This window comes from Triticum urartu, chromosome 4A (assembly GCF_056163025.1).
Source record: "Triticum urartu cultivar PI428250 chromosome 4A, HENAU_Tu73, whole genome shotgun sequence".
In the NCBI taxonomy this organism is placed as follows: domain Eukaryota; kingdom Viridiplantae; phylum Streptophyta; class Magnoliopsida; order Poales; family Poaceae; genus Triticum; species Triticum urartu.
Genome location: NC_141876.1, coordinates 398,401,837 through 398,473,925, shown reverse-complemented (window position 1 = coordinate 398,473,925; position 72,089 = coordinate 398,401,837).

The following is a 72,089-nucleotide window of genomic DNA, read 5'->3' as shown; positions in this document are numbered from 1 at the left end:
GAAGATTAACTCCCAGCTGAGTCAAGTGGTTGTGGTACCAGACATTCTAAGTATATGTTCACTGATAGAACTATTCTCCTCCATTTTGCAGTTGTAGAACTTATTGGAGACTTCATATCTCTCAATCCGGGCATTTGCTTGAAATATTAACTTCAACTCCTGGAACATCTCATATGCTCCATGACGTTCAAAACGTCGTTGAAGTCCCGGTTCTAAGCCGTAAAGCATGGCACACTGAACTATCGAGTAGTCATCAGCTTTGCTCTGCCAGGTGTTCACAACATCTGGCGTTGCTCCTATAGCAGGTTTATCACCTAGAGATGCTTCCAGGACGTAATTCTTCTGTGTAGCAATGAGGATACTCCTCAAGTTACGGACCCAGTCCGTGTAGTTGCTACCATCATCTTTCAACTTAGCTTTCTCTAGGAATGCATTAAAATTCAACGGAACAACAGCACGGGCCATCTATCTACAACAACATAGACATGCAAAATACTATCAGGTACTAAGTTCATGATAAATTAAAGTTCAATTAATCAAATTACTTAAGAACTCCCACTTAGATAGATATCCCTGTAATCATCTAAGTGATCACGTGATCCATATCAACTAAACCATGTCCGATCATCATGTGAGATGGAGTAGTTTTCAATGGTGAACATCACTATGTTGATGATATCTACTATATGATTCACGCTCGACCTTTTGGTCTCAGTGTTCCGAGGCCATATCTGCATATGCTAGGCTCGTCAAGTTTAACCCGAGTATTCCACATGTGCAACACTGGCTTGCACCCGTTGTATGTGAACGCAGAGCTTATCACACCCGATCATCACGTGGTGTCTCGGCACGACGAACTGTAGCAACGGTGCATACTCAGGGAGAACACTTATACCTTGAAATTTAGTGAGAGATCATCTTATAATGCTACCGCCGAACTAAGCAAAATAAGATGCATAGATGATAAACATCACATGCAATCAATATAAGTGATATGTTATGGCCATCATCATCTTGTGCCTTTGATCTCCATCTCCAAATCACCGTCATGATCACCATCGTCACCGGCTTGACACCTTGATCTCCATCGAATCATCATTGTCGTCTCGCCAACTATTGCTTCTACGACTATCGCTACCGCTTAGTGATAAAGTAAAGCAATTATATGGCGATTGCATTTCATACAATAAAGCGACAACCATATGGCTCCTGCCAATTTCCGATAACTGTGTTACAAAACATGATCATCTCATACAATAAAATTTAGCATCATGTCTTGACCATATCACATCACAACATGCCCTGCAAAAACAAGTTAGACGTCCTCTACTTTATTGTTGCAAGTTTTACGTGGCTGCTACGGGCTGAGCAAGAACCGTTCTTACCTACGCATCAAAAACCACAACGCAGTATAGTGATTGCTTTTTGATCTTCAGAAAGAACCCTTTTCAGTGAATCCGATTCAACTAAAGTTGGAGAAACCGACACCCACCAGCCACCTATGTGCAAAGCACGTCGGTAGAACCAGTCTCGCGTAAGCGTACGCATAATGTCGGTCTGGGCCGCTTCATCCAACAATATCGCCCAATCAAGAATCAACTAGTGACGGCAAGCAATATGTATATACCCATGCCCACAACTCCTTTGTGTTCCACTTGTGCAAATAACATCTACGCATAGACCTGGCTCGAATGCCACTGTTGGGGAATGCGGTAATTTCAAAAAAAAATCCTACGCACACGCAAGATCTATCATGGTGATGCATAGCAACAAGAGGGGAAGAGTGTTGTCCATGCACCCTCATAGATCGTAAGCGCAAGCGTTATGACAACGCGGTTGATGTAGTCGTACGTCTTCACGATCTGACCGATCCTAGTAGCGAAAGTACGACACCTCCGTGATCTGCACACGTTCGGCGCAGTGACATCCCACAAACTCCCGATCCAGATGAGTGTCGAGGGAGAGCTTGGTCAGCACGACGGTGTGATGACGGTGATGATGAAGCTACCGGTGTAGGGCTTCGCCTAAGCACTACGACGATATGACCAAGGTGGAATATGGTGGAGGGGGGCACCGCACACGGCTAAGGGATCAATGATCAACTTGTGTGTCTATGGGGTGCCCCTGCCCCCGTATATAAATGAGAAAGGGTGGAGGCCAGTCGGCCCTAGAGGTGCGCCAGGAGAGGAGGAGTCCTCCTCCTAGTAGGAGTAGGACTCCCCTTTCCTAGTCCTACTAGGAGGAGGAAGGGGGAAGGAAGGAGAGGGAGAGAAGAGAAGGAAAGGGGGGCGCCGCCCCCCCTTCCCTAGTCCAATTCGGACTAGAGGGGAGGGGGCGTGCGGCCCTGCCTTGGCCGGCCCTCTCTCTCTCCAATTAAGGCCCATGTGGCCCATTAGTTCCCCCGGGGGTTTCCGGTAACCCTCCGGCACTCCGGTTATCTCACTCGGAACACTTCCGGTGTCCGAATATAGCCGTCCAATATATCAATATTTATGTCTCGACCATTTCGAGACTCCTCGTCATGTCCGTGATCACATCCGGGACTCCGAAATATCTTCGGTACATCAAAACACATAAACTCATAATACCGATCGTCACCAAAAGTTAAGCGTGCGGACCCTATGGGTTCGAGAACTATGTAGACATGACCGAGACACGTCTCCGGTCAATAACCAATAGCGGAACCTAGATGTTCATATTGGCTCCCACATATTCTGCAAAGATCTTTATCGGTCAAACCGCATAACGATATACGTTGTTCCCTTTGTCATCGGTATGTTACTTGCCTGAGATTCGATCGTCGGTATCTCAATACCTAGTTCAATCTCATTACCGGCAAGTCTCTTTACTCGTTTTGTAATGCATAATCCCGCAACTAACTCATTAGTCACATTGCTTGCAAGGCTCATAGTGATGTGCATTACAGAGAGGGCCCAAAGATACCTCTCTGATACACGGAGTGACAAATCCTAATCTCGATCTATGCCAACTCAATAAACACCATCGGAGACACCTGTAGAGCATCTTTATAGTCACCCAGTTACGTTGTGATGTTTGATAGCACACTAAGTGTTCCTTCGGTATTCGGGAGTTGCATGATCTCATAGTCATAGGAACATGTATAAGTTATGGAGAAAGCAATAGCAACAAACTAAATGATCATCGTGCTAAGATAACGGATGGGTCAAGTCAATCACATCATTCTGCAATGATGTGATCCCGTTAATCAAATGACAACTCATGTATATGGTCAGGAAACATAACCATCATTGATTCAACGAGCTAGTCAAGTAGAGGCATACTAGTGACACTCTGTTTGTCTATGTATTCACACATGTACTAAGTTTCCGATTAATACAATTCTAGCATGAATAATAAACATTTATCATGATATAAGGAAATATAAATAACAACTTTATTATTGCCTCTAGGGCATATTTCCTTCACCGCGCCGGTCACGTCCCCTATGGCGTCCACATCCCCGTGCACCCCCGTAGCCCCCATAGCACATGTGTCTATATGCGAGGGGGCCTTCGAGGTGGATGGGTGAGCCATAGCGCCGGGCTTTTTCTTGGGCGCCATGGATGATGAAGCCGTCGATGAAGAAGACGATGATGAAGACGGAGGCGCTTCTTACAGCCTCGGGTTCACGCAAGCGCCTCCCCCTACTTGGCGCGCCAAAGATGTTGTGGTTCAACACGACCACCTATGGGGCCATCGGCCCCTTGTGGTTTAGCAAGGGGGAAGGCCGCATTGCACAAAGAGCGGAGACCGTATAGCAGTGCGGCTGCGTTGACATGGGCAGTTTTACCCAGGTTCAGGCTGCCGCGAGCCGTAAAACCCTACTCCCGCTTTGGTGGATTGACGAGAAGACCGTGGTGGAGACGCGGCGCTCGAACCCGGCAAGGTCACCTCGGGACGGGAGCAGCTACGCGCGTATGAGTGTACAAGGGTCCCAATCCTTTCTAAGGTTCCCATGGCCCTCCTTTAATAGGTCAAGGGGTTACAACAATGGCAAAATAGTCATTACTCAGTGATTAGATAGCCATAGTGCTATCATACCTAACTCTGTAGATAGGATAAAGTGCATTAAATGCACTGCTTAGTGTCACGTCACAGATGCGGCCCGGCAAGCCTTGACATGCTCTTTTGCCACCTCCTCGCCTGCCTGCGTGACACGCCTATGGACGGGTGTCACTTAGGGGTGATTTTCCTTGGAAATGGCTGCCACGTGCCAAATGACAGCCACTTAATCACTTGAGGGCTCGACACCGCACCGATAAGTGACTTGCATCGCTATGAGGTGGAGCCTTGGCGGGGTAATCCGCCCTTGGCATCCCCAGCAAGCCTGCCGGGGGAGTTTTGAGACTTGTCTTCGGTGCGACCTCGACCCTACCAGGCCCGCCTGCCCGGCAAGGGAGGTTTTTCCCTTAGTGATATCTTACTTCTTCGGCTTGTCTTGGTCTTCTTGATCCCACCTTTGAATCCCCAAAGAGCCATCTCTTCTGCTTGGCCTTATCTTGGATGCTGTAACTTTGCTTTTGAGCCTGTGTACAGTCCGGGCAACACACACCATGGTTTCTTGCACCGACAGGCGGGAAGACAATCATCTTGCCTTGAAGCCTCAGCAGTAGTGGGCACTGGCTTCTTCTTTTTCTTGATCTTCAGATCAATTGCAGGACACCCAAGTGTTGTTCTCTTCAAGCCCTCATTATGAGCTTGGTCAATCTTCTTAGCATAATGTTTTAGACGCTCTCGGGCGCCCCTAGCAGCTTCACGACACTGATGGAATTCTTGTTACATATCAGCCATCATCTTCTTGAAGCCTTGGATTTCCTTGGCACTAAGCTTGTCAACATGTTTCTTGAAGACAACCTTTTCATGACTTATCTTGTTCTTTTGCTCAATAACTCGTTGAGAAATGCCAAGTTCCTTAGCATCAAATTCTTGGAAAATGACATTGATGCTAATGGGCGGTTGAAGATCATCATGGGATAGTGAGGGGTAATGAAACCACTCATCTATGAAATTGTTGAGGATTTCGTGGTCGAACAAAGGCATGTCCTTGAAGATATCAGCCTCTTCCTGCTTGTTCTTGATCAACAACTCAAGGGCATCGTCATCAAGATCATCATTGGACAAGTCTATGATGTCATCACTAGCTGTTAATATGTTTGATGGTTTAGGGCCTCACCCTGTAGATTTCTTTGTCTTTAGAGAGTTTGAGACACGTCTTCAGAATACACAATTGATTCGGGAGGTGCAATTTTTAATGGCTTCACTATTGAAGCTTTTGAGGATTTCTCCCCTTTTGCTTTGGAAGCATTTGTATTCCGTTGGGGCTTGGGGGAGTCAGGAGCAATGTTTTCACATGAGCTTCTCCTTTAGCGACAGCATGAAGAGCATGGATATGCTTAATGTATGCTTGACGACTATCCCATGGCACAGTCAGATTAGGATCTGCTTGACGGGTGCCATCAGGCCTTGGTTCAGCTGGACCATGGTTGAAGTCAACACCATAGTCCTTCTTGTTTTGTTCTGCTAAAGCCTTTGCAAATAGATAATTGGCTTCAAAGAGATCATCTTCATGGCACCATCGTATGCTGGAGGGATCTTGATCTTGAGGCATAGCATACCTCACCATGCATGGGTAGAAGCCTGACCCGATGGCGTCAACCTTTGTCTTTGGGTTAAGCTTCCTATAAATGATGACTGCTCATGGTGGCCACACAACATTCTTTGTGGCATACTCAGGGGGTGAAGAAATGATAGAAGAACCATTCTTCGGCCCAATATCTGTGAATCCATTGCACGCGCGACTTGCGCTCCCCATGTGTTTCCTCTGGATCTGACTTGTACTTTTCGTAAAGATCTTGTAACACCCCGGATGTAACTTTCCCTTTTTGTAATCCAACTCTTGCCGTTTCCGGCGTTAAGTTATATTTATTTCTCGGGTTCGGGTCTTTGTCTCCGTGTGTTGTTTTCGTTTTCATGCATCTCATATCATGTCATCATGTGCATTGCATTTGCATACGTGTTCATCTCATGCATTCGAGCATTTTCCCCATTGTCCGTTTTGCATTCCGGCGCTTCGTTCTCCTCCGGTGGTCATTTCTAGCTTTCGTTCATGTGTGGGGATTAAACATTTCTGGATTGGACCGAGACTTGCCAAGCGGCCTTGGTTTACTACCGGTAGACCGCCTGTCAAGTTTCGTACCATTTGGACTTCGTTTGATACTCCAACGGTTAACCGAGGGACTGAAAAGGCCTCATGTGTGTTGCAGCCCAACACCCCTCCAATTTGGCCCAAAACCCACCAAACTCTGCTCCATCACCTAGAGCGTTCGATCACGATCGTGTGGCCGAAAACCGCACCTCATTTGGACCCTCCTAGCTCCACTTATGCCTATAAATAGACCCCCCGTTTTTCGGATCTCATCCCCCCCACGAAACCCTAAAAATCCCTCGCGCCGGCCGGACATTGTCCGACCCGGCCGGACGCGTCCACCGCCGCCGCCTCAGCCCACTCGCGCGCCGACACGTGGCAGGCGCCACCGCCGCCGCTGCCGGCCCGCCCGAGCCCGCGGGAGGCCCCCGCGGCCCGGGTCTTCGCGCGCCGCCGCCCGGCTCCTTCTCCTCGCCGCGCCGCCGTCCCTTCCGGCTCCGGTGGCCGGAGCTGCCACCGCGCCGCCGCGGGCCGCCTCTCCGCCGCCGCACGCCGCCTCCCTGCCGCCCGGCCGTCCGCCCCTCGCCGCCCCAGCCCGGCGCCGCCCCGCCGCCTCCACGCCGCCTCGGATCCGGCCGCCCCGTCGTCCTCTACTCCGGCCACCGCGGCCACGAACTCCGGCGACCTCGACTCCGGCGTGAACAGTAACTCCGGCCGGATCTGGATCTAGATCTGAGCAATTCCGGTTGACCTTTTCTCCTCCAAACCCTAATTTTTTATGCCTACTTTGACCGGCCGTATCTCCGCATCCGTAGCTCCGATTTGGGCATATAGTATATCAAAATGTTCGTCTCGACGAGTACATCATTTAATTCCATTGCATCATTTTCATTTCAGTGCATCTTGATGCCCGAAATGCTGTTAGAAGGAGGCTTCGTGAGTTAATTGTCAAATCTGCTAGTTCATCTTAGACTTTTGTCATTTTTGCCATGATTATTGTGTGCATGATATGCCTGTGAGTCCTTCATATGTTTTGTTAAGGATTTTGTCTTCTTTCCATAGGTGCAACCCATGCATTTTTGTGATGTGTGTGATGACTTGTGCAAGCTTGCAAAGTGAGGCACCCGGTAAATCTGTTTTCAGGGACTTAGCAGTTTTCACTAAGTGTGATTATTTAGTTCATGATGCCATATGTTCAGCTTGTTTTCTAGTGATCCGTGCCTCTTTTGAGGATGATCAGTAAAGGAGTTTTGTTAATCATGTTATGAGCTATACATCCATTTCTTTGCTTGCAATTATGGAGCACCCTAGCGTGAGTCGATCGAGCTCTACTTTTGCTTCATGGTGAATCTAGGCAGATCGTCAACTCGTTTGCGATTTTGCCGGCGTTGTTGTAGTTGATCCGTGCATGCTATGCCATTGTTCTTGCCATGTATAGCTTGTATTTTGTGCCTTATTAATGTATGTATGATTGTCTTGCCATGAATTGCACCGTGGTGAGTGCATCGAGCTCGTAAACGTGCCTTCGTGAGTTATATTTCAGCATGTCTCAGTTTTCACTAAGTCTGAAAACTGATTGTGTTTTAGCTATGTTCGTGTGCCCGTTAGTATATTTTGTGAACCCTTTTGGCCCCAGGTCACTTTGGGTATTTTGTTAAGCTTGTTGAGTAGCTCCATGCCATGTTCTTAATTGTCTTAATCAGGTCATGTATCATGTTGTTTTGCTGCTCCGAAGAGGGCTTCGTGATCTGAAATTTCAGACTAGTGTTAATTTCACTAAGTCTGTAATCTGTTTTGCATTTGCGTTTTTGCCATGCTTGTTTGAACCTCTTAATGGATGAATTGGCCGTGGCTCAGTGCTAGTCTTTTGTTAAGCATCTTGTGTGAATCCCTTCCATGTATTTTGTTGTCATGTTTGGTGGCTGTAGCATGTTCATTTCGTTGCATTTAGATGTCTACTTGCTGTAAATCGCAGACCAGCGTCGTTCTTAAAACGCTTGCCATTTCCAAACCGTAACTCCGATTCCAATGATCTTTATACCGTTTTCAAGCGATTTCTTCCCCTCTATCCAGTGGCACACTTGGTTTTCCAAGTTGGGTCCAGGTTCATGCATTTCCTGTCATATCTTGCATTTTGCATCCCGCATCGCATCCCGCATAGCATACCATCATTGCATCTTATTGTTTGAGCTTGCACGTGGTTGATTGTATCCTTGTTGCTTGTTTGTCTTGTTTGGGTAGAGCCGGGAGACGAGTTCTCTAACGAGGAGCCCGTTGAGTTTGCTTTTGAGGATCCAGTCAACTCTGACAGCTTTGCAGGCAAGATGATCATACCCTCGAAATCACTACTATCTTTGCTATGCTAGTTTGCTCGCTCTTTTGCTACGCCAATGCTACGATGCCTACCATTTGCGTGTCAGCCTCCCAATTTCCATGTCAAACCTCTAACCCACCTTGTCCTAGCAAACCGTTGTTTGGCTATATTTTCGCTTTGCTCAGCCCCTCTTATAGCGTTGCTAGTTGCAGGTGAAGATTGGAGGCCGTTCCTCGTTGGAACATTTATTTAATTGTTGGGATATCATTATATTGCCATGTTATCTTAATGCATCTATATACTTGGTAAAGGGTGGAAGGCTCGGCCTCTCGCCTAGTGTTTTGTTCCACTCTTGCCGCCCTAGTTTCCGTCATATCGGTGTTATGTTCCCGGATTTTTGCGTTCCTTACGCGGTTGCGTTATAATGGGAACCCCTTGATAGTTTGCCTTGATTAAAGCTTTTCCAGCAATGCCCAACATTGGTTTTACCATTCGCCACCTAGCCTTTTCTTTCCCTTGGGTTCTGCAGACTCAAGGGTCATCTTATTTTACCCCCCCGGGCCAGTGCTCCTCTGAGTGTTGGTCCAACTGAGCGATGTCCGGGGCTACCAGGGGCAACTCTGGGCTGGCCTACCCGTCGTCTTGCTCATCTGAGTGTGCCCTGAGAAAGAGATATGTGCAGCTCCTATCGGGATTTGTCGGCACATTCGGGCGGTGTTGCTGGTCTTGTTTTAACCTGTCGAAGTGTCTTGAATTACCGAGATACCGAGTCTGATCGGAACATCTTGGGAGGAGGTCTATTCCTTCATTGACCGCGAGAGCTTGTCATGGCTAAGTTGGGACTCCCCTGCAGGGATTGAACTTTCGAAAGCCGTGCCCGCGGTTATGGACAGATGGGAATTTGTTAATGTCCGGTTGTAGATAACTTGAACCTTAATTAATTAAAATGAATCAACCGAGTGTGTTACCGTGATGGCCTCTTCTCGGCGGAGTCCGGGAAGTGGACACGGTGTTGGAGTAATGCTTGCGCAGGTTGTTTCTCTAGTTTCTCGCTCGCGCTTTGCCTCCTCTTCTCGCTCTCCTTTGCGAATAAGTTAGCCACCATAAACGCTAGTCGCTTGCTGCAGCTCCACATATATTTTCCTTGCCATTCCTATAAGCTTAAATAGTCTTGATCACGAGGGTGCGAGATTGCTGAGTCCCTGTGGCTCACAGATACTATAACTCCAGATGCAGGTCCAGGTGATTCCGCTCCAGGTGACGAGTACGAGCTCAAGTGGGAGTTCGACGAGGACTCTCAGCGTTACTACGTTTCCTTTCCCGATGATCAGTAGTGGTGCCCAGTTGGGGGTGATTGGGACCGTCTCGCATGTTGGGTTCTCTTCTATTTTGGCACCGTAGTCGGGCCATGAGTGTTTTGGATGATGTAATGTTATTTATGTTCTTAATTAACGTGGCGAGTGTAAGCCGACTATGTTCTCCCCTTTATTATTCATTTTACATGGGATGTTATGAAGATTGCCTAACTTGCGACATATGCCTTCAATGCGATTATGTCTCTAAGTCATGCCTCGACACGTGGGAGCTATAGTCGCATCGAGGGTGTTACAAGTTGGTAATCAGAGCCTTCCCCGACCTTAGGAGCCCCATTGCTTGATCGTTTTTAGCAGTCGAGTTGTGTCTAGAAAAATGTTTTGAGTCATTTAGGAATTATATATTGGAGAGCTTAGGAATTCTTTTTACTTCCCAGTCTCCTCATCGCTCTGGTAAGGCATCCTAACATAGAGTTTTGACTCTTCTCTTCTCAAATTTCACAAATTTTTTTGGGATCACGCGAGTATCTTGGAATCGTTCCGATGGCTTATGATGAGAACATTGTCTTGGTGCCTCCTGTCAGGGGTTTAGTGGAAGTGTCCCGGGGAGTTGAGCTCTGAGGTGTTGTCATCATAATTTTATCGTTGCAATTCTGGAATACTTGAGATATGTTCGCCGACATCAAAAATCTCTTTTATGCAGTTCGTTGGTGAGATAACCTCGACGCCACCCAGTACTGGGGGGGGAGTTCGGGAGTATCGCCATAACTTGTATAACGGAGGATTTTCGAAGGTTGAGGTAGATGGTTTCCGAAGTTTTCTTGGTTATGTGTTGAAGGATGGATACAGCTGGATGTAGGATTTGCTAGTTTGGGTGAGATATTATGCTTCCCCTGTATCCCCAACACCTGATTGCATAACCGGAAAGGTTCGGGAGTTTCATAGGTGGGAATTCTAGTAGCTCTAGTTCTTCTTCCACGGATATTGGTTTGAGATTGGGATTTCTTACCGATTATTCGTTCTTGATCCGTACCTTGTTGATTTATTTCTCTACCTTAATTCTACGTGGCTTCTCAATTTATGGATATGTGACCATTTCAATAGGAATGCATTCGTTCATTTTGTTCGGATGTGAAGACTATATGTTGCAATTTTCATTCCGTTGGATTCAGCTTCAATATTTATCTATCAACGTGCTAATGGTGGTCAACCTCTTCAGGATGGCTCCTCCAACGCGCACGACTCCGAATCCTGATCCGCCACCGCCTCCACCTCCTCCAGAGGCATGGCAAGCTGTGATGGCCGCAACCAATGCAAACACACAACTGATCATGCAAATTCTTCAAGAGCGCAATCAAGGCAGTCAAGGGAATCAAGGCAGCAATCAGAGTCACTTTGCTACACTCAACCAGTTCCTTGCTAACGGGCCAAAGACTTTCAGCAATTGTGTTGAGGCAACCGATGCTGACGATTGGCTTGTGGATCTGTGCAAGCATTTCGAGTGCAGTAACGTCAGGCCTGAGGACTTTGTCAAGTTCGCTTCCTTCCAACTCAAAGATCAAGCTGCAGAATGGTTCCAGCAGTACAAGGACTCCAGAGGTGGACGTGTTATCACTTGGGATGATTTCCGTCGAGATTTCCGAGCTCCTCATATTCCGCAGAGTGTGGTTGAAAGCAAGCGTGAGGAATTCCGCAATCTGAAGCAAGGCTCTTTGTCTGTCTATGACTACAACAAGTTGTTCCAGAAGCTCGCCCGCTTTGCCAAGCAGGACGTGCCTGATGAGAAGAGCATGATATACCAGTTCAGGGGTGGTCTCAGAGAAGATATTCAGCTCGCTCTTGTTCTCTTTGAGCCCTTGAGGTACGATGAGTTCTACAACATGGCACTGAAGCAAGAGGCTGCTCAGTTGAGGTGTGATGCTTCCAGGAAGCGAGTCAGAGATGTTACTCCTTCTTCCTCTACTCAAGTGGCCAAGCAGCAGAAGTTTTGGCTTCCTCCTCCTCTGTTCCGTCAGCCGTATCAGCAGAAGAGCAAAGGTGGCAGTGGTTCTTCCCACCCACCCAACCCTGGCTTTCAGAACAAGACTTCGTCTCAAGCTCCAAGATCGAGTGCTCCGTATCACCGTCCGCTTTCAGAGGTCACGTGCAACAAGTGCCAACAGAAGGGTCACTATGCCAAGTGTTTCAACCAGAGGCGTCTTCCTCCTCCTCCTCCCGTGAGATCAGCAAGTACAAATGTGGTCAAGCATAACCCCAAGTCCGCCAAGGTCAACTTGCTGAATGCAGCTCAGGCAGAGGAATCACCAGATGTGATCATGGGTAACCTTCCTGTTAATGACATTCCCGCAAGAGTTCTTTTTGACACTGGTGCATCTTTATCATTTTTGTCGAAGCCTTTTGCATCCATGCATGATGTGCATACTATTGATTTGCCTAAGCCGATAGCGGTTTCTTCTCCGGGTTTGTTCATGAACACCAAAATGATGGCTCCGGGTGTTACTACCACATTGGGCGACTACAAGTTCCTTTCTTCTCCTATGGTGCTTGGTAACTCGGATATTGATCTTATTCTCGGAATGGATTGGCTTTCTAAGCACAAGGCTCAGCTTGATTGTGCAGCCAGGCAGATTCAATTGACTCATTCGTCTGAGGATGTAATTGTCTTTGCCGCTCGGGATGATTCTATCCGTTTGTTTTCTCTCAATGAGAAGGGTGAATTGGATGCCATCTCTCAAATTCCTGTCGTTTGCGAATATCAAGACATCTTTCCAGAAGAGCTCCCAGGAATGCCTCCGCACCGGCCAGTTGAATTCGTTATTGAACTTGAGCCTGGCACGGAACCTGTGTGCAAACGTCCTTACAAGCTCGGACCTGAAGAGTTGAAGGAGCTGAAGAAGCAACTCGATGAGCAAGAAAGAATGGGTCTTATCCGGCCTATTTCTTCTCCGTGGGGTTGTGGTGTTCTTTTTGTGAAGAAGAAGGATGGAACGGACCGACTTTGTGTTGATGACCGTCCAGTGAACAAGAAGACCATCAAGAACAAATACCCACTTCCCAACATCAATGAGCTGTTCGAACAACTCAAAGGTGCCCAAGTATTCTCCAAGCTTGATCTCCGTATGGGTTATCACCAGATTCGCATTCGTGAAGAAGATATTCCCAAGACAGCATTCAGAACAAGCTTTGGTTCATATGAATACACTGTCATGTCTTTTGGCCTCGCCAACGCTCCTCCGACGTTCTCTCGCATGATGAACTTCATCTTCAATGCCTACACCAATGACTTCATTTTGGTCTATCTCGACGACATTCTGGTTTTCTCGAAGAACAAGGAAGATCATGCCAAGCATTTGCGTTTGGTTCTTGATAAGCTCAGAGAACATCAGTTCTACGCCAAGTTCTCCAAGTGTGAATTTTGGCTCGATGAGGTTCTTTATCTTGGTCATATCATCTCTGCCAAGGGCATTGCCGTGAATCCTGAGAAGGTGTCTGCAATTGTGAATTGGGAACCTCCTCAGAACGTGAAGCAACTCCGCAGTTTTCTCGGTCTCGCAAGCTATTGCCGAAGATTCGTTGAAAACTTTTCTAAGATCGCGAAGCCTCTCTCTAACCTTCTCCAGAAGCACGTCAAGTACGTTTGGTCTCCGGAGTGTGATATTGCTTTCAACACTTTGAAAGAGAAGTTGATCACTGCTCCAGTTCTGACTCCGCCTGATGAATCCAAGCCGTACGAGGTCTTTTGTGATGCCTCTCTCGAAGGTCTTGGCGCAGTATTGATGCAAGAGAAGAAAGTTGTTGCTTATACATCTCGCCAGTTGAAGCCTAATGAGAAGAACTACCCCACTCATGATCTCAAGTTGGCGGCAGTTGTGCATGCTCTGTTGACTTGGAGACATCTTCTATTGGGAAGAAAAGTGGACATTTTCACTGATCACAAGAGTCTCAAGTACATCTTCACTCAGCCTAATCTCAACCTCAGGCAAACTCGATGGGTCGAAATGATTCAAGAGTATAATCCGAGTATTGAGTATACTCCAGGCAAGGCCAATGTGATTGCTGACGCTTTGAGCAGAAAGGCTTACTGCAACAGTCTGATTCTTAAGCCTTATCAACCCGAGCTTTGTGAAGCTTTCCGCAAGCTTAATCTGCAAGTTGTTCCTCAAGGTTTCCTCGCCAACCTTCAAGTCTCTCCTACCTTAGAAGACCAGATTCGTTCTTGATGCTATGGTGAAAAAGGTGAAGATTGGGATTGCCAAGAGTCAGTCCAAGTACAAGTGCTACCGCCTTAATGACAAGGACACTCTCTTCTTCGAGGATCGTATTGTTGTGCCCAAAGGTGACCTCCTTAAAGTGATCATGAACGAGGCTCACAATTCTCTCCTCTCCATCCACCCTGGGAGTACGAAGATGTATCAGGACCTTAAGCAAGCTTATTGGTGGACTCGAATGAAGCGCGAGATCGCTCAGTTCGTGAATGAATGTGATGTCTGCAGAAGAGTGAAGGCAGAACACCAAAGGCCAGCTGGTCTCCTCCAACCTCTTGCCATTCCAGAATGGAAGTTTGACCACATTGAGATGGACTTCGTGACTGGGTTTCCAAAGTCCAAGCGTGGCAATGATGCTATATTTGTTGTCATCGACAAACTCACCATAGTGGCTCACTTTCTGCCTATCAAAGAGTCGATCACTGCAGCTCAATTGGCGGAACTCTATACCTCTCGTATTGTCTCTCTGCACGGTATTCCTCAAGTGATCTCTTCAGACCGTGGCAGCATCTTTACCTCGAAGTTTTGGGATTCTTTTCAGAAGGCCATGGGCACTAACATCCGCTTCAGCACAGCTTTCCATCCTCAAACAAGCGGTCAAGTCGAGCGTGTCAACCAGATTCTTGAAGATATGCTCAGGGCTTGTGTGATCTCCTTCGGCATGAAGTGGGAGGATTGTCTTCCTTATGCTGAATTCTCCTACAACAATAGTTTTCAAGCAAGTTCGGGCAAGGCCCCATTTGAAATTCTGTATGGCAGGAAGTGCCGTACCCCTCTCAACTGGTCTGAAACCGGTGAACGTCAGCTTTTGGGTAATGACTTAATCACAGAAGCAGAAGAAATGTGCAAAGTCATTCGAGATAACCTCAAAGCAGCCCAATCCCGCCAGAAGAGCTACTATGATAGTAAGCACCGTGATTTGGCTTTCGAGATCGGAGATCATGTTTACCTCCGTGTCTCTCCTATGAAAGGTACTTGCCGCTTCGGTATCAAAGGGAAGCTTGCCCCTAGATACGTGGGACCTTTCAAGATTGTCAGCAAGAGAGGCGACCTCGCCTATCAACTCGAGCTTCCTTCAAACTTTGCAAATGTTCATGACGTGTTCCATGTCTCTCAGCTTCGAAAGTGCTTCAAGACTCCTGACCGCACCGTCAACTTCGAGGACATTGAGCTCCAAGAAGATCTCTCTTATCGTGAGCACCCAGTTGCTATTCTTGAAGAGACTGAACGCAAGACTCGCAACAAGTCAATCAAATTTCTCAAAGTCAAGTGGTCACACCATTCCGACCGTGAAGCTACCTGGGAACGCGAGGATCACCTCCGTTCTGAGTACCCGGAGTTCTTTCAGTCCTAGATCTCGGGACAAGATCCTTTCGTAGTGGTGGAGTGTTGTAACACCCCGGATGTAACTTTCCCTTTTTGTAATCCAACTCTTGCCGTTTCCGGCGTTAAGTTATATTTATTTCTCGGGTTCGGGTCTTTGTCTCCGTGTGTTGTTTTCGTTTTCATGCATCTCATATCATGTCATCATGTGCATTGCATTTGCATACGTGTTCATCTCATGCATTCGAGCATTTTCCCCATTGTCCGTTTTGCATTCCGGCGCTTCGTTCTCCTCCGGTGGTCATTTCTAGCTTTCGTTCATGTGTGGGGATTAAACATTTCCGGATTGGACCGAGACTTGCCAAGCGGCCTTGGTTTACTACCGGTAGACCGCCTGTCAAGTTTCGTACCATTTGGACTTCGTTTGATACTCCAACGGTTAACCGAGGGACTGAAAAGGCCTCGTGTGTGTTGCAGCCCAACACCCCTCCAATTTGGCCCAAAACCCACCAAACTCTGCTCCATCACCTAGAGCGTTCGATCACGATCGTGTGGCCGAAAACCGCACCTCATTTGGACCCTCCTAGCTCCACTTATGCCTATAAATAGACCCCCCGTTTTTCGGATCTCATCCCCCCCATGAAACCCTAAAAATCCCTCGCGCCGGCCGGACATTGTCCGACCCGGCCGGACGCGTCCGCCGCCGCCGCCTCAGCCCACTCGCGCGCCGACACGTGGCAGGCGCCACCGCCGCCGCTGCCGGCCCGCCCGAGCCCGCGGGAGGCCCCCGCGGCCCGGGTCTTCGCGCGCCGCCGCCCGGCTCCTTCTCCTCGCCGCGCCGCCGTCCCTTCCGGCTCCGGTGGCCGGAGCTGCCACCGCGCCGCCGCGGGCCGCCTCTCCGCCGCCGCACGCCGCCTCCCTGCCGCCCGGCCGTCCGCCCCTCGCCGCCCCAGCCCGGCGCCGCCCCGCCGCCTCCACGCCGCCTCGGATCCGGCCGCCCCGTCGTCCTCTACTCCGGCCACCGCGGCCACGAACTCCGGCGACCTCGACTCCGGCGTGAACAGTAACTCCGGCCGGATCTGGATCTAGATCTGAGCAATTCCGGTTGACCTTTTCTCCTCCAAACCCTAATTTTTTATGCCTACTTTGACCGGCCGTATCTCCGCATCCGTAGCTCCGATTTGGGCATATAGTATATCAAAATGTTCGTCTCGACGAGTACATCATTTAATTCCATTGCATCATTTTCATTTCAGTGCATCTTGATGCCCTAAATGCTGTTAGAAGGAGGCTTCGTGAGTTAATTGTCAAATCTGCTAGTTCATCTTAGACTTTTGTCATTTTTGCCATGATTATTGTGTGCATGATATGTCTGTGAGTCCTTCATATGTTTTGTTAAGGATTTTGTCTTCTTTCCATAGGTGCAACCCATGCATTTTTGTGATGTGTGTGATGACTTGTGCAAGCTTGCAAAGTGAGGCACCCGGTAAATCTGTTTTCAGGGACTTAGCAGTTTTCACTAAGTCTGGGATTATTTAGTTCATGATGCCATATGTTCAGCTTGTTTTCTAGTGATCCGTGCCTCTTTTGAGGATGATCAGTAAAGGAGTTTTGTTAATCATGTTATGAGCTATACATCCATTTCTTTGCTTGCAATTATGGAGCACCCTAGCGTGAGTCGATCGAGCTCTACTTTTGCTTCATGGTGAATCTGGGCAGATCGTCAACTCGTTTGCGATTTTGCCGGCGTTGTTGTAGTTGATCCGTGCATGCTATGCCATTGTTCTTGCCATGTATAGCTTGTATTTTGTGCCTTATTAATGTATGTATGATTGTCTTGCCATGAATTGCACCGTGGTGAGTGCATCGAGCTCGTAAACGTGCCTTCGTGAGTTATATTTCAGCATGTCTCAGTTTTCACTAAGTCTGAAAACTGATTGTGTTTTAGCTATGTTCGTGTGCCCGTTAGTATATTTTGTGAACCCTTTTGGCCCCAGGTCACTTTGGGTATTTTGTTAAGCTTGTTGAGTAGCTCCATTCCATGTTCTTAATTGTCTTAATCAGGTCATGTATCATGTTGTTTTGCTGCTCCGAAGAGGGCTTCGTGATCTGAAATTTCAGACTAGTGTTAATTTCACTAAGTCTGAAATCTGTTTTGCATTTGCGTTTTTGCCATGCTTGTTTGAACCTCTTAATGGATGAATTGGCCGTGGCTCAGTGCTAGTCTTTTGTTAAGCATCTTGTGTGCATCCCTGCCATGTATTTTGTTGTCATGTTTGGTGGCTGTAGCATGTTCATTTCGTTGCATTTAGATGTCTACTCTCTGTAAATCGCAGACCGGCGTCGTTCTTAAAACGCTTGCCATTTCCAAACCGTAACTCCGATTCCAATGATCTTTATATCGTTTTCAAGCGATTTCTTCCCCTCTATCCAGTGGCACACTTGGTTTTTCATGTTGGGTCCAGGTTCATGCATTTCCTGTCATATCTTGCATTTTGCATCCCGCATCGCATCCCGCATAGCATACCATCATTGCATCTTATTGTTTGAGCTTTCACGTGGTTGATTGTATCCTTGTTGCTTGTTTGTCTTGTTTGGGTAGAGCCGGGAGACGAGTTCTCTAACGAGGAGCCCGTTGAGTTTGCTTTTGAGGATCCAGTCAACTCTGACAGCTTTGCAGGCAAGATGATCATACCCTCGAAATCACTACTATCTTTGCTATGCTAGTTTGCTCGCTCTTTTGCTACGCCAATGCTACGATGCCTACCATTTGCTTGTCAGCCTCCCAATTTCCATGTCAAACCTCTAACCCACCTTGTCCTAGCAAACCGTTGTTTGGCTATGTTTTCGCTTTGCTCAGCCCCTCTTATAGCGTTGCTAGTTGCAGGTGAAGATTGGAGGCCGTTCCTCGTTGGAACATTTATTTAATTGTTGGGATATCATTATATTGCCATGTTATCTTAATGCATCTATATACTTGGTAAAGGGTGGAAGGCTCGGCCTCTCGCCTAGTGTTTTGTTCCACTCTTGCCGCCCTAGTTTCCGTCATATCGGTGTTATGTTCCCGGATTTTTGCGTTCCTTACGCGGTTGCGTTGTAATGGGAACCCCTTGATAGTTTGCCTTGATTAAAGCTTTTCCAGCAATGCCCAACATTGGTTTTACCATTCGCCACCTAGCCTTTTCTTTCCCTTGGGTTCTGCAGACTCAAGGGTCATCTTAATTTACCCCCCCGGGCCAGTGCTCCTCTGAGTGTTGGTCCAACTGAGCGATGTCCGGGGCTACCAGGGGCAACTCTGGGCTGGCCTACCCGTCGTCTTGATCATCTGAGTGTGCCCTGAGAAAGAGATATGTGCAGCTCCTATCGGGATTTGTCGGCACATTCGGGCGGTGTTGCTGGTCTTGTTTTAACCTGTCGAAGTGTCTTGAATTACCGAGATACCGAGTCTGATCGGAACATCTTGGGAGGAGGTCTATTCCTTCGTTGACCGCGAGAGCTTGTCATGGGCTAAGTTGGGACTCCCCTGCAGGGATTGAACTTTCGAAAGCCGTGCCCGTGGTTATGGGCAGATGGGAATTTGTTAATGTCCGGTTGTAGATAACTTGAACCTTAATTAATTAAAATGAATCAACCGAGTGTGTTACCGTGATGGCCTCTTCTCGGCGGAGTCCGGGAAGTGGACACGGTGTTGGAGTAATGCTTGCGCAGGTTGTTTCTCTAGTTTCTCGCTCGCGCTTTGCCTCCTCTTCTCGCTCTCCTTTGCGAATAAGTTAGCCACCATAAACGCTAGTCGCTTGCTGCAGCTCCACATATATTTGCCTTGCCATTCCTATAAGCTTAAATAGTCTTGATCACGAGGGTGCGAGATTGCTGAGTCCCTGTGGCTCACAGATACTATAACTCCAGATGCAGGTCCAGGTGATTCCGCTCCAGGTGACGAGTACGAGCTCAAGTGGGAGTTCGACGAGGACTCTCAGCGTTACTACGTTTCCTTTCCCGATGATCAGTAGTGGTGCCCAGTTGGGGGTGATTGGGACCGTGTCGCATGTTGGGTTCTCTTCTATTTTGGCATCGTAGTCGGGCCATGAGTGTTTTGGATGATGTAATGTTATTTATGTTCTTGATTGACGTGGCGAGTGTAAGCTGACTATGTTCTCCCCTTTATTATTCTTTTTACATGGGATGTTGTGAAGATTGCCTAACTTGCAACATATGCCTTCAATGCGATTATGTCTCTAAGTCGTGCCTCGACACGTGGGAGCTATAGTCGCATCGAGGGTGTTACAGATCTGGAGGAAGATCTAGAGTTGTGTTTGCACGACATTGTCTTCCCCTTTCTTTGAAGATTTTATCACTTTTGTGATTCGACAGGAACTGGCTTCAGGAGAGTCTAGATGTGTCGGCGTTCTGGGAACGGGGGTCCCCCGACTTTCCTGCTTGCGGCCCATGGTGTGGCTCTGCGAGCGGGCTGGTACGGCCCATATTCACCAACAAGCACTCAAGACCCTCGCGAGGGCCAAGCCTCGCGAGGCAGACGGCACAAGACCTCCTCAGGAGCGACCTCACCAGGCTGGGTCGCGAGGGGCGGAGAGACCAAGGCAAGACAAACCTCGCGAGGTTCCAGTGACGTGAGCCATGACGACCAAGGCCAGGCGGGCGCCAAGCGGGCGCCAGCGCACATAGTGTCCTTGTTTCCTCTTTGGTGCTAAGGAAGCAAGTGCAGGCGCGGAGTACTGAAGCGTCAAGCAAAGGTTTCCATATCAGTGCAACGAGACCAAGACCAGCAAGATGGCAAGATGGAGGTCACCATGGTGCCCAAGGTGGTGTCACCACCAGAGCCTTTTGCAGGCGAAGACTGCTTTTGTCAGGATAAGCTGTACTAGCTGTCCCCTTTCAAATTGGCCGTTGTTGACTCCCTTCCCGCTCAATATTTGGGGAGAGGACCAGGGCCTCTATATATTGGATTAGCCACCACAATAGGAAGGGGGCTCAACTCATTCAGTTCATCCTCACACCCACCAAGCACAAGAACACCTCGCCTCAGGAGGCTGTTCTTCCCCTTGTACTATTCATCCTTAGCCCAAGAGGCAATCCACCACACCACACTGGAGTAGGGTATTACACCACAACGATGGCCTGAACCAGTATAAATCTTGTGTCCTTTGTGTTGCGAGTTCGTCGAGTTTGCCCTTGAGATCTTAGCGAAGCTAGGACTTGGACCGGTAGGGGGAGATCTTTGCGTGCACCCCAGTGTTCGGACCTTGAGGGTTTTGCCAGAACCCGAGATCTGACATTTGGCGCGCCAGGTAGGGGTGCGCCGAAGCTTCCCTTCCGTCGCTCCGCGTCCCGTTGCTTCATCGTCTCCATGGTGGATGCTCGCCACGCTCGCGCTGAGTGCCAAGCTGCCCTTGCCGCCTGCATTGCTCAGACGGCTCCCGTCAGTGGGCCACCCCGTCGTTCTCCGTCGCCTGCCGCCAACGCTGCCACGACCCAGCGGGGAACTGTTGGGGAACATAGTAATTTCAAAAAAATTCCTACACACACGCAAGATCATGGTGATGCATAGCAACGAGAGGGGAGAGTGTTGTCTACGTACCCTCGTAGACCGACAGCGGAAGAGTTATGACAACGCGGTTGATGTAGTCGTACGTCTTCACGGCCTGACTGATCAAGCACCGAAACTATGACACCTCCAAGTTCTAGCACACGTTCAGCTCGATGACGATCCCCGGACTCCGATCCAGCAAAGTGTCGGGGAAGAGTTCCGTCAGCACGACGGCGTGGTGACGATCTTGATGTTCTACTGTCGCAGGGCTTCGCCTAAGCACCACTACAATATTATCGAGGACTATGGTGGAGGGGGGCACCGCACACGGCTAAGAGAACGATCTTGAAGATCAACTTGTGTGTCTAGAGGTGCCCCCTACCCCCGTATATAAAGGAGCAAGGGGGGGTGCGGCCGGCCCTAGGAGGAGGCGCGCAGGAGGAGTCCTACTCCTACCGGGAGTAGGACTCCCCCCTTTCCCTAGTTGGATTAGGACTTGGGGGGAAGGAGGAGAGGGAAGAAAGGAAAGGGGGGGAGGGCGCCGCCCCCCTCCTTGTCCAATTCAGACTTGGGGGGGAAGGGGCGCGCGGCAGCCCCTAGGCCTCCTGTCCTCTTCCTCCACTAGGCCCATTAAGGCCCATTAGGTTACCGGGGGGGTTCCGGTAACCTCCCGGTACTCCCGTAAAATGCCGATTTCACCCGGAACACTTCCGATGTCCAAACATAGGCTTCCAATATATCAATCTTTATGTCTCGACCATTTCGAGACTCCTCGTCATGTTCGTGATCACATCCGGGACTCCGAACAAACTTCGGTACATCAAAATATATAAACTCATAATGAAACTGTCATCGTAACGTTAAGCGTGCGGACCCTACGGGTTCGAGAACAATGTAGACATGACCGAGACATGTCTCCGGTCAATAACCAATAGCGGAACCTGGATGCTCATATTGGCTCCCACATATTCTACGAAGATCTTTATCGGTCAGACCGCATAACAACATACGGTGTTCCCTTTGTCATCGGTATGTTACTTGCCCGAGATTCGATCGTCGGTATCTTAATACCTAGTTCAATCTCGTTACCGGCAAGTCTCTTTACTCGTTCCGTAATACATCATCTCACAACTAACTCATTAGTTGCAATGCTTGCAGGGCTTATGTGATGTGCATTACCTAGAGGGCCCAGAGATACCTCTCCGACAATCGGAGTGACAAATCCTAATCTCAAAATACGCCAACCCAACATGTACCTTTGGAGACACCTGTAGAGCTCCTTTATAATCACCCAGTTACGTTGTGACGTTTGGTAGCACACAAAGTGTTCCTCCGGCAAACGGGAGTTGCATAATCTCATAGTCATAGGAACATGTATAAGTCATGAAGAAAGCAATAGCAACATACTAAACGATCGGGTGCTAAGCTAATGGAATGGGTCATGTCAATCACATCATTCTTCTAATGATGTGATCCCGTTAATCAAATAACAACTCTTTTGTTTATGGTTAGGAAACATAACCATCTTCGATTAACGAGCTAGTCAAGTAGAGGCATACTAGTGACACTCTGTTTGTCTATGTATTCACACATGTATTATGTTTCCGGTTAATACAATTCTAGCATGAATAATAAAAATTTATCATGATATAAGGAAATAAATAATAACTTTATTATTGCCTCTAGGGCATATTTCCTTCAGTCTGCCACTTGCACTAGAGTCAATAATCTAGTTCACATCGCCATGTGATTCAACACTAATAGTTCACATCACCATGTGATTAACACCCATAGTTCACATCGTCATGTGACCTATACCCAAAGGGTTTACTAGAGTCAGTAATCTAGTTCACATCGTTTATGTGATTAACACCCAAAGAGTACTAAGGTGTGATCATGTTTTGCTTGTGAGATAATTTTAGTCAACGGGTCTGTCACATACAGATCCATAAGTATTTTGCGAATTCTATGTCTACAATGCTATGCACGGAGCTACTCTAGCTAATTGCTCCCACTTTCAATATGTATCTAGATCGAGACTTAGAGTCATCCAGATCTGTGTAAACTTGCATCGACGTAACTTTTTACGACGAACCTTTTTTCACCTCCATAATTGAGAAATATTTCCTTATTCCACTAAGGATAATTTTGACCGCTATCCAGTGATCTACTCTTAGATCACTATTGTACTCCCTTGCTTAACACAGTGTAGGGTATACAATAGATCTGGTACATAGCATGGCATACTTTTAGAACCGATGGCTGAGGCATAGGGAATGACTTTCATTCTCTTTCTATCTTCTGCCATGGTCAGGCTTTGAGTCTTACTCAATTTCACAGCTTGTAACACAGCCAAGAACCCTTTCTTTGACTGTTTCATTTTTGAACTACTTCAAAATATTGTCAAGGTATGTACTCATTGAAAAAACTTATCAAGCGTCTTGATCTATCTCTATAGATCTTGATGCTTAATATGTAAGCAGCTTCACCGAGGTCTTTCTTTGAAAAACTTCGTTCAAAACACTCCTTTATGCTTTGCAGAATAATTCTACATTATTTCCGATCAACAATATGTCATTCACATATACTTATTAGAAATGCTGTAGTGCTCCCACTCACTTTCTTGTAAATACAGGCTTCACCGCAAGTCTATATAAAACTATATGCTTTGATCATCTCATCAAAGCGCATATTCCAACTCCGAGATGCTTGCACCAGTCCATAGATGGATCGCTGGAGCTTGCACATTTTGTTAGCACCTTTAGGATTGACAAAACCTTCTGGTTGTATCATATACAACTCTTCTTTAATAAATCCATTAAGGAATGCATTTTTGTTTAACCATTTGCCGGATTTCATAAAATGCGGCAATTGCTAACATGATTCGGACAGACTTAAGCATAGATACGAGTGAAAAACTCTCATCGTAGTCAACACCTTGAACTTGTCGAAAACCTTTTTGCGACAATTCTAGCTTTGTAGATAGTAACACTACTATCAGCGTCCGTCTTCCTCTTGAAGATCCATTTAATCTCAATGGCTTGCCGATCATTGGGCAAGTCAATCAAAGTCCATACTTTGTTCTCATACATGGATCTCATCTCAGATTTCATGGCCTCAAGCCATTTCGCGGAATCTGGGCTCATCATCGCTTCCTCATAGTTCGTAGGCTCGTCATGGTCAAGTAACATGACCTCCAGAACTGGATTACCGTACCACTCTGGTGTGGATCTCACTCTAGTTTACCTACGAGGTTCGGTAGTAACTTGATATGAAGTTACATGATCATCATCATTAGCTTCCTCACTAATCGGTCTAGTAGTCACAGGAACAGATTTCTGTGATGAACTACTTTCCAATAAGGGATCAGGTACAATTACCTCATCAAGTTCTACTTTCCTCCCACTCACTTCTTTCGAGAGAAACTCCTTCTCTAGAAAGGATCCATTCTCAGCAATGAATAACTTGCCTTCGGATTTGTGATAGAAGGTGTACCCAACAGTCTCCTTTGGGTATCCTATGAAGACATATTTCTCCGATTTGGGTTTGAGCTTATCAGGATGAAACTTCTTCATATAAGCATCACAACCCCAAATTTTAAGAAACGACAACTTTGGTTTCTTGCCAAACCACAGTTCAGATTGTGTCGTCTCAACGGACTTAGATGGTGACTTAGATGGTGCCCTTTTAAACGTGAATGCAGCTGTCTTTAATGCATAACCCCAAAATGATATTGGTAAATCTATAAGAAACATCATAGATTGCACTATATCCAATAAAGTACGGTTATGACGTTCGGACACACCATTATGCTGTGGTGTTCCAGGTGGCACGAATTTGTGAAACTATTCCACATAGTTTTAATTGAAGACCAAACTCGTAACTCAAATATTTGTCTCTGTGATCAGATTGTAGAAACCATATTTTTCTTTTTACGATGATTTTCCACTTCACTCTGAAATTCTTTGAACTTTTCAAATGTTTCAGACTTATGTTTCATCAAGTAGATATACCCATATCTGCTCAAATCATATGTGAAGGTCAGAAAATAACGATACCCGCCACGAGCTTCAACACTCATCGGATCGCATACATCAGTATGTATTATTTCCAATAAGTCAATTGCTCGCTCCATTGTTCCGGAGAACGGAGTCTTTAGTCATCTTGCCCATAAGGCATGGTTCGCAAGCACCAAGTGATTCATAATCAAGTGATTCCAAAATCCCATCAGCATGGAGTTTCTTCATGCGCTTTACACTAATATGACCTAAACGGCAGTGCCACAAATAAGTTGCACTATCATTATTAACTTCGCATCTTTTGGTTTCAATATTATGAATATGTGTATCACTACGATCGAGATCCAATGAACTATTTTCATTGGGTGTGTAACCATATAAGGTTTTATTCATGTAAACAGAACAACAATTTATTCTCTTACTTAAATGAATAACCGTATTACAATAAACATGATCAAATCATATTCATGCTCAACGCAAACACCAAATAACACTTATTTAGGTTCAACATTAATCCCGAAAGTATATGGAGTGTGCGATGATGATCATATCAATCTTGGAACCACTTCCAACACACATCGTCACTTCACCCTTAACTAGTCTCTGTTTATTCTGCAACTCCCATTTCGAGTTACTAATCTTAGCAACTGAACTAGTATCAAATACTGAGGGGTTGCTATAAACACTAGTAAAGTACACATCAATAACATGTATATAAAATATACTTATGTTCACTTTGCCATCCTTCTTATCCGCCAATCACTTGGGGTAGTTCCGCTTCCAGTGACCAGTCCCTTTGCAGTATAAGCACTTAGTCTCAGGCTTAGGACCAGACTTGGGCTTCTTCACTTGAGCAGCAACTTGCTTGCTGTTCTTCTTGAAGTTCCCCTTCTTCCCTCTGCCCTTTTCTTGAAACTAGTGATCTTGTCTACCATCAACACTTGATGTTTTTCTCGATTTCTACCTTCGTCAATTTCAGCATTATGAAGAGCTTGGGAATCATTTCCGTTATCCCTTGCGTATCATAGTTCATCACGAAGTTCTACTAACTTGGTGATGGTGACTAGAGAATTCTGTCAATCACTATTTTATCTGGAAGATTAACTCCCACTTGATTCAAGCAATTGTAGTACCCAGACAATCTGAGCACATACTCACTAGTTGAGCGATTCTCCTCCATCTTTTAGCTATAGAACTTGTTGGAGACTTCATATCTCTCAACTCGGGTATTTGCTTGAAATATTAACTTCAACTCCTGGAACATCTCATATGGTCCATGACGTTCAAAACGTCTTTGAAGTCCCGATTCTAAGCCGTTAAGCATGGTGCACTAAACTATCAAGTAGTCATCATATTGAGCTAGCCAAACGTTCATAACGTCTACATCTGCTCCTACAATAGGTCTGTCACCTAGCGGTGCATCAAGGACATAATTCTTCTGTGCAGCAATGAGGATAAACCTCAGATCACGGATCCAATCCGCATCATTGCTACTAACATCTTTCAACACAATTTTCTCTAGGAACATATCAAAATAAACATATGAAAGCAACAACGCGAGTTATTGATCTACAACATAGATATGCTAATACTACCAGGACTAAGTTCATGATAAATTAAAGTTCAATTAATCATATTACTTAAGAACTCCCACTTAGATAGACATCCCTCTAATCCTCTAAGTGATCACGTGATCCAAATCAACTAAACCATGCCTGATCATCACGTGAGATGGAGTAGTTTCAATGGTGAACATCACTATGTTGATCATATCTACTATATGATTCACGCTCGACCTTTCGGTCTCCGTGTTCCGAGGCCATATCTGTTATATTCTAGGCTCGTCAAGTTTAACCTGAGTATTCCACGTGTGCAACTGTTTTGCACCCGTTGTATTTGAACGTAGAGCCTATCACACCCGATCATCACCTGGTGTCTCAGCACGAAGAACTTTCGCAACGGTGCATACTCAGGGAGAACACTTCTTGATAATTAGTGAGAGATCATCTTAAAATGCTACCGTCAATCAAAGCAAGATAAGATGCATAAAAGATAAACATCACATGCAATCAATATAAGTGATATGATATGGCCATCATCATCTTGTGCTTGTGATCTCCATCTTCGAAGCACCGTCATGATCACCATCGTCACCGGTGCGACACCTTGATCACCATCGTAGCATCGTTGTTGTCTCGCCAATCTTATGCTTCCACGACTATCGCTACCGCTTAGTGATAAAGTAAAGCATTACAGCGCAATTGCATTGCATACAATAAAGCGACAACCATATGGCTCCTGCCAGTTGCCGATAACTCGGTTACAAAACATGATCATCTCATACAATAAAATTTAGCATCATGTCTTGACCATATCACATCACAACATGCCCTGAAAAAACAAGTTAGACGTCCTCTACTTTGTTGTTGCAAGTTTTACGTGGCTGCTACGGGCTTAAGTAAGAACCAATCTTACCTACGCATCAAAACCACAACGATAGTTTGTCAAGTTGGTGCTGTTTTAACCTTCGCAAGGACCGGGCATAGCCACACTTGGTTCAATTAAAGTTGGAGAAACTGACACCCGCTAGCCACCTGTGTGCAAAGCACGTCGGTAGAACCAGTCTCGCGTAAGCGTACGCGTAATGTCGGTCCAGGCCGCTTCATCCAACAATACCGCCGAACCAAAGTATGACATGCTGGTAAACAGTATGACTTATATCGCCCACAACTCACTTGTGTTCTACTCGTGCATATAACATCAACACATAAAACCTAGGCTCGGATGCCACTGTTGGGGAACGTAGTAATTTCAAAAAATTTCCTACGCACACGCAAGATCATGGTGATGCCTAGCAATGAGAGGGGAGAGTGTTGTCTACGTACCCTCGTAGACCGACAGTGGTAGCGTTATGACAACACGGTTGATGTAGTCGTACGTCTTCACGGCCCGACTGATCAAGCACCGAAACTACGGCACCTCCGAGTTCTAGCACACATTCAGCTCGATGACGATCCCCGGACTCCGATCCAGCAAAGTGTCGGGGAAGAGTTCCGTCAGCACGACGGCGTGGTGACGATCTTGATGTTCTACTGTCGCAGGGCTTCGCCTAAGCACCACTACAATATTATCGAGGACTATGGTGGAGGGGGCACTGCACACGTCTAAGAGAACGATCTTGAAGATCAACTTGTGTGTCTAGAGGTGCCCCCCTGCCCCCGTATATAAAGGAGCAAGGGGGGTGCGGCCGGCCCTAGGAGGAGGCGCGCAGGAGGAGTCCTACTCCTACCGGGAGTAGGACTCCCCCTTTCCCTAGTTGGTTTAGGACTTGGGGGGAAGGAGGAGAGGGAAGAAAGGAAAGGGGGGGGGTGCCCCCCTCCTTGTCCAATTCGTACTTGGGGGGGAAGGGGCGCGCGGCAGCCCCTAGGCCTCCTCTCCTCTTCCTCCACTAGGCCCATTAAGGCCCATTAGGTTACCGGGGGGTTCCGGTAACCTCCCGGTACTCCGGTAAAATGCCGATTTCGCCCGGAACACTTCCGATGTCCAAACATAGGCTTCCAATATATCAATCTTTATGTCTCGACCATTTCAAGACTCCTCTCATGTCCGTGATCACATACTGGACTCCGAACAAACTTCGGTACATCAAAATATATAAACTCATAATGAAACTTTCATCGTAACGTTAAGCGTGCGGACCCTATGGGTTCGAGAACAATGTAGACATGACCGAGACATGTCTCCAGTCAATAACCAATAGCGGAACCTGGATGCTCATATTGGCTCCCACATATTCTATGAAGATCTTTATCTGTCAGACCGCATAACAACATACGGTGTTCCCTTTGTCATCGGTATGTTACTTGCCCGAGATTCGATCATCGGTATCTTAATACCTAGTTCAATCTCGTTACCGGCAAGTCTCTTTACTTGTTGCGTAATACATCATCTCGCAACTAACTCATTAGTTGCAATGCTTGCAAGGCTTATGTGATGTGCATTACCGAGAGGGCCCAGAGATACCTCTCCGACAATCGGAGTGACAAATCCTAATCTCGAAATACGCCAACCCAACATGTACCTTTGGAGACACATGTAGAGCTCCTTTATAATCACCTAGTTACGTTGTGACGTTTGGTAGCACACAAAGTGTTCCTCCGGCAAACGGGAGTTGCATAATGTCATAGTCATAGGAACATGCATAAGTCATGAAGAAAGCAATAGCAACATACTAAACGATCGGGTGCTAAGCTAATGGAATGGGTCATGTCAATCACATCATTCTTCTAATGATGTGATCCCGTTAATCAAATAACAACTCTTTTGTTTATGGTTAGGAAACATAACCATCTTCGATTAACGAGCTAGTCAAGTAGAGGCATACTAGTGACACTCTGTTTGTCTATGTATTCACACATGTATTATGTTTCCGGTTAATACAATTCTAGCATGAATAATAAACATTTATCATGATATAAGGAAATAAATAATAACTTTATTATTGCCTCTAGGGCATATTTCCTTCAGGAACGAGCATCAAGCATCCTCGCCGCACCCCTCGGTGCGGCGGGACGGCCGCACCACCACTGCATCGCTGACCCCGGCCGGTTCGTCATCCCACGCTCGTCGAGCTCCCGTGGATGCGCAGGCCGCTCTGTGCATGGCGCGCGAGCTCCTGCGCTACCGCCCCGTCGACGACTGAGGACTGGCTCGACCGCATCACCGAGCTTGTCAGCGCCGCAGGGGGCTCCCCTGCATTGTCCCTCTCGCTGCCTCGCCCTCCGCCGACCGCGGGCGGCGTGGCCCATGGAGCACCTCCACCACCTCTGCCCCAAGACGGAGTCTTGGCGCCCAGGCGCGCGGCCCCACGGCGTGGCCTGCCGTGTTCGGTGCCCGCGCAAGAAGAAAGAAGCTGCCAAGAAGTCCCTCGGCCGCGAGAAAACGTCCCCGCGCTCCCTGCGCCACCACAGCAAGACCACGTGCCGCCTATGGCGGCGGTGCGCGGACCCCATCAAGGACAAGTTCTCCACTAGTGCAGAGTCCCAGAGACCACGACAGGCTGCCACGCCTTCACCCCTGAGCTGCGTAGCGTCGCTTGGCCGGGCAAGTTCAAGCCGGATCTACCTCCTCGCTATGACGGCACCCCCGACCCCGCGGAGTTCCTGCAGCTCGACGAGGTGAGCATCGAGGCGGCCAATGGCGACGAGAAAGTCATGGCGAACTGGTTCCGCATGGCTCTCAAGGATGGTGCCCACTCCTGGCTCCTGAACCTGCCTCCAGGCTGGATCTCCTCCTGGAACGAGATGCGCGACCATTTCGTTGCCAACTTCCAGGGCACTCGCGACCGCCCACCGGCTGCGGGTGACCTACGCCGCGTCAAGCAACAACCAAGAGAGACCCTCCAGAAGTACATCCAGCGCTTCAACAATGTTCGCCTCAAGATCCCCAAGGTGACGGACGAGGCCATCATCTCCGCATTCTCCGATGGCGTCCGCGACGTCAAGATGGAGGAGCTCGCCATCCACGAGGAGCTGCATGTCTCTGGAGCTGTTCAACCTGGCAACCAAGTGTGCAAGAGCTGAGGAGGGGCGCCTCTCCCTCCTTGAGCTCCCGGCTGCGGACCCGGAGGAGAAGAAAGCCAAGGCCAAAGACGTGAAGCATAAGGGAGCAGCCGTGCTCGCGGCGGAGCCGGACACAAAGCGCGGCAGGGACCAGCCCGAGTCATCCAAGAGCAGCTGCCCGTTCTGCACCTTCCATAACCTGCATAGCCACAACACTAGCGACTATCAAGAGCTCAGAGCCATTCGAGAAGGACGCTTCGGTCGATGCCCCGAGCGCAACGACCGGGGCTACGACCGAGGAGGAGGACGTGGTGGCAGACGCTGGGATGACCGTGGCCCGCGCCAGGAGTGGCGCGACCGGCCTCATGAGGACCGCTGGCAGGATCAGTCTCGTGAGGGCGCCTGGAGGGATCAGCCTCATGAGGATCGTCCTCAGGGCAACGCCGGTCTCCCTCCACTACCGCCACCACCAAGGAGAAATGACGACCACCATCATGACGAGGGGGCTGGGGGCTTCCAGGAGCTGCGTGCCATCGCCTGCATCTTGGGTGGAGCTCAAGCCCCAGCCTCACAGCGTATCTTCAAACAGTTCGCTCGTGAAGTGAATGCAGTCCTCCCCAAGCTCGAGGCCATGCACCCGCTCAGATGGTCTAAGTGCGCCATCACGTTTAGCTCGCTAGATCGGCTCAAGTGCGGGGCTACCGCCGGTGCCCTCCTGATGTTCTGTTCACCAGTTATTAGCAACGTGCAAGTTACCAAGACTCTCATCGATGGTGGCGTAGGGACTCAATGTCCTGTCCGTCGACATGTTCGACAACCTCCAAGTGCCGTATGATCAGCTTCAGCCCACCAAGCCTTTCTCAGGAGTGACCGACGGCTCCACCACCCCGATCGGGCAGGTCCACCTCCCCGTCACCTTCGAACAGCGCGACAACTACCGCACCGAGCTCATCGACTTCGACATCGCCCACACCCATCTGCCATACAATGCCATCCTCGGGTAGCCCTGGCCAAGTTCATGGCCGTGACGCACCATGACTATAATGTCCTCAAGATGCCAGGAAGCGGCGGGATCATCACAGTCCCCTGCGAAGAAAGAGATGCGGTGTGCTCCCTTGAGCGCGCCTTCCAAGCAACATCAATCGAAGACCCTGGCAACAATGCAGCTCAGTACCCTCCTGAGGTCGTCCCCAAGAAGAAGAAGCAGCTACTTTGTGCCGGACCTCAGGAGGGCAGCGCCGCAAGTGGCACCTCGTCAGGATAAGCGCCCGCACCTGGGGCGCCTCCCTCTGACGCATAGGAAGGCGCGCCCGGCGCCCTCCTTGGGCAGGGCTCAGGGGCTCTCTTCTAGAGGGCCTCAGACCTTGCCAACATCATGAGGGAGGCGCTCGGGCACTACTTGGAGGCGTGTTTCATGGCACGTCTCCCTGAGGAGGACACCGGGCAAGGAGTGCCTGGCGCTCAGGAGTTCATCACCAAGGTATCTCAGGAGCTTCAGGAAGCAAGAGCAATATGCGGCGACCGCCGCCCACCTGGCTTTGCTGCCCACCCAGGAGAGGGTGGTGAGCTGCGCGTCTGCATCGATATACCAGGGCTCAACCGAGCCGCATCTCAGGAGCGCTTCTGGTCTTCGTGTGTTGGGCGCTGCGAAGGTCCACCTCAAAGCTACGTTTGTATGCCGTTCGGCCTGCCGAGCGTGGCTGCTGCCTTCCAGCGCAACCTGCGGAGCGTCATGGCGGGTCAGGAGGCCAGGCACCACGCAGTCCTGGCGGAGATGGCGATGGTCCTCAAGGAACCGCCTGGACCCCCAGGGCCTCCCGAGGCTCAGGGCCCCGGTGGCTCATGAGGGGCAACCCCTTCGCCGTGTACCTTCAGCTGCCTCAACACCCCTTCATCAACGGAACCGGGTGACATTTTCCAAGTTCATTTAGCTGGGAGCGCCCAGGGGGCTGCATTATTCCCAGGCCGCATGGATCCGTCCCTATGGCATGTATCCCTTCTTTTTTATGTCTTTAGCTTACCTTGCTGGGGGCGCCCCTCGGGCTGCATCATCTCCAAGCCGCTCGGGCTGGACCTACTGGCGTGTATCGTTCATGCATTTACCTGAGCTAGTTTGCCTTCCATGCTTAATCTATCTATGATTATCACCTGCTTGATTGTCGCCCACCGCGGGAGCCGCGCGCCAGTCGTCTTTCTTCAGGACCCTCCGCGTGAGAGGGTTAGGCACGGTGTTTGTGCTCGGGTCCATCCCTGCAGCGTCGATAAATCCAACGACTGAGCTCTGTCTGGCGGGTCGGCCCCGTTTACCTCACCTCATGGGGCCGTTGGTGCTTGGCTTTCTCACGCAATAACCTCAGGAGATTCATTCGGCGCAGGTTGTCTAACCACCTCGCAGGACCAACACAGCGAAGAAGAATCAAGACCAGGCGCAACCCGCCTTGAGGTAGGGCCTCCTGAGTCCCGCGCTGGCTCAAGAGTGCCTACACACACCTTGTCTAGCCCTGCCGTGCAAGCCACATGTCCGGGCGGGGCTGTACATGCCCCGGGGGCTCTCCGCAGTAGGGAGTCCCCTCCCACGTACCAGTGGAAGCACCATGCTCCGTGCTGGCAGTCGACACTGCCGAGGAGCGGCTATGCCTGTGCATGTGTGGAAGCGCCATGGTCCGTCCTGGTGATAAATAACTGAGGGCGGCCTCACGGCCGTATCAACCTCAGAGAGCCTATGGGCTTGGTGTTTGGCCTCAACGCAATGCGCGAGGGGGCTGGGCACGGGGGCTGCGCTCGGGTCACGCCCAAGCATACGCCACCCCACCAGGTCCCTCGGACCTGGTCGTCGCGCGCCCTCCCAAGCGGAGCTAAGGTATGAAGGTCGTTTGAACGTCAAGGGGGACTCCTGAGCATCGCGACTCAGGAGCCTAACTGATCACGTAGCCCCTTACTCTTTGGCCCGTCCTAGTGATCCGGTCGGACCAATGGCAGTTGAGGTATGCGTGGGGTCGGGCCCTACCGACGTAGAACACAAGACCTACCATTGCATCTCCTTTCCACAAGCTGTTTGCGTGTCAAGGGGGACTCCTGAGCATCGCGACTCAGGAGCCTAACTGACCACGTAGCCCCTCACTCCTTGGACCGTCCTGGTGATCCGGTCGGCCCAACGATGGCTGAGGTATGCGCGGGGTCGGGCTCTGCCAACGTAGAACGTAAAGCAAATGGGAAGGAAATTGCAAAATCTCAAAGCAAATATTACAAGACATATTGTTCTCCAAATATCAAACACAAGTTTAAATGCCTCCACGAGGCACGCTACATGCCACAGGAGTTTCAACAGGAAAGGAGCCGCAAGCCAGTCATCCCTCGATACCGTCGGCAGATGCAAGAGGTGCCCCTCCTGGGTGGCGTCTCCTTCACCTACACCACCGGTCGAAGGCACGGGGGCGAAGGCGTCGAACTTCTCCAGCAGGGCTTCCACCTGACCTTTCACGACTGCGGCGGCGGCTGAGAAGTGTTCATCAGCCACGGGCTCCAGCAGCTCGTCAAGGCGGGCGGCAGGATCGCGAAGATGGAGGTGGCTGAAGACGCGTGTCAGCGCGGCTGAAGAAAGGACGCGAGCCTCTGCCTCTGCCATGAGGCTGATGCCGCGCATGACTTCCTCAAGCGCCTCGACCAAGTAGGGAAGCAACTGGGCGGGGCCATCCTCATTGGTGGCCAACGGCTTCTCCAAGCCCTTCTCATAGAGTGACTTCAGGGCCTCGCGAGACCTCTTCTCTAGAAGCGCAAAGGCCGTGTGGTCCTCGGCCAAAACCTTCGCCTTGGCATCGAGTTCGGCCTTTTCAGCCTGCACCTTTTGCTCCAGCTCCTCTAGCCGGCTGTGCTCAGCGGCCTACGCTAGCTGCTCCAGCTCGGCGTCGCGACCCTTGAAGATGTCCTCCCGGGCCTTCATCCTCTATTCCTTCGCCTTACGGCCACGGGCAACTTCAGCACGCTCGTCACGCAGGACCTTCAGCGCCGCCTCGCGAGCAGCTGCTGCCTGAGCTGCGGCTCGCTTCTCCCCCTTAGAGGTCGCTGCGACCTGGCTCAGCACCGCCCGAACGGACACGTCAGAATGGAGCCAATCGGAGACTAGCTCCAGGCGATCAGCCGCCAGGAGGGGTTCGGCACTCTGGAGATCTTCTCGCAGCCGAGCCATCTCAGAAAGGGCCTGCTCCAGGATGTCAGGAGAAGCAGAGGAACCTGGGGTCAGCAACATGGCAGAAGAAGGAGGAAGAGGCATCGTCGTCACCATGGCCTAGGAGGCAGGAAGCTCCTGAGCCTCTCGGACCTCAGCACCTGAGCTGGGCACTGGCGCCTCCTGAGTCAGTGGCGCTTCGGGGGCTGACTCCTCCAGAGGATGCTCCACCCAGCCTCGCGAGGATGATCGGGCTAGAGAAGCACGAGAATCGTCCCCACCTTTGCTCATGGAGAGGGGCGCGGTCGCAGGAGGCGACCCGGACTCAAGCAGCACCACCTTGCTCTCCCCTCTCCTCTTCGCCGCAGGCGTCGGCCTGGTTACACAACAAGGAAAAAGAGTCAGAAACAAGCATCAACAGTAAGAACAAGGCGAGATGGGGACACTTACTGATCCGCCGCGACATAGTCCCTCTGCTTTGGGAGCTTGAAGCCGGAAAGCTTTGCAACCTGAGGTGCGGGCGCGCCAGCTCCGGAAGCAGAAGCAGGAGCGGCAGCTGGGCCGGAAGTGGCTCTAGGCGGCGCTAGAGCAGAAGTAGTGTCCCGGGAGATCAACACCGATCGGTCCCTCGTCGGGATGACGGGCGGCTCTCCCTTCTTCGGGCGGGCGTCAACCTCGTCATCGTCAGGAAGGGTGCAGAGGATGTCAGCTTTGGTCAAGGGGGAGGTCTCCCCCGTCCCTTCAGGGGTCTCCTCCGAGTCTTCCTCCTCCTCCTCCTCTTCCTCCCCGCAGGACTCACCAGAAGATAGCTCCACCGACGTCAGCACCGCACGGGCCCCGGTGGGCGCCGGCGGCACCACTCCGCGCCCGTCAAAGGTTGGCCTGGAGGCCACGACCAGCACCCCGTCCTTGTGGCAGAACAAGGGAGTGAAGACATTCAGTGGGTACTCTTGGTCGTCCTCGGCCAGGATGCGAAGAGCCACAGCCAGCTTATCATTGGACAAGGCTTTCGGGCTCAGGCAAACCTTGTCCTCTTCGTTCCCAAGCTCCCACAAGGGGCGCGTACGCACCTGGAGTGGGGCTACGCGCAGCATAAGGAATTCCCTTAGGAGCATGGCCCCTGTCACCTTCGCTGCCTTCGCGTTGCTCGGCTTTAGGTCCGCGTTCATCTGCTCCAGCACCAACATCGCTCGCTCGTCAGTGAGTTTCACACGAGACCACCCCATGTCGGACTGGGGCATCTCCGTCGGCAGCGTCAAGCGTGGGTGGACACACTTGGCGTCCATCATGGCCCACTTGCTCCGGAAGCCGTCGACCTTCTTCCCAGTCGTCGAGATTGAGTTGGCCTTGCCGACCGCGATGAAATTGGCACACCCAGAGGTATGGCCATTGTTGATGCGGAGGAAGAAGAAGTGGCACAGCAGAGCCACGAACGGCATCACGCTGAGGTACGCCTCGCACTAGTAGGCGAAGATCGACAAGAGAAGGATAGAGTTGGGATGAAGATGCAGCGCCTGCAGTACGTAATGGTCCAGGACCTCGAAGAAGAAGTTGGAAAAGGGGGGAACCAGCCCCGTGACGATGCTGCTCGTAAAGAAGGGGAAGAAGGTGCTTCCCTCAGGCTTCGGCACGTCGGAGCCGGCCCGGAGCCCGGTCTTCCCCTGCTCGTTGCTTTCCCCCGCCGTCAGCAAGCGCGTGGCGGCGAGGTTCTTCTCCGAGACATTAGGCGCGTCGAGGGCTGGCTCATACCAAGCCGACGACGAGGCGGGCTTGACCCTCGGGACGCCATTGGTCGCTGATGCGGGAAAGGATGGGAGTAGATCTAGAGATTTCAGAAGCAGGGAGCAAGAAGGGGATCTGGAGCAAGGCGAAAGGAAGCAGTGAAGGCAAGCGCTGTCTAGGCCAGCCTTTTGATAGTCGAGCAGTTGCCGAGGCTGCGTGGGGAAGCGGAGACGCCCACGTCCAATCAACCGCCACGCGTCGACCAAGGCCGCAGGCTATTGGGGCCCGCAACGGTCCGCACTTGACCTTTGGATTCACCTCGAAGCCAAGCCCGAGCATGCCTTGGGCCCCGGGGCTACTGTCGGCATTCTGGGAATGGGGGTCCCCAGACTTGCCTGCCTACGGCCCACGGCGTGGCTTTGTGAGCGGGCCCGTACGACCCATCTTCACCAACAAGCACTCAAGACCCTCGTGAGGGGCCAAGCCTCACGAGGCGGACGACACAAGACCTCCTCAGGAGCAGCCTCACCAGGATGGCTCGCAAGGGGCGGAGAGACCAAGGCAAGACAAACCTCGCGAGGTTCCAGTGACGTGAGCCATGACGACCAAGGCCAGGCGGGCGCCAGTGTGCACGGTGTCCTTGTTTCCTCTTTGGTGCTAAGGAAGCAAGCGCAGACGCGGAGTACCGAGGCATCAAGCAAAGTTTTCCATATCAGTGCAACGAGACCAAGGCCAACAAGATGGCAAGACGGAGGTCACCATGGAGCCCAAGGCGGCGTCACCACCAGAGCCTTTTACAGGCGAAGCCTGCTTTTGTCAGGATAAGCTGTACTAGTTGTCCCCTTTCAAATTGGCCATTGTTGGCTCCCTTCCCGCTCAATATTTGGGGAGAGGACCAGGGCCTCTATAAATGGGATTAGCCACCACAGTAGGAGGGGGTTCAACTCATTCAGTTCATCCTCACACCCACCAAGCACAAGAACACCTCGCCTAAGGAGGCTGTTCTTCCCCTTGTACTGTTCATCCTTAGCCCAAGAGGCAATCCACCACACCACACTGGAGTAGGGTATTACACCACAATGGTGGCCCGAACCAGTATAAATCTTGTGTCCTTTGTGTTGCGAGTTCGTCGAGTTTTCCCTTGAGATCTTAGCGAAGCTAGGACATGGACCAGTAGGGGGAGATCTTCGCGTGCACCCTAGTGTTCGAACCTTGCGGGTTTTGCCGGAACCTGAGATCCGACAAGATGAAGTTGTAAGAAGTCTGCAAATGAATTCAGACTATGAGAACCAAGAGACTCGCCCACGGACATGTACCTGTGAAAGAATTAGAGATACTGATACGTCCATTTTGCACCATGCTTTTATATCGATATTTATTACATTATGGGCTGTTATTACACAATATGTCACAATACTTATGCCTATTCTCTCTTATTTTACAAGGTTTACATGAAGAGGGAGAATGTCGGCGACTGGAATTCTAGGCTGGAAGAGGAGCAAATTATAGAGACCTATTCTGCACATCTCCTAAAGTCCTGAAATTTCACGGGAGCACGTTTCAGAATATATAAAAAATATTGGGTGAAAGAAGTACCAGAGGGGGGCCACCCACCATCCACGAGGGTGGGGGGCGCGCCCCCTGCCTCATGCCCCCCTGGCAGCCCTCTGATGCCCATCTTTGGCTATATGGAGTCTTTCATCCTGAAATAAAATCAAAAGCAAGCTTATGAGACAAAACTCCGCCACCACGAGGCGAAACCTTGGCGGAACCAATCTAGGGCTCCGGCGGAGCTGTTCTGCTGGGGAAACTTCCCTCCGGGAGGGGGAAATCATCACCATCATCATCATTGATCCTCTCATCCGAAGGGGGTCAATCTCCATCAACATCTTCACCAGCACCATCTCATCTCAAACCCTAGTTTATCTCTTGTATCCAATCTTTGTCTCAAAACCTTAGATTGGTACCCGTGGGTTGCTAGTAGTGTTGATTACTCTTTGTAGTTGATGCTAGTTGGTTTATTTGGTGGAAGATCATATGTTCAGATCCTTTATGCATATTAATACCCCTCCGATGATGAACATGAATATGATTTGTGAGTAGTTACCTTTGTTGCTGAGGACATGGGAGAAGTCTTGCTAAAAGTAGTCATGTGAATTTGGTATTCGTTCGATATTTTAATGAGATGTATGTTGTCTCTCCTCTAGTGGTGTCATGTGAACGTCGACTACATGACACTTCACCATTGTTTGGGACTAGGGGAAGGCATTGGGAAGTAATAAGTAGATGATGGGTTGCTAGAGTGACAGAATCTTAAACCCTAGTTTATGAGTTGCTTCGTAAGGGGCTTATTTGGATCCATATGTTTCATGCTATGGTTAGGTTTACCTTAATACTTCTTTTGTAGTTGCAGATGCTTGCAATAGGGGTTAATCATAAGTGGGATGCTTGTCCAAGGATGGACAATACACAAGCACCGGTCCACCCACATATCAAATTATCAAAGTACCGAACGCGAATCATATGAGCGTGATGAAAACTAGCTTGACGATAATTCCCATGTGTCCTTGGGAGCGCTTTCCTTTATAGAGTTTGTCCAGGCTTGTCCTTTGCTACAAAAAGGATTGGACCATCTTGATCCACCTTATTTACTTAATTTACTTGTTACCCGTTACAAATTACCTTATCACAAAACTATCTGCTACCGATAATTTCAGTGCTTGCAGAGAATACCTTACTGAAAACTGCTTATCATTTCCTTCTGCTCCTCGTTGGGTTCGACACTCTTACTTATCGAAAGGACTACGATAGATCCCCTACACTTGTGGGTCATCAAGACTCTTTTCTGGCATCGTTTCCGGGAGTGAAGTGCCTTTGGTAAGGAAAAATTTATATAGTGTCCTGAAATTTACTGTCACTTGTTACTATGGAACATAATCCTTTGAAGGGCTTGTTCGGGGTATCTTCACCCTAACCAGTAGAGCAAAGATTTGCTCCTCAACCTACTGAACCTACTGAAAATGTTTACTTTGAAATTCCTCCGGGTATGATAGAGAAACTGCTAGCTAATCCTTTCACAGGTGATGGAACATTACATCCCGATTTGCACCTAATCTATGTGGATGAAGTTTGTGGATTATTTAAGCTTGCAGGTATGCCCGACGATGTTATCAAGAAGAACGTCTTCTCTTTATCTTTGAAGGGAATGGCATTGACATGGTTTAGGCTATGTGATGATATGGGATCATGGAACTACAACCGATTGAAATTAGAATTTCATCAGAAGTTTTATCCTATGCATCTTGTTCATAGTGATCGTAATTATATATATAATTTTTGGCCTCGCAAAGGAGAAAGCATCGCTCAAGCTTGGGGGAGGCTTAAGTCAATGTTATATTCATGCCCCAATCATGAGCTCTCAAGAGAAATTATTATTCAAAAATTTTATGCTCGGTTTTCTCTCGATAATCGCTCCATGCTCGATACTTCTTGTACTGGCTCCTTTATGATGAATACTATTGAATTCAAATGGGATTTATTGGAAAGAATTAAACGCAACTCTGAAGATTGGGATCTCGACAGAGGTAAGGAGTCAGGTATAATACCTAAGTTTGATTGTGTTAAATCTTTTATGGATACCAATGCTTTCCGTGAACTTAGCACTAAATATGGACTTGACTATGAGATAGTTGCTTCTTTCTGTGAATCCTTTGCTACTCATGTTGATCTCCCTAAGGAGAAGTGGTTTAAATATAATCCTCCCATTGAAGTAAAAGTAGTTGCACCTATTAAAGTTGAAGAAAAGACTATCACTTATAATGATTCTATTGTTCCTACTGCTTATATTGAGAAACCACCTTTCCCTGTTAGAATAAAGGATCATGCTAAAGCTTCAACTGTGGTTCATAAGAGTAATACTAGAACACCTACACCCTCTGAGAAAATTAAAGTTGAACCTAATGTTGCTATGGTTAAAGATCTCTTGGCCAATAATATTGATGGGCATGTTATTTACTTTTGTGATGAAGCTGCTAGAATTGCTAGACCTGATACTAAAAATAAGCATATACCTGTTGTAGGCATGCCTGTTATTTTTGCTAAAATAGGAGATCATTACTATCATGGCTTATGTGATATGGGTGCTAGTGCAAGTGCAATACCTCATTCCTTATACAAGAAATTATGCATTATATTGCACCTGCTGAGATAGAAGAGATTGATGTTACAATTAAACTTGCCAATAGAGACACTATTTCACTAGTTGGGATTGTTAGAGATGTTGAAGTCTTGTGTGGGAAAGTTAAATATCCTGCTGATTTTCTTGTTCTTGGTTCCCCACAAGATAACTTTTGTCCCATTATATTTGGTAGACCCTTCTTGAATACTGTTAATGCTAAAATAGACTGCAAAAAGGATGTTGTTACTATTGGTTTGGGGGATATGTCTCATGAGTTTAACTTTGCTAAATTTCGTAGACAACCTCATGATAAAGAATTGCCTAGCAAAGATGAAATTATTGGTCTTGCTTCTATTGCCGTGCCTCCTAATGATCCTTCAGAACAATATTTGCTAGACCATGAAAATGATATGTTTATGAATGAAAGAAGGGAAATAGATGAAGTATTATTTAAACAGGGACCTATTCTGAAACACAACTTGCCTGTTGAAATCCTAGGGGATCCTCCTCCACCCAAGGGTGATCCCGTGTTTGAGCTTAAACCTTTACCTGATACTCTTAAATATGCTTATCTTGATGAGAAAGAGATATATCATGTTATTATTAGTGCTAACCTTCTAGAGCATGAAGAAAAGAAATTGTTGAAAACTCTGAAGAAGCACCGTGCTTCTATTGGATATACTCTTGATGATCTTAAGGTCATTAGTCCCACTCTATGCCAGCACAAAATAAAATTGGAGAAAGACGTGAAACCGCTTGTTGATCACCAATGACGGTTAAGTCCTAAGATGAAAGAAGTGGTAAGAAAAGAAATACTAAAGCTTCTGGAGGCAGGTATAATTTATCCCATTGCTGATAGTCAGTGGGTAAGTACTGTCCATTGTGTCCCTAAGAAGGGAGGTATTACTGTTGTTCCTAATGATAAAGATGAACTGATCCCGCAAAGAATTGTCACAGGTTATCGAATAGTAATTGATTTTCGCAAATTAAATAAAGCTACTAAAAAGGATCATTACCTTTTACCTTTTATTAATCAAATGCTAGAAAGATTATCCAAACATACACATTTTTGCTTTTTAGATGGTTATTCTGGTTTCTCTCAAATACCTGTGTCAAAAGAGAATCAAGAAAAGACAACTTTTACTTGCCCTTTCGATACCTTTGCTTATAGACGTATGCCTTTCGTTTTATGCAATGCACCCGCTACCTTTCAAAGATCTATGACTGCTATATTCTCTGACTTCTGTGAAAAGATTGTTGAGGTTTTCATGGATGATTTCTTCGTATATGGAACTTCTTTTGATGATTGCTTAAGCAACCTTGATCGAGTTTTGCAGAGATGTGAAGAAACTAATCTTGTCTTGAATTGGGAAAAGTGCCACTTTATGGTTAATGAAGGTATTGTCTTGGGGCATAAAATTTCTGAAAGAGGTATTGAAGTTGATAAAGCTAAAGTTGATGCTATTGAAAAGATGTCATGTCCTAAGGACATTAAAGGTATAAGAAGTTTCCTTGGTCATGCTAGTTTTTATAGGAGGTTCATTAAGGACTTCTCTAAAATTTCTAGGCCTCTGACTAATCTCTTACAAAAAGATGTTCCTTTTGTCTTTGATGATGATTGTGTAGAAGCATTTGAAGTACTTAAGAAAGCTCTGATTTCTGCACCTATTGTTCAGCCACCTGATTGGAATTTACCATTTGAAATTATGCGTGATGCTAGTGATTATGCTGTAGGGGCTGTTTTAGGACAAAGGGTTGATAAGAAATTAAATGTTATCCAATATGCTAGTAAGACTCTAGACAGTGCCCAAAGAGATTATGCTACTACTGAAAAAGAATTTTCATAGCAGTTGTATTTGCTTGTGATAAGTTCAGACCCTATATTGTTGATTCTAAAGTAACTGTTCACACTGATCATGCTGCTATTAAATATCTTATGGAAAAGAAAGATGCTAAACCTTGACTTATTAGATGGGTTCTCTTGCTTCAAGAATTTGATTTGCATATTATTGATATAAAGGGAGTTGAGAATCCCGTTGCAGAAAACTTGTCTAGGCTAGAGAATGTTCTTGATGACCCACTACCTATTGGTGATAGCTTTCCTGATGAACAATTGGCTGTCATAAATGCTTCTCGTACTGCTCCATGGTATGCTGATTATGCTAATTATATTGTTGCTAAATTTATACCACCTAGTTTCACATACCAGCAAAAGAAAAAGTTTTTCTATGATTTAAGACATTACTTTTGGGATGACCCACACCTTTATAAAGGAGTAGATGGTGTTATTAGACGTTGCGTACCTGAGCATGAACATGAACAGATCCTATGCAAGTGTCACTCTGAGGCTTATGGAGGACACCATGCTGGAGATAGGACTGCACATAAGGTATTGCAATCCGGTTTTTATTGGCCTAATCTCTTCAAGGATGCCCGTAAGTTTATTTTGTCTTGTGATGAATGTCAAAGAATTGGTAATATTAGTAGACGTCAAGAAATGCCTATGAATTATTCACTTGTTATTGAACTATTTGATGTTTGGGGCTTTGATTATATGGGACCGTTTCCTTCCTCCAATGGGTATACACATATTTTAGTTATTGTTGATTACGTTACTAAGTGGGTAGAAGCTATTCCAACTAGTAGTGCTGATCATAACACCTCTATTAAGATGCTTAAAGAAGTTATTTTTCCGAGCTTTGGAGTCCCTAGATACTTAATGGCTGATGGTGGTTCACATTTTATTCATGGTGCTTTTTGTAAAATGCTTGCTAAGTATGATGTTAATCATAGAATTGCATCTCCATATCATCCCCAGTCTAGCGGTCAAGTAGAACTGAGTAATAGAGAGCATAAATTGAGGAAGAGAACTGAGTACCACTTTGGGCCATCAACTGAGGAAGAGATGGAGGCCGACTTAAAAAGGATAGATGCCATGGAGGAGGATCAAGAAGTTACTTCTCGTTTTCGAGCCGGATTCACGATGGGGGAACACAGAGCTCAACTATTCCAAACTCGGTCATCCCTTCCAATGTTAGATTTCTTTCTTATGAAAATATGAAAAAGAGTGTTATTTGTTCTCCCGCAGCTATGCAACATCCTTGGGTGAGAGGAGCTTTAGCTATCACGGGCAAGCTCTGTAAGGAAATAATGGACCTCAAGCAGCAAGCCAATAAGCTTGAGGAAGAGAACCATATCCTGAAGGGCATCATCGCCAAGAATATCACATCACCACCCCTAAAGAAGGAGACATAAACACATGGGTATGGGCACTCCCCTTGGCAACTGCCAAGTTTGGGGGAGTGCCCCGGTATTGTATCACCATCACACTTTTATCTTTTCCATTTTTCTTAGTCCGATCCTTTTGATAATATCTTGATCTAGTAGAATAAAGTTTTAGTATGATCTGGTTTTGAGCTTTGCTTTATGATCCTTCTATGTAATTGAGTCCGTGAGCTATATATAATAAAGATTAGTGTTGAGTCAAGGGCTTTGCCATCTTGCTATGATCTTGAGGGTATAAAAACAAAAGAGTAGAGAAAGAATAAAAAGAAATAAAGAGATCATATGGATCTTATGGAAAGTAATGACTTCACATATAAAGAGTATGATGAATAAAAGTTGTTGAAAGTTGACAAACTTAGTTTTGGTCATCGTTGCAATTAATAAGAAGTAATAAAGAAAGAGCTGTTTTCACATATAAATATACTATCTTGGACATATTTTATGATTGTGAGCACTCATTAAAATATGACATGCTAAAGAGTTGATGTTGGACAAGGAAGACAACTTAATGGCTTATGTTTTCTTACATCCGAAATAAATTATATTGTCATGGATCATTCAACATGTTGAGCTTGCCTTTCCCTCTCATGCTAGCCAAATTCTTTGCACCAAGTAGAGATACTACTTGTGCTTCCAAATATCCTTAAACCCAATTTTTCCATAAGAGTCCACCATATCTACCTATGGATTGAGTAAGATCCTTCAAGTAAGTTGTCATCGTTGCAAGCAAGAAAAATTGCTCTCTAAATATGTATGACTTATTAGTGTGGAGAAAATAAGCTTTGTACGATCTTGTGATGTGGAAGAAATAAAAGCGACAGACTGCATAATAAAGGTCCATATCACAAGTGGCAATATAAAGTGACGTTCTTTCGCATTAAGATTTTGTGCATTCAACCATAAAAGCACATGACAAGCTCTGCTTCCCTCTGCGAAGGACCTATCATTTATTCTTGTCTATTACTTCATACAAGAGTCATGGTGATCTTCACCTTTCCTTTTTACATTTTATCCTTCAGTAAGCACAATGTGTTGGAAAGATCCAGATATATATAGCTAATTGGATGTGTGTTTTCATGAACTATTATTGTTGACATTACCCTTGAGGTAAAAGGTTGGGAGGCAAAACTATAAGCCCCTATCTTTCTCTGTGTCCGATTAAAACTTCATACCCATAAGTATTGCGTGAGTGTTAGCAGTTGTGAAAGACTAAATGATAGTTGAGTATGTGGACTTGCTGAAAAGCTCTTATATTGACTCTTTCCGTTGTTATGATAAATCACAATTGCTTCAATGACTGAGATTATAGTTTGTTATTTCTCAATGAAGTTTATGATTCATACTTGAAATTGTGAATGAATTGTTACTTTAGCATAAGAAATTATATGACAATATATATATGTTGCTGTTATAATAGTTATCATGATGCTCTCATGTCCGTATTTTATTTTATCGACACCTCTATATCTAAACATGTGGACATATTTTACGATTTTGGCTTCCACTTGAGGACAAGCGAGGTCTAAGCTTGGGGGAGTTGATACGTCCATTTTTCATCATGCTTTTATATCGATATTTATTGCATTATGGGCTGTTATTACACAATATGTCACAATACTTATGCCTATTCTCTCTTATTTTACAAGGTTTACATGAAGAGGGAGAATGCCGGCAGCTGGAATTCTGGGCTGGAAGAGGAGCAAATATTAGAGACCTATTCTGCACATCTCCAAAAGTCCTGAGATTTCACGGGAGCACGTTTCAGAATATAAAAAAATATTGGGTGAAAGAAGTACTAGAGGGGGGTCACCCACCATCCACGAGGGTGGGGGGAGTGCCCTACCCCCTAGGCGCGCCCCCCTGCCTCATGGGCCCCCTGGCAGCCCTCTGATGCCCATCTTTGGCTATATGGAGTCTTTCATGTTGGAAAAAATCAAAAGCAAGCTTACGAGACTAAACTCCGTCGGCACGAGGCGAAACCTTGGCAAAACCAATCTAGGGCTCCGGCGGAGCTGTTCTGCCGGGGAAGCTTCCCTTCGGGAGGGGGAAATCATCACCATCGTCGTCATCATCGATCCTCTCATCGAGAGGGGGTCAATCTCCATCAACATCTTCACCAGCACCATCTCATCTCAAACCCTAGTTCATCTCTTGTATCCAATCTTTGTCTCAAAACATCAGATTGGTACCTGTGGGTTGCTAGTAGTGTTGATTACTCTTTGTAGTTGATGCTAGTTGGTTTATTCGGTGGAAGATCATATGTTCAGATCCTTTATGCATATTAATACCCCTCTGATTATGAACATGAATATGATTTGTGAGTAGTTACCTTTGTTCTTGAGGACATGGGAGAAGTCTTGCTATAAGTAGTCATGTGAATTTGGAATTCGTTTGATATTTTGATGAGATGTATGTTGTCTCTCCTTTAGTGGTGTCATGTGAACATTGACTACATGACACTTCACCATTGTTTGGGCCTAGGGGAAGGCATTGGGAAGTAATAAGTAGATGATGGGTTGCTAGAGTGACAGAAGCTTAAACCCTAGTTTATGAGTTGCTTCGTAAGAGGATGATTTGGATCCATATGTTTCATGCTATGGTTAGGTTTACCTTAATACTTCTTTTGTAGTTGCGGATGCTTGCAATAGGGGTTAATCATAAGTGGGATGCTTGTCCAAGGAAGGACAGTACCCAAGCACTGGTCCACCCACATATCAAATTATCAAAGTACCGAACGTGAATCATATGAGCGTGATGAAAACTAGCTTGACAATAATTCCCATGTGTCCTCGGGAGCGCTTTCCTTTATATAAGAGTTTGTCCAGGCTTGTCCTTTGCTACAAAAAGGATTGGGCCATCTTTCTGCACCTTATTTACTTTATTTACTTGTTACCCATTACAAATTACCATATCACAAAATTATCTGCTATCGATAATTTCATTGCTTGCAGACAATACCTTACTGAAAACTGCTTATCATTTCCTTCTGCTCCTCGTTGGGTTCGACACTCTTACTTATCGAAAGGACTACGATAGATCCCCTACACTTGTGGGTCATCAGATGTGAGGGAAGAAGGAGAGGTCATATGCATTCTCAGAGGATTTTGAAGTTAAATTAGTTTGAAGATAATGATCTCATAGTGCGAAGACATTCACTTATAGAGAGATGTTGATTCTAGATTTGTATGAATCCCAGAATAGGTACAAGTGAGAATCATACTAGTCATGTACCATAAGTAAAGTAGCTTTGCATGATATGAGATGTGAATGACCGAAGATAAATATTTGGAAGTGGAAGAACAACTTATTAAGATATTCAAAAAGTCACTGGATCAAACAAACGGTAAAACGTGAGTTTTATTTACCGCACAATGAACATATGAAGAGCTTCTCGATGAGGTGATAAGGAGGCCAAGTAGTTCAATCTCCCGTGCCCTAACTTGGCGGCAGAAGATAGCTACGGCAGTGACGGGGCGACGATGTCCGTGGCCGGCATGAGTACGACGTCGAAGAGGTCGCGGCAGCTAAGCGCTTCTTCTCCGACGATGATGGAAGCTAGCGACGGTGCTAGGGGTCTGAAGGTGATACGTCTCCAACGTATCTATAATTTTGATTGTTCCATGCTATTATATTATCTGGTTTGGATGTTTTATATGCATTAATATGCTATTTTATATTATTTTTGGGACTAACCTATTAACCTAGAGCCCAGTGCCAGTTACTGTTTTTTCCTTGTTTTTTAGCTTCACAGAAAAGGAATACCAAACAGAGTACAAACGGAATAAAACCTTCGTGATGATTTTTCTTGGACCAGAAGACACCCAGGAGACTTGGAGATCAAGTCAGAAGATCCACGAGGTGGCCACAAGGGTGGAGGGTGCGCCCCCTACCTTGTGGGCCCCTCAGTGACCCTCTGACCTAGCTCTACTTCCTATATATTCACATATATTCCCAAACCACCAGAAGCATCCACGAAAACACTTTTACACCGCCGCAACCTTCTGTTCCCGTGAGATCCCATCTTGGGGCCTTTTCCGGCATCCTGCCGGAGGAGGATTCGATCATGGAGGGCATCTACATCAACACTATTGCCCTTCCGATGAAGCGTGAGTAGTTTACCTCAGACCTACGGGTCCATAGCTAGTAGCTAGATGGCTTCTTCTCTCTCTCTCTCCCTCTCTTTGATTCTCAATACCATGTTCTCCTCGATGTTCTTGGAGATCTATCCGATGTAATTTTCTTTTGCGGTGTGTTTGTCGAGATCCGATGAATTGTAGATTTATGATTGTAACATCCCAAAATTTTAAATTTTGGAATATTATAACAAATAGATAGATTTGATTGATTGTTTGATTGATTGTTTGAAAGTGAGTGAATTTGAAACTTTTTGAAAGTTAAATGAGAGGGAATAAAAGGACTTTCCCAAACTTTCATATTTTGCTCTCTGATCTCCATGAATTCAAATTCTTTTCAAATACAAAACCCTTGAGCGAAGATGATATGACTTCTTCCATTTAAATTAAATGAAAGGGTATTTGAAAATAATTGAATTTCATTTGGAAAATATTTCCAATTCTGAAACTTTATGCAACTCAATGATTTTCATGAGAGAAGATAACATGACTTCTTCAAATTATATGAAATATGAGTTGGGAGTTTCAAAGAATTAAATTCAAAGTTCTTTTGAATTTATTTTCAATTTGGAGTTATTTGAGTTTTATTCAAATTATTTTTCTCCAAAAATAAAATATATGGAAATTAGGGTAACATGATTCCCTACATTAGAAAATTGGAGGAAAATTAATTTGAAATCATTTTGGTATTTTTAAAATGATTTTAGTTGGATTTTAATAGACCAGTAGCACTCTTTGTTTTATCTGAATTTGTGTGGATTTTATTTGAAATTATAAAAATGTTCATGTCATAGAAAATCTTTTTCTGAAAATTTTGATATATTATATGCCTATATAATATTTTTATTTTGTTTTGTCCTTTTTATTTTTGGTTGTGTGAGAATATGTTAAAAAAAACTTCTTCTCTCCTCCACCGCTGAACTGGGCCGGCCCAATAGGCCACGCCCCAGCCCAGCCAGCGCGCCGCCGCCTTCCTCCTCGCGTGCCCCAGCAGGACTCGCCGGAGTCCGGCTTCCGCACGCCGCCGGGCGCCCCCTCGCCCAAGGAAGGCCTCGGCCTCGTGCCTTTAAAAGGCGGGCCCTCGACGCCCCTTCCCCTCTCTCCTCTCCCCGCATCTGCCGCTGCTTGCTTCTCGTCACCGCCGCCGCAGCGCCTCGCCCGCGCCACCGCTCCCCGCTGCCGCGCCACGCATTGCTGCTGCTTGCACAGCTCGCCTTGCCCGCCACCGCCGTGGCCGCTCACCGTCGCCTCGCCTCGCCTCGCCGGAAACCGCCGCCGTCGCCGTTGCCGTTGACCCGCCGTGGACCGGTAAAACCCGCCCGGTCCGATCCGGTTTTATTTTAAGTTCGGTTTTAAAAAAAAAACCTAGACTAGATCTGTTTTTTTGGTTTTACTAAACAGCGAACGTCCACTGTTTAGACCGTATAAACGAACATTCGCTTTTTAGTCTTTTTCTTTTTCTTTTAGTTTTCAGCCAGGGACCTATCTGTGATGTTCTATTTACAGATTAGTCCCTGTTCTTCAAACAGTCATAACTTTTTACTTGTTAGTCCAAATTCAACGAACCCAATGCCCACTTCTTCGTTATGATGTCCTCTATCCAGTAATCCAACCCAAAAATATTTTTGAAAATTTTAAAATTTGAATTAGATCAGATTTGAATTCAAACTTCGTTTGATCATAACTTGAGTTTCGTAGCTCCGTTTGAGTTGATTCTTTTTGCAAATCGAAGCTCTTGACCTAAGCATTCTAATAAGGCCAAATTCACATAATTTTGGTACTGTTAGAAATAGTTTTATGTTGCAAGAGCTATTTGTTTGGTTTTGATGTTTCCGAATTGTCTTCTTCGATCTTTCTGATCTTTTGAGTGATTGCTTATGTGTGGTTACTATTGCTTGCTTACGATAGATTGACCGGAGTGTGACGAGTAGAGCTATCAAGTGTTTTTGAGTGCAAATCATCTTCATCAACATTGCAGGCAAGTTCACACTTTGATCATACATTTTCTACAACCCAGTTTTTATTGCATTAGATCAATTCTCACACATTGCATGATTAGGATCTAATTAAATTGTGGGATGGGAAGTAGATGAGGTAGTACCTATCACTTGTATTACTATGAAACCTTTGGGAGTTACTTCTACGTTTGCTCTTATGCCATGCTATGCTAGTAGACGTGGATTGGGTGAGTGATATCCATGACAGATGTGAGTTGATAATTTTAATGGTTTATCTAAGGTGGCAACTTAAACACACATCTGGGTGGATTGAGGCACCTGATGTCTATCAGGACTTGCCTGTTTTTTTTCGGACCGCCACCCAGGCTCAAAGGGATCATAAGATCTTTCATGATAGAAACTTCCGTGTGCAGCCACAAGCCATTATGGGCTCTGGCATAGTTGACTAAGTTGTGCGAACTCTTACAGTGGTAGACTAGCAGATGTAGGGGATGTAGGTGTACCGGTCTACCCGATCGTAAGGTGCTAGCTCTTCTGAAAGGCTATGTCTCGGTCATCCGTTTCTCAAACACCATGTAGTGCGAGAAATCCAACGGAGGCGATCGAGTCTTGTGGGGAAAGTGCGCAAACCTCTGCAGAGTGTATAAACTAATCATGATTAGCCGTGTCCCCGGTTATGGACATCTTGAGTATCTAGTTCTTGGATTATCCTGTTGATCTCATCACGTTACTTTAAATGAATATTGTTGGGTTTAATGATGTTACTTAATTGGGATTGAGGATGCTGTCAACCATTCTCAATGTTCAACAACCACCATGATAGTTAAATAAATTTATTCCTTTGTAGTAGGGAAAAATTGGCTTTTCGCAAAAACCTTATAACCATAGAGCTTTTCCACCAGCCAAATATGCATGTAGTGATAGTCTTTATTCATCATTCTCTATGGTGTGAATTTGCCAGTACATTCAATGTACTGACCCTCTGTGGCTGCAACGTCTCATGTTGCAGGATTATCTTACGACGAGTAAGTGATACGTTAGGGTTACGATTTCTACACTCAACTTTGCCGTTGGTGTTGATGGGAATCCACAACCTTGTTGCTTCCGCTATATGGATTGAGGTAATAGTATTTAAGTTACTTTATACATGTGATTTACCTCTGTTATAAATCCTTCGAGTACTGTGTGTGTCAGCATACCGATCCAGGGATGACACTTAAGCACAGAGACTTGATCCATTCGGGTCAGGTCGCTACAAGATGGTATCAAAGCACATGTTGACTGTAGGACGTGACCCTAGAAACTGGCAAGCCCATAGCAAAGACTTTTCTCTACAACTTTCCCTTTCAAAAGATCTTTTACCTCTCTTCTCTTCTGAGCTTATTCAAAAATTCTCTTTAGTGAGACCATACCCCTTTCCTCTTTTGACCACATGAAGATTCGACTGATGAGACCACTCCAAGAAGTACAAGATATCGGACAACTAAGACCACTTCGGAATGAAGAGTATTTTCTGTGCATCTGAATAATGGAAACTACAATGGTTGAAGACCGAAGACAAGTAGAATTTGAAGGCTCTGAAGAATTCCTAGATTTATATGACCTAGGAAGGCTACCCTTATGGAACTTGGCAGACTATGGAAGTTGTCAACACCCGAGATCAAGGTGTATCGGAGAAAGACCGGAGCATGGAGCATTAGAACTCGAAGTTTTGTCAAAGAAAACCCTAAGGCAGGAGATATCAACTGTGGAGAGATAGCTCATGGAAATGACAAGGGCAGAAACACGGTTATCCGTGATGTCATCGCCACTAATACTATGGTCACCGAGCTGAGCTAAGCATGCATTTCTTTGGAAGGATTGGATGGTAGAAGGCTGATGGAGCACCTAACAGTAAGATGAAGTTTTAACCTTAGTTGGTGTATCGCCAGAATCTGGAGTAGTACATTAAGAATTTTAAGATGGAGCTCCAGGAAGTCGTATTAGACAAGGAAGCATTTGTGAAGAACTCAGGAACCAGAAGCTGAAAGTAGCCAAGCTGGAGGAGCTACAACCTCGAGATACCGGAGATTGGTCAGGAACTGAAGGACAGTAGGACCATGGTTCATGCCAAGGATGATGAAACCTAAAAGTTTGGGATGCAACTCCAGAATAATAAAGGACGTCATGAGAGACTTCGCGTCAACAGAGATGATCTGGCAAAAGAACTTGAGAAGGACAAGCACGATTGAAAGAAGCCATTGGAGGCATGAACAAGGCTTGAAGAGTTTGGAGACGTTGAAGATTTATTGACCTTTAGAAGACCAAACCCCTGTTATATACCTACGTTAGATGCGACGTTTGTGAGCTGTCATTTGTTTGATGTTTTTCCGACAGCCACAAATAAAATCTGTCTTTTCAAAACCATTTTTTGTTTTGTGCATCCCTCTCCCTCTCTCTCATCTCACCCCAAAACCCTTGGACCTAATAGAGGATGAATGGAGATGAGCTTGTATTTTCTAGACCGATGAGTCAATTGGAGATAGACCGATGGACTCAGAACATGGGGGATCACATGGAGAATAACCCTGTAGTTGGAAATAATATGACCCAGCATGCTCTTCAGTGCTTTGAAAGAGGTGCTGCTACTTGGTGGAGAATGTACCAAACCATCAATGGATGGCAAGGAGTAACCACTTGGAAGGAATTTAAGTTGACTTTGCCAAAGTCTCGGTTTGTGTCCCAGAAGTTGAAGCCTTATGGAAAGGATATGAAGAAACCTTGTGCATGCAAGATTTGTGGAGAAATCAGACACACCCATAAAGAACACAAGGATGAATGCCCTAATTGTGAAGGAAGTCACCCAGTTGAAGAATGCCCAACTAGGCAAATTACTTGTTTCTTGTGTGAAGGGACTACCCATTACCCTGCTCAGTGTCACATTTACCCCTTGGTACAAAGAACCATCCAACAGAAGAAAGAAGCAATGAAAGGAGCCCTTATGGGAATTTTAGAAGAAACTGTGATGAAAGAAGAGGTGGAGGACACACCCAAAGAAGAACCAATTAAACCCTGCACTAAGTCTTGCTATTCATGTGGAGAAGAAGGACACATCTCCCAAAATTGTTTGAATGGGGATCTAGTAGAATTCCCGACAGAGGAAGTAGAATATGACCCACGGGAAATAGAAGACCTGATTGGCATGGAAAGGTCCAGGAAGAGAAGTAGATTGGATTCCAGGAAGAATCTGAGTCATATCACCTGCTACAGGTGCAAGGAGTCAGGACACTACCTCAACAGTTGCCCCAAAAGGAAACCTCGATACTTGTCAGAAGTAATATGTTTTAGTTGTAATGGAGCAGGGCACTTTGCTAGAAAATTCCCCAAGGAGAAGGAAACTGGTGCTACATAGTTGAGTTTGCAACAAAAGAAATGGAGTAGTAGAAGTGAGAACATTTTCTTTTATATTGAGGTGTTGAGTTGAGACATGTAATGGAAAAGCAAAAGATTGCAATCATTTGAGAATCAATAAAGTAGCATCGTTGGTACTGATATGGATTTCATGAGTTGTTACTCTATGAAGAAGGATTTTGACCATTTTTGAGGATAAAAGAAATATGGTCTATGGAAGGTTTGTGCATTTTAAGGGTGGTAGTACCCTGTAATGGATTTCGGACAAAATGAATACGAGTTTTGTCTCGATATGTGTGATGCCCCAAGAGTATGTGGGATGAAGTTGGAGACCGACGGTTGTTTGGACCAAATGTGATCAAGGAGTCAGAAGAGAATGTTAAGTTGATTCGAGATAGACTGAAGGTAGCTCAGTCCAGGTAGAAGAGTTATGTAGACTCAAAAACTCAAGGAGGTAGTCTATGAAATTGGAGACAGAGCATGTCTTCATGTGTTCCCTCTGCGAGGAGTTAAACAAATTGGAGTTAATGTAAAAGTTAGCCCCGAGATTTGTAGGACCATACCGAGTTTTGGAGCGTATGAGAGAAGTGGCCTACAAGTTTGAGTTACCCGAAGGACTGTCAGGAGTTCAAGATGTGTTTCACGTTTCCCAGTTGAAGAAGTGCCATGCAGAGATGGCCAATATTTCCCTGAAGGATGCTTGACCCCTGGAAAGGATAATGATATTCCACGGAGTGGACTTCATAGGTACGAGTCTTATCTCGATATGTTGGATACCCCAAGAATATGAAGAGATGAATTACTATTGGATATAAAGGAGGTATGATGTTGGAAATATGGATCAATGGAAACTCCATGATGAGTCCGAGTAATCATGTCCTAGTTTGGTGCCAATAGAAGGAAGGAACATAGTACAATTGGATGGATTTAAGAATACTAGGAAGTTGGAAGTTGGAATAATGACCAGTTGCCCAATGATAAGTTCAAGGACTACAAGTGATGAGGTGTGCCATAACCCACAGGCCCCAGGACCTGCCAAGAAGCAAGCACATTCTTGCTGAAGGAAAAACCCTGGAAGTGGAAATACCTTTGTTGACAGACAATTTTATAGGAGTTTACGCAAAACCTGAGAGTTGTGAAGGAACGATAGATGTTTGTCTGGCTTGCAGAATCAATGGATTATTCCGAACTTGGTTCGTCGACGAGAGAAATTCTGCAATGCTTGTGAGGATGACCGAGTGTTAGAATGCGAGATTCGCTAAACTGTATACAAGGTAATGATTTGGGTGCGGGATGGATTGATCACCATACCGACTTACTCTTATTATTCCCCTTGCTATATGGGATGGTAAATCTGAGTGACTTGCCGATAGTAGAGAGACGACGATATTAAACCTTGTATAAACCTTAGAATGGTATAAGAATTTTTCCCTTGTATACGACAGTTTTTTGCCAACCGTAGGTTATACGGTGAGAATCACCCAGACCCATTTCCTGCAGGAGAAACCATAAATTGTTGACCACCATGAGATATCGATAGTTGTTTAGTTTTGGCGCCTGACCCATCAGCTAAGAAGACCCAATCTCGGAAGAACCTTACCAAGAGGAAAGGAAAAAGAGAATTGTGGTAAGGTTATGCCACTACCGGAAGAGCCCGGATAAGGAATTATCCTGAAGACCTAAGAAGACCGACACTGTCAAGAATAAGGATGGGGTATATGAGTATTGATGGGACCGTAACGATGTTTCTAAGGGTGGTAGCACCCCAGACCCCGGAGACGATTGATGAAATTTGAGGAGACCCCCAAACCCTAACCTTTTTCTTGCTAGCCTCTCCGAATCTCGAGGACGAGATTCCTTTTAAGGGTGGTAGGTTTGTAACATCCCAAAATTTTAAATTTTGGAATGTTATAATAAATAGATAGATTTGATTGATTGTTTGATTGATTGTCTGAAAGTGAGTGAATTCAAAACTTTTTGAAAGTTAAATGAGAGGGAATAAAAGGACTTTCCCAAACTTTCATATTTTGCTCTCTGATCTCCATGAATTCAAATTCTTTTCAAATACAAAACCCTTGAGCGAAGATGATATGACTTCTTCCATTTAAATTAAATGAAAGGGTATTTGAAAATAATTGAATTTCATTTGGAAAATATTTCCAATTCTGAAACTTTATGCAACTCAATGATTTTCATGAGAGAAGATAACATGACTTCTTCAAATTATATGAAATATGAGTTGGGAGTTTCAAAGAATTAAATTCAAAGTTCTTTTGAATTTATTTTCAATTTGGAGTTATTTGAGTTTTATTCAAATTATTTTTCTCCAAAAATAAAATATATGGAAATTAGGGTAACATGATTCCCTACATTAGAAAATTGGAGGAAAATTAATTTGAAATCATTTTGGTATTTTTAAAATGATTTTAGTTGGATTTTAATAGACCAGTAGCACTCTTTGTTTGTTTATCTGAATTTGTGTGGATTTTATTTGAAATTATAAAAATGTTCATGTCGTAGAAAATCTTTTTCTAAAAATTTTGATATATTATATGCCTATATAATATTTTTATTTTGTTTTGTCCTTTTTATTTTTGGTTGTGTGAGAATATGTTAAAAAAAAACTTCTTCTCTCCTCCGCCGCCGAACTGGGCCGTCCCAATAGGCCACGGCCCAGCCCACAGCGCACCGCCGCCTTCCTCCTCGCGTGCCTCAGCAGGACTCGCCAGAGTCCGGCTTCCGCACGCCGCCGGGCGCCCCCTCGCCCAAGGAAGGCCTCGGCCTCGTGCCTTTAAAAGGCGGGCCCCCGACGCCCCTCCCTCTCTCTCCTCTCCCCGCATCTGCCGCCTCTGCCGCTGCTTGCTTCTCGTCACCGCCGCCACAGCGCCTCGCCGCGCCGCCACCCGCTACTGCTGCACCGCGCGCCGCCCGCACCACCGCTCCCCGCTGCCGCGCCGCGCATTGCTGCTGCTCGCACCGCTCGCCTTGCCCGCGCGCCGCCGTGGCCGCTCGCCGTCGCCTCGCCTCGCCTCACCGGAAACCGCCGCCGTCGCCGTTGCCGTTGACCCGCCGTGGACCGGTAAAACCCGCCCGGTCCGATCCAATTTTATTTTAAGTTTGGTTTTTTTTAAAAAAAAACCTAGACTAGATCTGTTTTTTTTGGTTTTACTAAACAGCGAACGTCCACTGTTTAGACCGTATAAACGAACGTTCGCTTTTTAGTCTTTTTCTTTTTCTTTTAGTTTTCGGCCAGGGACCTATCTGTGATGTTCTATTTACAGATTAGTCCCTGTTCTTCAAACAGTCATAACTTTTTACTCGTTAGTCCAAATTCAACGAAACCAATGCCCTCTTCTTCGTTATGATGTCCTCTATCCAGTAATCCAACCCAAACATGTTTTTGAAAATTTTAAAATTTGAATTAGATCAGATTTGAATTCAAACTTCATTTGATCATAACTTGAGTTTCGTAGCTCCGTTTGAGTTGATTCTTTTTGCAAATCGAAGCTCTTGACCTAAACATTCTAATAAGGCCAAATTCACATAATTTTGGTACTGTTAGAAATAGTTTTATGTTGCAAGAGCTATTTGTTTGGTTTTGATGTTTCCGAATTGTCTTCTTCGATCTTTCTGATCTTTTGAGTGATTGCTTATGTGTGGTTACTATTGCTTGCTTACGATAGATTGACCGGAGTGTGACGAGTAGAGCTATCAAGATTTTTTGAGTGCGAATCATCTTCATCAACATTGCAGGCAAGTTCACACTTTGATCATACATTTTCTACAACCCAGTTTTTATTGCATTAGATCAATTCTCACACATTGCATGATTAGGATCTAATTAAATTGTGGGATGGGAAGTAGATGAGGTAGTACCTATCACCTGTATTACTATGAAACCTTTGGGAGTTACTTCTACGTTTGCTCTTATGCCATGCTATGCTAGTAGACGTGGATTGGGTGAGTGATATCCATGACAGATGTGAGTTGATAATTTTAATGGTTTATCTAAGGTGGCAACTTAAACACACATCTGGGTGGATTGAGGCACCTGATGTCTATCAGGACTTGCCTGTTTTTTTTCGGACCGCCACCCAGGCTCAAAGGGATCATAAGATCTTTCATGCTAGAAACTTCCGTGTGCAGCCACAAGCCATTATGGGCTCTGGCATAGTTGGCTAAGTTGTACGAACTCTTACAGTGGTAGACTAGCAGATGTAGGGGATGTAGGTGTACCGGTCTACCCGATCGTAAGGTGCTAGCTCTTCTGAAAGGCTATGTCTCGGTCATCCGTTTCTCAAACACCATGTAGTGCGAGAAATCCAACGGAGGCGATCGAGTCTTGTGGGGAAAGTGCGCAAACCTCTGCAGAGTGTATAAACTAATCATGATTAGCCGTGTCCCCGGTTATGGACATCTTGAGTATCTAGTTCTTGGATTATCCTGTTGATCTCATCACGTTACTTTAAATGAATATTGTTGGGTTTAATGATGTTACTTAATTGGGATTGAGGATGCTGTCAACCATTCTCAATGTTCAACAACCACCATGATAGTTAAATAAATTTATTCCTTTGTAGTAGGGAAAAATTGGCTTTTCGCAAAAACCTTATAACCATAGAGCTTTTCCACCAGCCAAATATGCATGTAGTGATAGTCTTTATTCATCATTCTCTATGGTGTGAATTTGCCAGTACATTCAATGTACTGACCCTCTGTGGCTGCAACGTCTCATGTTGCAGGATTATCTTACGACGAGTAAGTGATACGTTAGGGTTACGATTTCTACACTCCACTTTGCCGTTGGTGTTGATGGGAGTCCACAACCTTGTTGCTTCCGCTATATGGATTGAGGTAATAGTATTTACGTTACTTTATACATGTGATTTACCTATGTTATAAATCCTTCGAGTACTGTGTGTCAGCATACCGATCCAGGGATGACACTTAAGCACAGAGACTTGATCCATTCGGGTCAGGTCGCTACAATGATCAACTTATCTATGAATGTTATTTGAATCTTCTCTAAATTCTTATATGCATGATTTGATATCTTTGTAATTCTCTTCGAACTATCGGTTTAGTTTCGTCAACTAGATTGGTTTTTCTTGCAATGGGAGAAGTGCTTAGCTTTGGGTTCAATCTTGCGGTGTCCTCTCCCAGTGACAGTAGGGGCAGCGAGGCACGTATTGTATTGTTGTGATCGAGGATAAAAAGATGGGGTTTACATCATATTTCTTGAGTTTATTCAACTACATCATGTCATCTTACTTAAAGCGTTACTCTGTTCTTCATGAACTTAATACTCTAGATGCAAGCAGGAGTCGGTCGATGTGTGGAGTAATAGTAGTATATGCAGGCAGGAGTCGGTCTACTTGACACGGACGTGATGCCTATATTACATAATCATTGCTTTGGATATTGTCATAACTTTGCGCTTTTCCATCAATTGCTCGACAGTAATTTGTTCACCCACCGTATTATTTGCCTTCAAGACAGAAGCCTCTAGTGAAACCTATGGCCCCCCCGAGTCTATTTTCCATCATATAAGTTTCCGGTCTACTATTTTGCAATCTTTAATTTCAGATCTATACAATAAAAAACCCAAAAATATTTTCTCCTTTGTTTAGTTTTATTTATCTATCTCTATAAGATCTCACTTTGGCAAGTGACCGTGAAGGGATTGACAACCCCTTTATCGTGTTAGGTGCAAGTGTTTGATTGTTTGTGCAGGTATTGGTGATTTGTGCATTCTTCTCCTACTGGATTGATACCTTGGTTCTCTAACTGAGGGAAATACTTATCTCTACTTTGCTGCATCACCCTTTCCTCTTGAAGGGAAAAACCAACACAAGCTCAAGAAGTAGCAGGAAGAACTTCTAGCGCCGTTGCTGGATGAGGGAGTCCTGGATTAGGGGGTCCCCGGGCATCCGGGCTGTGTGACGTGGGCCGGACTGGTGGGCCGTGAATATACAAGATAGAAGGCTTCCCCCCGTGTCCGGATGGGACTCTCCTTTGCATGGATGGCAAGCTTGGCGTTCGGATATATATGAAGATTCCTTTCTCTGTAAACCGACTCTGTATAACCCTAGGCCCCTCCGTTGTCTATATAAACTGGAGGGTTTAGTCTGTAGAGGCAATCACAATCATACGGGCTAGACATCTAGGGTTTAGCCACAACGATCTCGAGGTAGATCTCTTGTAACCCCTATACTCATCAAAGTCAATCAAGCAGGACGTAGGGTATTACCTCCATCAAGAGGGCCCGAACCTGGGTAAAACATCGTGTCCCCTTCCTCCTATTACCTTCGATCCTCAAACTCACAGTTCGGGACCCCCTACCCAAGATCGGCCGGTTTTGACACCTACATTGGTGCTTTCATTGAGAGTTCCTCCGTGTTGTCGACGGAAGGTTCGATGGCTCATTTGATCATCTGCAATGACGCTGTTTCGGAGGAGACTTTCCTCCCCGGCCAAATCTTCATATTCGGCGGCTTCGCATTGCGCGCCAACTCGATTGGCCACCTTGAGCAGATCGACAGCTATGCCCCTGGTCATTAGATCAGTTTCGGGAACCTAAACTATGTCGCCGACATCTGAGGAGACTTGATCTTTGAAGGATTCGTGGCTCCGGCCAGCGCCTATAATTTTGTCTTGTTTCCACCTATCCAGTGAACCTGTCACATCAACTTATTGAAATTTTCAAATTTCAAAATTTGTTCAGATTCATATTCAAACTTCTTTTGATCATAACTTGAGTTTTATAACTCCGATTTAATTGATTCTTTTTGCAAATCAAAGCTCTTGACCTAAACTTTCTGATAAGGCCAAATTCACATAATTTTGATACTGTTAGAAATTGTTTTATGTTGCAAGAGTTATTTGCTTGGTTTTGATGTTTTCCGAAGTGTCTTCTTCGCTCTTCCCAATCTTTTGAGTGATTGCTTATGTGTGGTTACTATTGCTTTCTCACAATAGATTGAATGGAGTGTGACGAGTAGAACTATCAGGAGTTATGAGTGCGAATCATCTTCGTCAACTGTACAAGGAAAGTTCACACTTTGATCATACTTTTCATACCCAGTTTTTATGCATTAGTTTCAACCCTCAAACATTGCATGAGTAGGATATCTTAACTTGTGGGTTTGGGAAGTAGATGATGAGGTAGAACCTATTGCCCTTTTATTATCAAACCATGGGAGTTACTACTACGTTATGCTTATATTGTTATGCTATGCTCGTATACGTGGATTGGTTTGAGAGAATTCATGAAAGATGTGAGAGATTATTATTAACTAAGGTTTAACTTAAGTTGGCTACTTTAATACACATCTGGGTGGATTGGTTGGGGCACCATGGGGATATACCAGTGGACTTGCCCGGACACCTGGGGATATACCGGTGTTGTCCTAGGAGATCCCGGGGTAACCGTGTGATCACCCTATGGAATGCCAGCCAGGCTCAAAGGGATCATAAGATTATTAATGCTAAAAACTTCCATGTGCAGCCACAAGCTATTATGGGCCCTAGCATAGTTGAGTATGTTGCATGACCTCTTTCAGTGGTGGGCTAGCAGATGTAGGGGAAAGTAGGTGTAACTGTCCACCCAGAGTAAAGAGTTAATGTTTCTGAAAGACTGTGTCTCGGTCATCCATTTCTTACATACAATGTAATGCGAGAAATCCAACGGAGGAGATCGAGTCTTGTGGGGAAAAGTGCGCAAACCTCTGCAGAGTGTACAAACTAATCATGATTAGCCATGTCCCCGGTTATGGACATCTTGAGCATCTGGTTCTTGAATTATCATGTTGATCTCATCACTTATTGAATTAACTGGTTGGGTTAATGATTACTTTAATTGGGATTGAGATGGGGTTACCATTCTCAATGTTTTCAACAAACTTTGTAGTAAATAAAATATATTCCTTTGTTGTAGGAAAAAATTAGCTTTATGCAAAATTAAACTTTGAGCCTCCACCAGCCAAATATGCATATAGAGATAGCCATTCTCATTTTATCCTATGGTGTGAATTTGCTAGTACATTCAATGTACTGACCCTTTGTGGCTGCAACGTCTCATGTTGTAGGAATCTTACGACGAGTAAGTGATACATTAGGGTTACGATTTCTACACTCAACTTTGCCGTTGGTGTTGATGGGAATCCACAACCTTGTTGTTACTTCCGCTATATGGATTGAGGTAATAGTATTTACGTTACTTTATACATGTGATTTACCTCTGTTATAAATCCTCGAGTACTGTGTGTGTCAGCATACCGATCCATGGATGACACTTAAGCACATAGACTTGATCCATTTTTGTCGGGTCGCTACAAGATGGTATCGGAGTACATGTCGACTGTAGGACGTGACCCCTAGAAACTAGCAAGCCCATAGGAAAGATTTTCTCTAAAACCTTATTTTCAAAAAGATCCTCTACCTCTCTTCTTTTCTAAGCTTTATCAAATATTCCCTTTTAGTTAGACCATACCCCTTTCCCCTTTTGACCACACGAAGATTCAACTGGTGAGACTACTCCAAGAAGTACAAGATATCGGACAACTAGGACCACTTCAGAATGAACAAGATTTTACCGAGCATTATAATTATGGAAACTACAACGGTTGAAGACTCCGAAGACTAGGAGAATTTGAAGGCTCTGTAGAATTTCCAGATTTGTATGACCTAGGAAAGCTACCCTTATGGAACTTGTCAGACTAATGAAGTTGTCAATACCCGAGATCAAGGTGTATCGGAGAAAGAACGAAACATAGAGCATTAGAACTCATAGATTTTGTCAAGAAAACCCTAAGGCAGGAGATATCAACTATGGAATGATAGCTCATGGAAGTGACAAGAGCAGAAACATGGCTATCCATGATGTTATCGCCCGCTTATGCTAGTATCACCGTGCTGAGTTAAGCATGCATTTCTTTGGAAGGATTGGATGAGAGAAGGGCTGATGGAGCATCTGTCAGCAAAGGATGCAGTTTTCACCTTAGCTGGTGTATCGCCAGGAATCTGGAGTATTACATGAAGAATTTTTAGACGTACCTTCAGGAAGTCGTATTTGACAAGGAAGCAATTCATGAAGAACTTAGGACCCAGAATCTGAAAGTAGCCAAGCTGAAGGAGCAAAACCTCGAGATACCGAAGATTCGTCAGGAACTGAAGGACAGTAGGACATGGTTCATGCCAAGGATGTTGAAACCAGAAGTTTGGAACGCAACTCCAGAATATTAAAGGACGTCACGAGAGACTTCGCATCAACATAAATGATCTGGCAAAAGAACTTGAGAAGGACAGGCACGATCGAAAGAAGCCATTGGAGACATGAACAAGACTCGAAGAGTTTGACGACTTTGAAGATTTATTGACCTTTAGAAGACCCAGCCCCTGTTATCTGCCTATGTTAGATGCGACGTTTGTGAGCTGTCATTTGTTTGATGTTTTTCCGACAGCCACAGATAAAATCTGTCTTTTCAAAACCATTGTTTGTATTGTGTGCATCCCTCTCCATCTCTCTCATCTCACCCCAAAACCCATGGACCCAATAGAGGATGAATGGAGATGAACTCATATTTTCTGGACCGATGACTCAATCGGAGACAGACCGATGGATTCGGAACATGGAAGATCATATGAAGAATAACACTATAGCCGGAAAGGATATGGCTCATCATGCTCTTCAGTTCTTTGAAAGAGGTGCTGCTACCTGGTGGAAGATGTATCAAACCATCAATGGATGGCAAGGAGTAACCACTTGGAAAGAATTTAAGTTGACTTTGTCAAAGTCTCGGCTTGTGTCCCAGAAGTTGAAGCCTTATGGAAATGATATGAAGAAACCTTGTGCATGCAAGCTCTATGGAGAAATAGGGCACAACCATAAAGAACACAAAGATGAATGCCCTAATTGTGAAGGAAGTCACCCAGCTGAAGAATGCCCAACTAGTCAGATTACTTGTTTCTTATGTAAAGGGACTACCCACTACCCTACTCAGTGTCACATTTATCCCATGGTACAACGAACTATCCAATAGAAGAAAGAAGCAACGAAAGGAGCCCTTATGGAAATTTTAGAAGAACATGTGATGAAGGAAGAGGTGGAGGACACACCCAAAGAAGAACCAATTAAACCTTGCACCAAGTCATGCTATTCATGTGGAGAAGAAGGACACATCTCCCAGAATTGTATGAATGGGGACCTAGTAGAATTCCCGATAGAGGAAGTAGAGTATGACCCTCAGGAAATAGAAGCCCTGATTGGAACTGAAAAGTCTAGGAAGATAAATAGATTGGATTCCAGGAAGGACCTGAGTCATATCACCTGTTTCAGGTGCAAGGAGTCGGGGCATTACTACAGCAATTTCCCAAAAAGGAAACCCCGAGACTTGTCAGAAGTAATATGTTTTCGTTGTAATGAAGCAGGGCACTTTGCCAGAGAATGTCCCAAGGAGAAGGAGACTTGTGATAATTAGTTGTGTTTGTGAGAAGTATAGTAGTAGTTAGAACATTTTCCTTTATATTGAGGCGATGAGTTAAGGCATGTAATGGAAAGGCAGGATATTGTAAAAATTTGAGAATCAATAAAGTTAGCATCGTTGGTACTGATTTGGATTTTTGAGTTGTTACTCTATGAAGAAAATATTTTTGACCATTTCGAGGATATGAGAAATATGGTCTATGGATGAATTTGTGCATTTCAAGGGTGGTAGTACCCTGTGAGGACACTTGACCTCTGGAAAGGATAATGATATTCCATGGAGTGGACTACGGACAAAATAAGTATGAGTTTTATCTCGATATGTGGTATACCCCAAGAATATGGAGGGATGAAGTACTATTGGATATAAAGGAGGTATATTGTTGGTAATATGGAGCAATTGTAACTCCATGATGAGTCTGAGTAATCACGTCTCAGTTTGGTAAGGGAGACAATACAATTGGATGGATTTAAGAATGCTAGGAAGTTCGATGTTGGAATAATGATCAGTTGCCCCGATGATGAGTTCAAGGTTTACAAGTGATGATATGGGCTATAACCCACAGGCCCCAGGCCCTGCCAAGAAGCAAGCACACTCTTGCTGAAGGAAAAACCCTGTAAGAAGTTACGACTTTAACAACAAACGATCTTATAGGAGTTTACGCAAAACTTGAGAGTTGTGAAGGAACGATAGATGTTTCTTTGGCTTGCAGAATCAATGGATTTTTTCCGAACCCAGTTCGTGGACAAGAGAAATTCTGCAATGCTTGTGAGGATGACCGAGTGTTACAATACGAGATTCGCTAAACCATATACAAGGTAATGATTTGGGTGTGGGATGGATTGATCACCATACCGACTTACTCTTTTTATTCGCCGTGCTATATGGGATGGTAAATCTGAGTGACTTGCCTATAGTAGAGAGATGATGATATTAAACCTTGTTTGAACCTTAGAATGGTATAAGTAATTTTTCCTGGTACAAGGCAGTTGCTGCCAATCTTAGGTCATACGGTGGGAATGAAGCCCAGACCCATTTTCTGCAGGAGAAACCATAAATTTTTGACCAGCATGAGATATCGATAGTTGTTTAGTATTGGCGCCATACCCATCAACTAAGAAGACCCGATCACAAAAGAACCGTACCAAGATGAAAAGGACAGAAGAATTGAGGAAAAGGTTAAGCCACCACCGAAAGAGCCCCGAGAAGGAATTATCCTAAAGATCTGAGAAGATTGACACTGCCAACAACGAGGACGGAGAATATGAGTTTTGATGGAACCGTAACAATGCTTCCAAGGGTGGTAGCACCCGAGACCCCAGAGATGATCGATGCATTTTGAGAAGACCCCAAACCTAACCTATTTCTTTCTAGCCTCTTAGAATCTCGAGGACGAGATTCATTTTAAGGGTGGTAGGTTTGTAACATCCCAAAATTCTAAATTTTGGAATGTTGTATTAAATAGATAGTTTTGTTTGATTGTTGGGTGATTGATTGACTGAAATTGAGTGAAATTCGAAACTTTTTGAAAGTTAAATGAGAGGGAATAAACGGACTTTCCCAAACTTTCATTTTTCTTTTATGATCTCCGTGAATTCAAATTATTTTCAAATACAAAACCCTAGAGAGAAGATGACATGACTTCTTCTGTTTAAATAAATGAAAAGGGTTTTTGAAAATATTTGAAATTTATTTGGAAATATTTTCCAACTCAGAAACTTTATGCAACTCAATGATTTTCACGGGAGAAGATAAAATGACTTGTTCGAAACATATGGAATATGAGGTTGGAAGTTTTAAAAGAATTAATTTCAAAGTCCCATTGAAATTATTTTCAATTTGGGGTTATTTGGTTTTTATTCAAATTATTTTCCTCCAAAAATAAAATATGTGGAAAATAGGGTAAAATGATTCCCTACATTATAAAATTGGAGAGAAATAAATTTGAAATCATTTTGGTATTTTTAAATTGATTTTTATTGGATTGTATTAGAGCAGTAGCACTGTTTGATTTATTTGAATTTGTGTGGATTTTATTTGATGCTAGAAAAATTTTCAAGTCGTAAAAATCTTTTTATGAAAATTTCGATATATAATATGCCTATATATAATTTTACTTTTATTTTCGTTATTCCACTTTCCATTTCTGTTTCTATTAAAAAAAGAAAACTGCGCGTGCGCCTGGAACTAACTGTTGCCCACGTGCGCAGCATAATGGCATCGGGCGCCCCATCATTTTTTTCTCCTACATGGGCCAGGCCCAGCCAGCCTTTTTTTATTTGACCGAATTTTGTTTAAAAAGAACTACAGCGCGCCCGGGCCTAACTTTTAGCCCATCATTTTTTTTAAATTTCATCTACGTATGTATATGTTTAGTCCCACATTGCCTAGCATTTGATCCCTAAACCTCTTTTCCACCTATAAATATAGACCCATAGAGCCTCCAAAAATCATCAGATTCGGGTTAAATCAATATTTTGGTTTGACTAGATTCATTAAAGAAAAATATTTTTCTCTTCTTTGGCGGGAATTCTGAAAATTGTCTCCTTTCTCCGAAGTTGTCTTTTCTCTGCCTTATAAAGGTATCTTTCTTCATTTTTTATTTTTATATTTTTGTAGTTTATTATTTCTTGACTAGTACGATAGAATAATTAGATTATCAATTAGTCTTTGTATTTATACATTAGACCTAGAATTGTTTTAGCCATAGTTATTTTTATTCCGTAAAACAGCTTGGCCTAGATTTTTCAAATAAACTTTTTACTCGTTCATCCAAATTAGATGAAACCAGCACCTATAGTTTTGTCTTGTTTCCACCAATCCAGTGAACATGTCACATCAACCTTTTGAAATTTTCAAATTTCAAAATTTGTTCAGATTCATATTCAAACTTCTTTTGATCATAACTTGAGTTTTATAACTCCGATTTAATTGATTCTTTTTGCAAATCAAAGCTCTTGACCTAAACTTTCTGATAAGGCCAAATTCACATAATTTTGGTACTGTTAGAAATTGTTTTATGTTGCAAGAGTTATTTGCTTGGTTTTGATGTTTTCCGAACTGTCTTCTTCGTTCTTCCCGATCTTTTGAGTGATTGCTTATGTGTGGTTACTATTGCTTGCTCACGATAGATTGACCGGAGTGTGACGAGTAGAACTATCAGGAGTTATGAGTGCGAATCATGTTCGTCAACTGTACAAGGCAAGTTCACACTTTGATCATACTTTTCATACCCAGTTTTTATGCATTAGTTTCAACCCTCAAACATTGCATGAGTAGGATCTCTTAACTTGTGGGTTTGGGAAGTAGATGATGAGGTAGAACCTATTGCCCTTTTATTATCAAACCATGGGAGTTACTACTACGTTATGCTTATACTGTTATGCTATGCTCGTAGACATGGATTGGTTTGAGAGAATTCATGAAAGATGTGAGAGATTATTGTTAACTAAGGTTTAACTTAAGGTGGCTACTTTAATACACATCTGGGTGGATTGGTTGGGGCACCCTGGGGATATACCAGTGGACTTACCCAGACACCTGGGGATATACCAGTGTTGTCCTAGGAGATCTCGGGGTTACCGTGTGATCACCCTATGGAATGCCACCCAGGCTTAAAGGGAGCATAAGATTATTAATGCTAGAAACTTCCGTGTGCAGCCACAAGCTATTATGGGCTCTAGCATAGTTGAGTATGTTGCATGACCTCTTTCAGTGGTGGGCTAGCATATGTAGGGGAAAGTAGGTGTAACTGTCCACCAAGAGTAAAGAGTTAATGTTTCTGAAAGACTGTGTCTCGGTCATCCGTTTATCAAACACCATGTAGTGCGAGAAATCCAACGGAGGAGATCTAGTCTTGTGGGGAAAAGTGCGCAAACCTCTGCAGAGTGTATAAACTAATCATGATTAGCCGTGTCCCCGGTTATGGACATCTTGAGTATCTGGTTCTTGAATTATCATGTTGATCTCATCACTTAATTTAATTAACTGATTGGGTTAATGATTACTTTAATTGGGATTGAGATGGGGTTACCATTCTCATTGTTTTCAACAAACTTTGTAGTAAATAAAATATATTATTTTGTTGTAGGAAAAAAATTAGCTTTATGCAAAATTAAACTTTGAGCCTCCACCAGCCAAATATGCATATAGAGATAGCCATTCTCATTTTATCCTATGGTGTGAATTTGCCAGTACATTCAATGTACTGACCCTTTGTGGTCGCAACGTCTCATGTTGCAGGAATCTTACGACGAGTAAGTGATATGTTAGGGTTACGATTTCTACACTCAACTTTGCCGTTGGTGTTGATGGGAATCCACAACCTTGTTGTTACTTCCGCTATATGGATTGAGGTAATAGTATTTACATTACTTTATACATGTGATTTACCTATGTTATAAATCCTCGAGTACTGTGTGTGTGTCAGCATACCGATCTAGGGATGACACTTAAGCACAGAGACTTGATCCATTTGGGTCGGGTCGCTACACCGGACTCCCTGCAATTATGGAACTCGCTACCGGAGATCCGGAGGGGACGGCGTCATCAGCAAACCCAAAGACGAACCAAACTCCCCTTGTCGCTAGAGCACCAGACTCTCCCTCAGACTCTAAACCCGAACTCTCAAGGTCCGCGACAAGTGGGCATGGCCAGGAGACCCTCACCCCGGTCGGCCCAGCGTACTCTCCGCTCTATGACCAAACCTCGCTCCTACACGAGGCTCTGGACTTAATGCTGTCCCTCGCCATAACAGAGGAATCGCTTCCGAATTACGCCCAGCCCGGACCACTACTAGGAAAAGGCCTACTAATGGCGCACCTAATTTGGCCATTAATGGCGCATTAGTGGTGCCCCATTAGTAGCATGCCATTAGTATATTTTACTAATGGCGCACCACGGGTGCGCCATTAGTATCTGGTATACTAATGGCGCACCTCTAATGCGCCATTCGTATATACAACAGTGCGCCATTAGTATGCCTCCCAGGGGGCCATGTATACCCAGGTGCTTTGGCATACTAATGGCGCACGACAACGAGATGCGCCATTAGTAAGTTCGGCATACTAATGGCGCACTGTCTAATGATGCGCCATTAGTATCCTTTGGCATACTAATGGCGCACTATGGTGTGATGTGCCATTAGTATGAATATTAGGTTTTTTTTAATTTTCTGTTTTTTGCACAGGTTACAAAATGTATAATTGGACAAAATATAAACAGCACACATCAACAACAGATTCATCGAATACAATAGAAGATTAGTCTCTGAATACAATTCATCATTTTAGTATCCGAATACAATTCATCATATTAGTCTCCGAATTGAAAAGACCGAACAAACATAGAACATTATATTACAAGTCTCGAGACCGCGAGTTTGTCTTCACATTACAAGTCGATATCGATCATCTAAACTACCATCACATAGAAGAGAGCTGCGGTCATCACGATGAGCATCATCACGATGAAACTCGTCTTCATCCGGTTCCTCCAACGCTCCCTCCCCTCTCCCGCTAGATAGCGGGTGTATCTAGATTCGGCCTCGGCCCTAGTGGCATACCCTTTGTAACTGTTACCGCTGAATCGGTGAACCTGTCTCCGACACTCCTCCCAGTCGTCGTAGACTCCGGGAACCTTACCCTTGTACACGACATACCACGACATCGCTATGCAGTAGCCAAACGAAACGTTAGTACCAATTCATAGACAATACATAAGCAATATATAAGTATGCAACAGAACGATCGGAAGAGAAAAGCAAGACATTAATAGCATCGATTACATCTTAAGTTGAACGACTCTCAAAACCAAAGAGACATACTACAAGTTCATTAAAGTTTAATTACAACATGAGCCAATCGATGTTTCAGAACTAGACATAGCATCACTGCTTTCGACTCGACTCAAGGGACCGGAGCGTGGATGAAGCCGCCGTCTATCGTGGGAGTCATGAAAGAACGGGCGTTGTCAGCCTGCATTTGTAGGATTGTGTCGATGTCACTGTTGGATGGTTGATTTCTGAGGTAGAACTGCCCCGAGGTACGAAGGACATCTTGATGGATGATTTCCGCAAACTCCGACTGGATGCGAAAGAATTCTTTTCTGATGTCCGCGTCCTGGATTGCCGACACGCTCGCGGCCCAATCTTTGAGTCTACTCGGTAGCAGAAGTTGATGATGGTCCCGTACGATCGCCCGCATGTGATGGATGGCGTAGTAGGCACCCTTCTGACCGCCAGGCGGCTGCTTAACGCAGCAGAACGTCGTATTGTGGGAGAACACGTGCTTGCCGTACTTACGAATAGGCCTGGTGAAGGTGCCTCCAGATTTTACGTAGCCGGGGAGAACATCATCAAGAACCTTCTTGACATTTGTGTAGTCTACGTTCGACTGACGGTCCGGGTCGAAATACGTGGCCATGGAATATTTGGGGCTTAGGAGGATGAGCGTGCAACGTGTGTCACTGCAGAAAACACGGAATGTTAAAAGAAAAACGATCGAAATCTAAGAATTCATATGTTACGGGGCGGTTGAGGGGAGGACTTACTCGGGAAAGTAAGGAGTTATCCTTATCTTGGTTTGCCAGAATGACACCTTCGAGGTAAGAACTCGCGACTTGCCAGTCCCGAGCGCTGCCCAAGATCTTGGCACGCATGTAGAAGGGGTCGACTATCACGATGTCCGGGGTCTTGTCGCGAATGATCCGCATCTCCATACTCAGCGAAAATAGCCGAACGAAGGTGTAGTGCAGCGGATGAAGGTTCAACATAGCGTGGATGTCATCAAACCGCAGGACGATCGTACCCCCGATGGAGTTATCCACAAAGCCCTTGCCCTCTGGCACCTTGGCCGCGAAAACTGGGTATGCCACATCCTTCTCTCCGAGACGCCGCTTCTCCAAAGAAAGAACACTGTCATGCAGACTCCGCATAGCACCGGTTGCAGCATCGAGCATATTTCTCGGTAGCATCGGCCTACCCGCCACATGCACCCTCCTCGAGATATCCTCAGGTGAAGGTGGCCCGTCCTGAGCACGGATCGTACTCGGTGGCGGCTGGCCCGCACCCTTGTTAGTCTTTCTTTTGCGTGCCTTCTTCTTCTCCTGTAATGGGACCGAGTTCTGCTCACAGACCGCCTTCTTGAGTGTGTTGGGGCTGATCATATTTCGCACCTCGCCTATCTGAGGCTCAGTGAAGTCGGCAGCTGGAGGCGTCTCCTGAGAGCTGAACTGCAGACGACGCCTGTTGCAACTTGGCTTCTCCGCGGTACCAGCTAGATCGCGCACGTCTTTTGTTGGGTTGGGTTCTTGAGAAGGAGGCCCCATGAAGTCGCCACCGTACCCATGATCGGCAAAGTACTGATCGACGTTGGCAAATGTATCATCGTCGTCGTCGTTCTGATCCTGTGCCATATGCATGTTTGGATCCAGTGGCATAGGGATGTCCGACACCGTTGCGGCGGTCTTGCCATGGGGCCGACTTGGCGCCGGCACGACTGGCGGTGTTGTCTTTGGGGTGGTGTCCCCCGCCCCCAAATGAATCTGGCTCTTCGGCCAAAGCAGGGGCCAGCTCAGGCAGGCGCTGAGGGTCATCACGTCATCATCGTCGGCCCCGACGGGTCGAATCAGAGGTAACAACTCGTCGCAGCCTGGCAGCACCCGAACCAGTTGAACCCTAAACAAGTTGGGTGGCATCTGGGTACCGTGGAACAAGGGGTTGCCCGGTTGAACGATTTTGCCCTTGGCGACATCGACCAACTCGTTGTTCACGAAGTGCAGGAGAGTGCACGGAACGTCGGCGGCGCCCTGCGAAAACATGTAGGGTGTCAGGGATGCCCAGTCAAAGGCAAGGAGATGATGTCCTCGGCCGAGAGAGGCTTAATTAGTTACCGTGATGATGGCGTCGAGCTCGGCTAATGTCGAGGCACCGCCAACGGCGGGCGTGCAGTTGACGGAGGGGCCGCTTGCTGCAGAGGTGCCGACCGACGTACACCCGGGTGCATTAAGCTCCCGTGCCGGCGTCGGAGACACCAATGGCCCCGCCATTGCGTTCTGCGAGTTGCTGGCCGTGAAGCTAGGAATCGGGGGCGGCCCCTGTTGGCCGCCCGCAATCCACGCACTAATCCCCTGGATCAAGGTAGGCACAATGGCGGTGATCGTCGCTCCGAGTTGTTGTTGCACTTGCTCTTGGACAATCTCCGGAATCCGCGCCACCTGTGCCCTGAGTTCTTGAACCTCGTGCGCCTGGCTTTCCGAGCTGGTGTTTTTC